At 40.3% G+C, this 72,089-nt stretch overlaps 1 protein-coding gene and 1 long non-coding RNA gene across 4 annotated transcripts in view; both read right to left on the bottom strand.

Annotated features, from left to right (window-relative positions):
- Positions 1-24,528: 24,528 nt before the first annotated feature.
- LOC123602599 lies at positions 24,529-46,200 on the bottom strand. The gene is made up of 3 exons (XR_006714521.1): positions 46,037-46,200; positions 33,276-33,282; positions 24,529-24,539 (listed from the first exon to the last, which is right to left on the bottom strand). It is a non-coding gene; the product is annotated as an uncharacterized LOC123602599 (long non-coding RNA).
- Positions 46,201-60,495: 14,295 nt separating this feature from the next.
- Positions 60,496-72,089, bottom strand: part of DCDC1 (doublecortin domain containing 1) — a 483,981-nt gene continuing 472,387 nt past the window's right edge. For all 3 annotated transcript variants that reach the window (XM_045484847.1, XM_045484848.1, XM_045484849.1), the window contains one exon: positions 60,496-61,606. In XM_045484847.1, the coding sequence (XP_045340803.1) occupies positions 61,538-61,606 (69 nt within the window). In that variant the 3' untranslated portion in view covers positions 60,496-61,537. The remainder of the gene's footprint in view (positions 61,607-72,089) is intronic.

The following is a 72,089-nucleotide window of genomic DNA, read 5'->3' on the forward strand; positions in this document are numbered from 1 at the left end:
GTTATCACTACTTAGATGTTCAAATGGTCCCAATTGCTTGCCCTTTTCATATTTTTTTTCCTGCTGCTGCTTCACCTCTCTTCATTTTCTTAATCTCTTTTCCTGTCACATTTTTCCTTCTTTCTCTCTTGGTTATCCACATCCCCTTGGTTTCCTATCCTTACCCTCCGATGTCCCCTTCTTCATCTTCATTCTGAGCTCATTTTTCCCCTTTGTTCACTGAATGGTCTGAGTGCGTGGAGTTTCTCCTTCAGCACAGCACTTCCTCATTTCCTTGGATGTGCCCCAAACTGCAACTTCCTCTGGAGCGCTCTGGTAGTTTCTAAAGCTGGTACTTATCTTGACCTAATCGTAAAGATGCCAACTGCAGTTAAGTGTCTCAGTATTTCCAAGGGTTTATAACTTAACTATAAAAATTCACTTTAGGCTATAGCTTGACATATACTCTCTCAGCCTAAGAGTGAATTTCCTTAACCATTTTCCCTTTGATACAACACTACTTGATGCAATGTAGCTTTCATCCTGTAATAATATATGCTCATGAGTTGTTACCGCATGGACGTAAACCCATGTCCATTGCTAAAGTAATTACTGAGAGTAAATATGAAAGAAAATACAACTTCACACACCCAAGGGTTATAAAATGAAAAAAAAAGTATTGGTCTTCTATGCTTTCTTTTTTACCCATCCTTTTACCCATAAGCCCCCAGTCTATGAATCCTGAAAAAAGTTGTAGTGTTGAAAAAAAAAAAAAAGATAAAAAGATACTGTGGTATTTGTAGGAGACTGGTTTCTTTGGAAATGACTTTATCCAAATTTTGTTCAATAATCTGGCTTCAGATTAAGGGACTTGCTTGACCAAATAATTGGTCAGCTATTCTATATTTTGAAGTAGGTAACCAGAATTTGTAGATGGAAAATACTTAAAAATACTACTTGTAGGAGAGTGGACAACTAGTTGTGCGGCAAATTGTGCAACTTATAAGAGAAACATGCTGTGGTAGAGAAAGAGTTAAATCTGGAAGCCAGGATTCCTGGGCTGGCTTAGTCCCCGGCCATCTAAGTCAGGTGGTCACCTCAGCTCCACTTGGATTCATCTTCCTCATCTGTAAAAATAAGTGCTTTGGGACATAATAACCCTTAAGATCCCTCTCATATAGTTCTGTCATCCTTCAGACCCACAAAACCAATTGCTTTTCCATTTAGTTTCAATATGATAAAGCAAATCTAACTTAGGGTTGGAAACAGTGGAAAAAAATAAGATTGGAGTAATTTTTGCCACCACAGTTGATTTAGCCAGTTTAGGGGAAAAAGAAAAAAATGAAGGCAAATTCAGTGGAAAAGTTGTTTACTGATTTGCCTTGTTACTTGTTTAAACTCATTTAATCTCTTTGATCAAAATGGTCTCCTGTGTATATCTAGTCTCAAAGGGCAGCCAGAGGTAGAACTATCTTTGAAATTGACTGTGTTACTTTTCTGTATTCCCAATCCTTTATTATCATATGTATAAGAGGAATGGTGCTTTTCCTGGATAAAGGGAAGGTGTTTAGGAATCTTATATACAGAAAAATGCACTGAACCTTGCATAGTGCCTTAGACTTAATGGGGACTAAAAGGATATCTATTGAATTGAATTACTTTGAATCTAGACAGTGGCCCTCCTAGGTGTTTGACTGTTTCTTTGTGATTCCTTCACTGTCTTCTCTTTGTCTTTTCCTCTTTAAAACAAAAGATAGTCTTAAACATTGTCATTATTGTTCTGTAGTCTTACTCTGCACTCTCCCTAATTGAGTTTGACCTGTTTTCTGGATACACTTATCTCCAGAGTGGCAATGACTCCAAAATCTTTATTTTTGAGGCTGACTTCTCTTCTGATATACAGACTAGAATTTCTAAGTGCCATTTTCAACCAGAGACCTATCAGCATCTTAAACTCAACACAAACTAAATGAAAATATTTGTTTCCTGGTACATAACAAGCACTCCAAAAGTCCTGCTGATGTCTCTGCTTTTATTATATGTTCATTTTTTCTCTGCAGGCACTCTATGTTCCTGCTTTACCTCTGTTAAGAATAAGACAACAGGCCCCAAATAGTCACTTATGCTCAGCCCATGTCCCTGAGACTTAAGTATAGTTTTGGCCTCTCCCAGAAAGGGAATATTAAACAGGCAATCAGGAATCACCTGGTTATCACTAGTGAGGTCATCTGCTTGTCAGACCCTGCCATCGCCTGGAAGGAAGTGATCTTACCACAACCAGTCCACTTTTTGCTAGTATAGCTTCCCTCATTCCCTTTCCCTTCTGCCTATAAAGTTCTTTCATTTTCTAACAGTTCCTCAGAGCTTCTTTCTGTCTGCTAGATGGGATCCTGATTCATGAATTGCTGAATAAAGCCAATAAGATCTTTAAAATGTACTCAATTGAATTTTGTGGGTTTTTTTTTATACCTCCCTGTAGCACATGTATCCATCTGCCCTATGGTATTGTTAGGTATTTTTGTGCTGAAACCCAGGATACTATAAACTCCTAGAAAATGGCATGCTCAGGTGGGCCCTCTGCAATCAGCCATCTGATGAACAAAGTACTTGGAGGATCATGTTTTAGGGATGAGCTTCCCTTGTTCCTACATGTCAATGACTAGAATTAGTCATATGACCCCACTGTGGGGAAAGAAGGCAAGGATTTCTCTTCTTGTGTGCCCAAGGGAGAAATGGAAAGTGTGGAGAACACATAGCATTTCCTCTGTCCCACAAAGTGTGCTAATCAGGGGAGAAGAATACAAAAAATGAAAGATAACATGAAGATAATACAATTACTTTTCTTTTTTTTCAAGTTTATTTATTTTTTGAGAGAGAGAGAGGCAACATGGGGGAGGGGCAGAGAGAGAGAGGGAGACAGAGAATCCCAAGCAGGCTCTGCACTGTCAGTCCAGAGCTCCATGAAGGGCTTATACCCACGAAACTGTGAGACCATGACCTGAGCAGAAACAGAGTCAGATGCTCAACTGACTGAGCCACCCAGATGCCTCTAATTACCTTTCTTCCAGATGTCTACAGTGTCTTCTATGTAATTTTTTTTTAAGCTTCAGATATTGCAGTGCCACTTAATAAGTTTTACATGATGTTATGTATCATTTTTTAATCTTATACAGACTTTTTAAAACTAAATATGTTAGGTTTTTAAAAATAGATTTTTTTGTCACTGCTATAAATGGGAAAATGGTACTTTATTAATCTGCATTAAAATAAATCACGAGTACAGAAGTAAATTCTTCCCTGTCTCACCTAAAACATTTTGTACATCACTTTCAGGCATTGTACACTTTGGGGAACACTGCCTTAGTGCATTAGAGGCATGCATATGCAGATATCTCAAATAAAGAAGGTTTACCATTCAGCACATGTGTTGAGAAAACATATCAGAGAATAAATTCAATTAAGGAAGGCTTATTCTAAGAAAAGTTATCTATTATTTTCCCCCTTTCTCTTTTTCCCTCATTCTTACCTCCTTTCTTCCTCTCTTCTTTTCTATCTCTCTCTTTCTTTCCTTCTCCCACTCTTTCTATTGGATAATGAAGAGTATTGGTTAGGGCAAGATCTTGGGAGAAGTGGGGGTTTAATAACTCCCTACAGTACTTTTCTCCTCTGATCATGATGACAATATTCCAGGAGAATTTAAAAGCCCTGTCCTATTAAATACCCCTTTAAGCTCCAGGGTGACCCCACAGCTCCACTTCCCAACCCCAATGCTCATCTTCATTTCCCAGGGGGCACCACCTTCAATAGGCTGGGCTTGTTCTCATCACCATTTGTGACCCCATTCTTCAGAACAGAAAGAATGGCAACCTCTTTCATCTCTAATGGTGGATGTTAGCTGTAGTGGAATTGGTTGAGGACCTTGGGTGGCCCATCAGCCTCAGCCACAGGGCTACAAAGCTGGAGTTGTTATACTTACCTGCCCTCAATTATGCTGAAACAGGCAGAAAGCCTTCTAGCAAGGTACTAGATTCAGTACAGTGATCAAAACAGCTCAATGAGAGTGCCTGTGAAAAGCGTTCATTTTCCTATCGACGGAGTTTTACATCCAACTAGTAAATTTTACCTGAACCCTCTAACTCTAGTAAAATACAGCGTAGTGCAATAAATTTTACTTTGTGGGTTTTATGCTTTGAAAACAGCTTCAGGGGAGTCTGGTTACTGAAGAGATCCAACTGAGCAGTCTCTCCAAGGGTTAGTTTCTCTATGCAAGGAAGTCTAAGGGATGACCCATACTTGTCCATGCCCAGTCCACTCAGGTAAGGCACTACCTTCCAGAACATCATTTACAGCATGATGAAAGTCCTGTATCTATACCTGCAAAGCTGACTTTAAACAGTGAAGAGAAAAGCAATTAAATTGCCAAGCAAAGGGCTGCTAGCTTCCCTGCGCAATAAGCAAATTAACTTCATTAAAGACAGGGATTAAGTCCCTGACTTATTACAGTATAGCTGTCTGCTCCAGAAGGTCCCTTAACCTTTTTGTCCTTTTCCAAGGGGCTTTGAACTGGGAGTAAATCAAATAACATTCCTTAAGGGAAGCTTTTCCAACTGTCTCCCAACTAAAAATATTTCTGCAATTTACCTGGAGGTAGGCTTTCTTATTTTCAACTGGCCTTTAACTGATTGTTTCCTTGTATTTGTAAATTGTTAATACTTGAGTTATCTTACCCTAAAGAGGCCTGGTCACTATAGAAATTTGCTTCACATAGGATTTCTTTTTTTTTTTTTTCACATAGGATTTCTCCTTACTCAGATGTCAAATTCCTATCATCTTTTGGTTTTGGTTTTGAAAAAAAATCAGTTAGTATCTAAGTTGAATCCTTGTGATGGAGTCACTGTTGAAAACCTTTTACCTTCATGTAATAAAGCTTGCTGGCATTTACTATTTGGCCAGAACAGTTGGAAGCACTTCATATTACCTTGTTTCATTTGCACAAGGAACCCATGGGGTGGAACTTATTCTAGTCCCTTTTATAGATAAGGACACTGAGGCAGAGCCTGGTTATGTAGTTGGCCTGGGGTCACAAAGCCAGCAAGTAGCAAAGCCAAACCCAGGTACCCTTGTTCTTATATGAGGGTCTTACAAGAGACTGTACTTCCTCCTGTGGAGTGCCCAGGTGGGGGACACAATGTTCCCCATGTCAAAGCATCCAGCTGCATGAATTGATAAGTAGGGGAGGTTTTATTTTGACCTGAGAAGGGAGGAATTGTTTTTGAAGGATGAAGAGTCTAAGGGGCAGGGGGTAGAAGAAAATATGGACCCAAATAAATGCTCTGAACATTTTGGAACAGAAGGGATAGGGCAAGAACTGAAGGGTTGTGGTTTTAAGAAAGAATGAGAGACTTTGTGCTTTGGGAACCAGATGACGTAGCTAAACAGGTTTGAGGGGGCTGGGGGACAAACAAGGATCAGAGAGGGGTAATAGAGGCCCACTCCTCCCAAAATGCTACCCATTCCCTGCAGCCACAGACCACAGACATTCTCCCAAGGCATTCCCTCCAGAACTGCTGCTGTTGGATGCTTATTCTATTGAAGCAGTTACGAAGCAATGGCTTATGTGGCCTAGAGACATTCTCAACTATTCCTCCCCAGAGAGGCCTTGGCACCCCCACTTCCCCATTCTATACCTTCTAACCCGCTCTGTTTTTTATTCTTTGGTAGTAGTCATCACTACTTGATATAAATATGCTTAATGTACTTTTTTTCGCCTTCCCTCTCACTAGAATGTCAACTTCATGAAAGCAGGGACCTTATTTGTCTTGTTGATTGATTCTCAGTGCCTGGCATATGGTAAGACCTTAATAAACAGTTGGTGAATAAATGAACAAAAGACCCAGAAGGTGAAAGTAAAAGCCCATGGACCAGTTTGTTCCCATGCAGACAGGAGATGCACCTGGAAATACCAGACATAATTCAAAGATGGTTGGTTGGATTTTGGGGGTAGAGGTTGAATACACTGAGACAAAAGTTTTTTTTTTTTTTTTTTTTTTTTTTTTTTTTTTAATTTTTTTTTTCAACGTTTATTTATTTTTGGGACAGAGAGAGACAGAGCATGAACGGGGGAGGGGCAGAGAGAGAGGGAGACACAGAATCGGAAACAGGCTCCAGGCTCTGAGCCATCAGCCCAGAGCCCGACGCGGGGCTCGAACTCAGGGACCGCGAGATCGTGACCTGGCTGAAGTCGGACGCTTAACTGACTGCGCCACCCAGGCGCCCCGAGACAAAAGTTTTAAAGTGAGGACCAAGAGGCATCTTCATTTTGGAATGGTAAAGTCCTGGACAGTTTTGTCACAAACATCATCTCAGTATAATTATAACCTGTGTTATAAGCATCACCATCCCCATTGCGTAGATGAGAAAGCAAAGGCAAAAAAAAATTTAAAAGAATGAAAGAAAGCAAAGGGTCATAAAAATTAAACAAATTACTGGCCCTTGTCCTACAGCCATTGTGTAGAAGGACAGGCACTTGAAACCCTATCTAGCTATTTCCATAGGTCATGTTACTTCCACTATACCGTGTTGGTTAACATCTACCACTTGGGCCTGCTTCCCATCCATGAGGTAGATGGAGGGAAGAGACAACATGAACATAAATCTCTCAGAGGAACAGCTGCAGCATGTCTTTTGTTTTGACAGTACTATGCAGAGCCCAAATTAAAAAGCAAAACAAAAGCAAACATGGCCAAAGTTCATGACCTTTGTCTGCAAAGGCACAGCTAAAACAAAAAGGAGATCTCTTTGATGTAGGTGATCTGAAATAATCTCTTCATGGTCAGCTTATGACATAAAAATGTTTGTAAGCTGCTGTTAAACAAAAGTGATATTGAGCTATCATATTTCATGGCCTACATAACTCTCTAGGTACCAGAGCACATGAGTGATAAGGTCACCCAGAGAGACACTGTGGTGTTGAATATGTGAGGTCTTCTTGTTCAAAGCTGCCTTCTTTTTATTGTGGTTGACAATTGAAGGATTTGTTGTCCTTGAAGTACCTTTTCAAACATCAGTGATGGAGTCTGTGTCTCATTCCTCATTCTCTTACAACTCCCATGAGAACTCTAAACCTTATTTTGCTGGGTGCAAAGAAAGTCAATGAGTAGTCAATGGTGGTAACTAATCGATATCTTATCCCCGATTTGATTTTAATGATGGAGAATGAAGTTACTTTTAAAAGAAGACTGAAGGGAAATTGTTTTAAGAATATCCCAGAATGTGTACCAAGTTAAGATTAAAATGAAATCTTTAATCTTTGGCTAAGAAATTTCATTTCTGTAAATAATTGTTAGGAAATTAATACAGAAAAATTCTCATGCAAAAAGCTCATTACTGAAACATTTTGTATGGTATTGGAAAGTTGGAAATAAACATTTACAGCAGGCAAAAAGGTAAGTAAATTATATTTGAATCCACATAGGGGATGTTATGTAGAATTTAACAGTTATGAAATAACATGATAACATAAGGAATTGCCTATGCTTTAATGTTAAGTAGAAAAAAATGTTAAGTGGATAAAAAGCAGAAAACAAAAGTTAATATTTAATATGAAGGTAACTACAAAAAAGTTTTAATTCATGGAAAGAGGATTGGAAGAAAATACACCCAAATATTTAAAGGGCTACATTTTTGTGATGGGACTATAGATTATTTTTCTTTCTTCAGTCAGCCCATCTGCATATTTTAGATGTTTTATGTTTATGTAAAGGAAAATATCCTAATAAACTTTATTTTTTAAACTATTTTTGAAAGAAGTAAGATTTTCCAACATTCCAGTAGGAATACAAATATATATATAATAATTTTTGCTTCTTAATGAATGTGGCTTTAGTCTGACAAGCAGTCTACATGAGAATAATTACCAAACCTCTTCTAGAGAACTGGATATGAAGTAGGCAGATATCTCCTAACATCTCTGAGAGACACAGGTTCTATTTTAGAAGTATCCCTGGGCTCAAGAGAAACTGAAAATTAAGAGTTCATAGTTCTCATATCTGAGTTGTGTTACTTCACTAAATGAGAGAGCATGTTGAATATGGTAGCCAGAATTCTAAGCTATTCACCAAAATTTTTGTCCTCTGGTACATAGAAATGTTATTCAATCGAACACTAACCTAAGTGTTTCTAAGCAAGGTTTTTGCAGATGTAATTAAGGTCTCAAATCAGTTGACATTAAGATAGATTTTCTAGGTGGTCTGACTTAATCACATGATCCCTTTAAATCTGAGCCTAGAGTTCAAAGACAGGGAAGTAAGAGATCCAATGCACTGGAAAGATTTATCATGGCCTTGCTGACATGAAGATAGAGGAAACCATGTGGCAAGGGATGTAGGCAGCTCTAGTTGCTGGTAGTGAACCCCATCAGAGCCAGCAAGGACACAGTGGCCTGTCTTACAACTTCAGGGAACAGAATTTGGTCAACAATCTGAATAAACTTGGAAGTGGATTTTTCCCCAGAGCCTCCACATAACAGTCCTTTCTGGGCTATATTGATTTCAGCCTGTGAGACTAAGCAGAGGACTCAGCCATACTATACCGGACTTCTGACTTATAGAAGAAAACCGTGTGTTGTTTGAGCTGCTAAGCTTGTGGAAATATGTGACTTCAGTCAAAGAAAGCTAGTGTAATGGGTACATTATATTGTGTTCATTGTGAATGAAGGAGTTTTGAACTATATAGAAAGGGAAATTTTTCCATATCTTATCCTCACCCCCCACCCACTTCCCAAATGATTAATTCGCTATATAACATTCTGCAAGGTGTAAATGATGATGCTTTTCTCCTTCAAAGAGGTCAACACTAAGATGGAAAAGAGATAATGGTCATGATAATAACAGAGCACATTTAGAAAATGTCATGTGTTAGCATTCTCTAAACACTTCGTCTGCATTCTCTCATCTAATTCATACAATGGTCATTTGCAGACAGAAGTTATTGCTTGCATTTTGCATATGAGGAAACCAAGGCTAAGGGAATTATAGAAACTTACAAATTTTCATATATAAACCCAAACCCAAGTCTGTCTGATTCTAAGCCCATTTTTCTGGTGGGAAGTTATAGATAGTGTTCAAAAGGTTCACTGTTCTCTTTCTGTTCTATATACTCAGGTTGTTGGTAAACATGAAAAACTGGGAAACTGAAAAGAATACATAAAAGATACAACAACAATTCAAAAACCCAAAATAAGGTTTATCTTAAGTGAAATCTGATAATCATTTTGCAGAAAACTTTTAAAATTCATTTTTCTTAAAAGGAAGGATAATGTGAGTACTTAAGTTAAATAATTATCTAGGCTTGGTTCACTGATATTTTTCAACTCTCTTTTATTTGTGAGATTTAAAAAATAAGAAAGTTTATTTGCTGTGAGTTGAGTCAATCAATTAAGTAGAAATTAAAGATCCATTTGGAGGGACATAATACTCTAATTCTTTTTATTATATTATGGTAGTGTAAACATTTTGAAAACCAGCAAATACATTCTGTAGGAAAGTGTAGCTCAGACCCATAAAAGAGCCATTAGAAATGATTGCCAACTATTGACCAATGAGTAGAAAGTAGGATTATGTACCTCAAAGGGCCAAGTACAAGAAGCTTCCTTAAGATCCATGCTGTGTAAGGGCACCTGGGTGGTTCAGTTGGTTGAGTGTCTGTCTTCGGCTTAGGTCGTGATCTCACAGTTTGTGGGTTCAGGCCCCGAGTCGGGCTCTGTGTTGACAGCTTTGATTCTGTGTCTCCCTCTCTCTCTGACCCTCTCTGTCTCTCATGCTCTCTCTCTCTCTCTGTCTCTCAAAAATCAAAAATCAAAAATCAAAAATAAAGTAGTGTTATGCAACAGAAAAGCAGCAAGAGGTGAAATTAATTTTATTAACAAATTTTATTTCACCTAATACATAAAAATACTATCATTTCAACATGTAGCTAATATTTAAAAAATACTGCATTCTTTTCATGCTAAGTCTTCAAAATCCAGTGTGTATTACACACTTATACAATATTTCATTTCAAACTAGTCACATTCCAAGCCCTTAGTAGGCACACGTGGCTACTGACTCTCATTGTTTTGGGCAGCTCAGCTCTAGAGCATGCATTCTCCCTGGGGGTGATACTGTTCACAAGGAGGCAAAAGTTGAAATTGACTCCAGACGATAAGGATCTTACCTGTTTTATGTTTATCTGTGGTATTAAAATTTCATGGAGAGGGTATATATTAGTCAGGATTCTCCAGAGAAATAGAAGAGAGGGAGGGAGGGAGAGAGAGAGAGAGAAAGAGAGAGAGAGAGAGAGACAAAGAGACAAAGTATGTGTAAACTGACTCCTCCCATTCTGACATGGTTGACACTTCCCATTCCCAAAGAGTAAGATACTGTAGAAGAAGAGTGGAAGCTTTGCAGCAAAGCACAAAGGGCCCAGAGCTGTGTGCTGTCCAATATGGTAGCGAGTATCCCTAGGTGGCAATTTATACATAAATTAATTTAAATAAAATCAAATTAATAATAAATGTGGCACTAGACTCCTTTCAAGTGCTCAAGAGCTACAGGTGGCTGGTAGCCACCATATCAGATAATGCCTTGTGGAGAATTTTCATCATTACAGACTTTTCTATTGGACAATGCTGGCCTAGGGTGTGATGAGTCTGGATTCAAATCCTATATCTGCCATTTGATATTTGAGTAACCTTGGGAAATTGCTGTACCTTTCTTTGTCTCTGTTTCCTTATCTGTAACATGAGATAATGAAGAAGGTACCTATCTTAGAAAGTTTTGTGAGAAATGGATGAATTCGTGCATGTAAAGAGGCTAGTGCAGTGCCCGGGATATAATGAAATATTTCATAAATGGTAGCTGCTATTTAAGTTATCTTCTTTATTTTTAGCTTTTCTTGTGGAGGATGAGGGCATCAATTAATATTTATAGTATAACTTCACCTGAAGCAAAAAGAAATAAAATGCCCACTCAAATAACTTAATTTTTGCCATTCAGATTAAATCATCTTGAAATAATCTCAATCATTATTTGAGATTTGCTCTTGGTAACTCCATTATCATAGTTTTAAAATTTTCATTTGGGATTGTTTCTGTGACAGAAAAATCACCGTCATCAAGATTTTAATTAATGCCTCAAATACTGATCTACTCTAATTTCATCGCATCATAATTTAGCTGTTATAATGTCAAGAAAACAAATTGCATTAATCAGCAGTGTTTAGTCACTCACACAGAGGTGGCGCTGGAGCTAGCAAGGCCAATGGCAAATGTTATGTGGGAGGCAGATTGCATCCCTTTCTTCAGAATTGCCCATTTAGGTCATTTTACATCATCTAATTCAGATCTGCTGCCCTTGTCTTATTCTGTGCCCTCGCTCACTTTTCCAATGGGCACACACCTTGTTATTATTCGTTATAAAACACAGGGAAATCACTTTCTCGGTTGATGTATATTACTCCTACAGTGTCACAGCAGGTGAATACCCCAGCTTGGTCCCTGTATTTGGATATCCGGTGCAAATAAGAATTTCTGTGTGTGGCCCATGGTGGTGGTCAAGACATGGCTGGCAGTAACAGATCTAGCAGTAAAGAAAGTCGCCCAAGTTTCAAATTCTACATGGTACACAACTGGTTTTTGTTTGTTTAAATAAATGCTCGACACTGGTTGTAAGAATTCTACAAATGGAATGTGGGAAAACACAATGTCTCCCTTAAGCAGAGCCTGCAAATCAGAATATATTTACAGTTAGTAAAAACTAGCAAAAAAAAAGTTGACGGGCAATGAGTCTCCTGTTTATTTCGGGCCTGGAAACTACTTACTGGGTATAGCGTGAGCTCTACAGATTTAGGTAAGCTTAGATTTTTGGTAAACTTTTTCACATATGATATCTTAGAGCTGTGTAGTTTGATGGGTTATACCAATTTCCAAACTTTTTATTCCAAATGTAATCTTATATAATCTAACATTTTCTAATGTAATCTCATCTTTAAAAAGAAAAGAAGCTAGAAATGTGGAACCAAGAGACTTGAGTTCAAGTCCTGAGCCTCCTCATCAGTGGGGTATTCTTTGGCACATCACTTAACCTCTAAGCCCGGCATACTTTGATTTCATCAATTGTAAAATGTAAGGGTTGCAATAGATTCACTCTTGTAACCAGGTATTAAGTTAACAGTGCCTCAGTCCTCAATCTAGACACGTGCAGGGAATCCAGCTTGGGTGAGAGGACGGTATAAATACAAGTTGGCTATTGATAATAGTCTAGAGGAATCCAGTCACATACCAAACACACACACACACACACACACACACACATACACACACACACACCACAGTACCCTAATATAAGAATTTGTTACATAGAACAGAGTAGAAAAATAATTTAAGGTCGAAAGAAAGGGAAATTACAGAAAATGTATTTTTGAATTACCTGTGTATCAATAACCTGCTCAGGGACTAGAAGTAAGTTCTGGGATACAGTAGCCTCATGTTCAAGATATGACTTTCCCAAGTCATTTTCTGTATACTTCCAAGTATATGGCAAGCCAAGGAATGGTAATAGGAACCCGTGTTAATTCTGTCTGAAAACACCATCTGGTTCTAAGCATTTATCTAGGCCACGGATGTCACAGCCTAGATGTGGTCACCATGATATTCAAAGGTCAAAGAGGGGTCTAATTACATGCCCCAGTACTTAAAGGGCAGATTCACCAGAGCATGAACATAATCACTCAGGCCAAACAAGACCCATTTATAATTTTAATTATCAGTGAATCAGACAACTCTATCAAATACCAATTATTTGGCTGTTGCTGAAAATAACTGTCTTGTCTTGTTAGTCTCTAGAATAATCTCTTGAGGGTTGTTGAAACGTTCCCCTTAATGTAAATATTTGTTAATATCCATCAAGCAGAATTAGACTCATTTAATGTTTAGCATTGGTGATTTATTTTATTTATTGTTGAGGAACATCCAATATAGGAAGAATGTCGTGGAAAAGCTGTTAACATTGTACACCATTACCATCCGGAAAGGTGTATCAGTACACAATGCAGCTTACACTCCAAAAGCTCACATTTTGTTTTCATTTAAAGAAATAGCTCATCTCATAATTCAGCAAAATTTATTTGGGGTCTTAGTTATAATTATCATTCAGTGACAAACATTTTGTGTGTGTGTCTGTATACCTGGAACATGTATTAGGGAGCCTCCCCTCAAGAGTTCACTGTCTACCTACATCAAGGTTCAGAGAAATGAATACACGCTAAAAAAATTTTTAGCTTCAGGCTCTATGTGATTTATTTTTCTTTAATTTCAAAATCACATTTTGCATAAAGGATCCAAGAAATATTCCACAACAGTTACCCTGACTCTTCTATTAAATGAACCATATGAAATGAGCAATTCAGTAAGTGAATATCAGTAATTTCATATGGTTCAAAGTAACAGCATCTGGGAGAAAAAAAATGACAATACCCAGACTGTCTCAGTTTTAAAAAATTGACTATCTTGAGAATGAATACCTTTGAATAAATAGTTTTTCATCGTGTCCAGGTTGTCACTTTGAGATCTGCCCTCTCACCAGTGCCTCTCAAAGAGAGTAGTATGAACCCCACTTACTGTGTGCACTCAGCTGTCATCATTTCTTCTTTTTGCTTTTTACCTACAGCAATTAAGACACGAGTGGTATGTTATCTGCACGGCTTTGATATTTCCATTTCATTTGCAACTTCAGCACTCTTCAGTCATTTTTGACACTCTTATAATTTTTATCTGCAATTACGCTTTCATTATCTTCCTTCCCGATATTTTACATGTCCAATAAGCCTCTCAATTTCCTTAATTAACAAGTAACCTTCTTTCTTCATGCCAAAGGCTATTTTTATTCCTACAATATTTATTACTAATTGGCACATGCGCACTTTTACACTTATAGTAATTTTTCTGGCCTACCCTTTATTTACCCTCTGTTTTGCTCTTCGAGAAACATCTCATTCTCCTTGGCAGTATTCGGTATTAGTTCCTGGGAGTGGCGAAATACTGTCAATTTTCCTTGGCCAGAGTTTGAGGCCTTACTCTTCATTTACAAATAATACTTATGCTTCTGGAATGGTTGTCCCCACCGCCCTTTTTTTTCAAGGATATTTTACCATCAAGCCCTGTAACCTTAAGTTCTTTCTATGAGCTGCTACTTGGTTTTGTTATCCTTTCATTTACCATTTAAATATTTTGCACTTTTCATTCTGGCCTTACAAGGAACTTGTGGCTTTGGACAGACGCAGCTTTGGTACCACCTCCCTGTACATTTGGAGCACTTCTCAGAAATGTCATCCCAGTTACAAGTTCATGTTGTCAATCACTTCTTCCTATGAGTAGAAGTTGGATCTCTGCTTGGCAATTGCTGTATCATCAGAAATTTACAAGAAATTAGTATATGAATTGAGTCACCAGAACAGGCTTTTTCAGGAAAAGTAAAACTATCCACAAAATATATATGTTCTATTATACCGGAAGTACATATTAACTGCAGATATATTAGACAATACAGATAAGAAAACAAAAAAAAAAAATGAAACCACCTATGTTACTCTCATTCAGAGATAACCATTACTCTTGAATATTTTTTTTTAATATTTTTTTTCAACGTTTATTTATTTTTAGGACAGAGAGAGACAGAGCATGAACGGGGGAGGGGCAGAGAGAGAGGGAGACACAGAATCTGAAACAGGCTCCAGGCTCCGAGCCATCAGCCCAGAGCCTGACGCGGGGCTCGAACTCCTGGACCGGGAGATCGTGACCTGGCTGAAGTCGGACGCTTAACCGACTGCGCCACCCAGGCGCCCCTACTCTTGAATATTTTTAATGACCTTTTCCTTAACTGAATCCCTCTCTTTGCTTTCCTACTTTACAAGTATATTTTTCTCTCCTGAAGTAAGGTTTATTATTTTCTTAAGATATTTATAATGTATTTTTGCTTTTTCTTTCATCTAAGAAGTGAAAATTTGTATACATTTTTTCATGCCCAGCGTGGAGCCCAATGCAGGGCTTGAACGCACGACCCTGAGATCAAGACCTGAGCTGAAATCAAGAGTCGGATGCTTAACCAACTGAGCCACCCAGAAGCCCCAAAGAAATGTAATTTTTAATTTATCTGTTTCTCAAGAATAACTTTCTCTCAAATTCTCTGAATGTATCCAGTTTTCATTGAGCTGAGTGTCTGTCCTTGGCTTTTTCTCCTCTATTCTGTACTACACATAAAACTAACATACTGAGGGACTCGGCCCTCCTTTAAGTCTACATGAAAGTTTTGATTTCACATTTCACAATGTGAGACCATTAAATCAGAGATTAAAAACCATCTCCTGCTCTTGGGACAGAAATGAAGGACAACTGGTGATTATGATGAGGTATCCACTCTGCAAGTCAAGTGCTTTCCCCCCAAGCTGTGTGATTGGAAAATCTAGCAGGCACGAGTCCAGTAAAAGAACACTTGAACTAAAAATGTATTATCCTAAAGTGCACATTTTTATTTAATTCGGGGGAAAGCAGAATGAATCATAATAGGTCAATAATAATGACTTATGGCTTCCTTCATATGGCACATTTACAATAAATGGTAATTTACCATTAAAGAGTGGCATATTCCTTTTTGTGTGTGCAAGAAAAATTAGCATTAAATCATACTGAGAAAGAATAGGTTTTCCATTCCTACAGTTAGGATTTGTATTCAGTTATTCAGGCTTAGAATATCATATGCAAGCCACTTTCTCCCAGCTTTCCCCCTCCCATTCCCATTTAGAAAATACAGGAAGGATTAAAATGTAACCATTTATGACATCATTCCAACTGTATGCTGATGGACTGCAGATCCATTCGGTGGAGCCATTTGGAAAATATTTCATGTTCCAATCATTAGACTTGCTAAATGAGTTCATATTTGGAATTACATGGGTTGAGAAAGAGGAAGATAATATCCGTAGGTGACTGTATATAAATAAATGTAAGGAGTGCGTATCACCCAGGCTTCTATCACCTTGATGTTTTAGTACATTTTGTACTTTCCTCCTTCTCTCCTTTCTTTCTCCTTCCTTCCTTCCTTTTTCTTTCTTTCTTTCTTTCTTTCTGACACTAATTTGGTATCTAACTCCACCTTTTTTTCTCTAGGAAGAGAAGTATCAGTGCAAAGTAGACTATAAAAATACAATTCTAAAAGTTCAGGCTTTCTATCCACCTTTTAAATATTTGGCTAAAACTCTCCTCCATCTCGGAGAGGTGCCAGATTAAATTATAGGGAGCATCCTAACACTTTAAAACCTGCATATTCTATTTCTGTGGTATATAAACTGGCTCACAATAACTTGATTAGAGAAAAGTCTTGAGTAATTGGATGAAGTCAGGCTCAAAAGATTTGCCCAATAATCAATGAAATCTAGTGCTCCCAGTCCTGCTAGTTTCACGCTGCTTTTCTATCTATCCAAATGGCCTTTTCAAAGCTGAAGCTTCAGAGAACAAATATCAAACCCTCAAAATGGAGCTAATTTTATAAGCTTTTTGAAAGTAGATTGGATTTAACAGGGCTGTGCTTTTGGAAATGAATGGCTGATATAAATCAGAGGTAGTGGAAAGGTAACGTTTATCTGATTTGATTTAGCAGCAATCTGGTCCAGATGGCAACGCAGAATTTAAAGATATTGAAATATACGGTTGCAGCTGGAGACTGTATAAACCTAAATATAAATAATTCAGATGTGCTTATGCATTTAACAATGTCAGTTTTAAATATAGATAAAAGCCAAGACTTTAGGCTAGCATTTGAAAATGGGAAGATGACTGAATGCAGGTGCTCTTACGTATGTGGCCATATTTCAATGCCTAATTTAGCTCCGATCTCAGAGCACAGGTAGAATTCATCAGATGTACCTGTCTAGCCCAAGAGAATGAAGCACAAATTAGTACAAGGTTAAATCTGGTATATCAGAAGCAAGAGGTCTGATGAAAAACAAAAGTAAGTAGGAGGAACACCTGATTGAATATGACTCAGAAATACACAACCTTTTTACTCATGCCAGGATCACAGACCCAGCTTTTTAAAAAGGAAGAAAAGAAAGATGGCACTGGGTCAGCATAAGCCAATGGAAGTTTGATGCTCTCCCGAAAGCAGACTGAAAAAAAAAAATCACACAGTGCCAGAATGTCGAGAAGAGTTTTTGGTGTGTGTCACACTGTTCATCTACCCGTCACAAGGAACCGTGAATTTAAAAACCTGAATTCAAATCTTGCCTGTCAGTCAAGAGCTCTGTGGCCGTAGGCCAAGTGCATAAAGAAGATAATAATCCACATCTTCTAGGGGGCCATGAGGTCTTATTGAATCAAGTAGAATGAAAGCCTGACCCAACAATACTTGTTAGTTTCTCTTCCTGCTTTGCTCTTTCCTTTTCTCTTCTCTCTTCATTTTCTTTCGTTCTTTCAAAATGTTACCCCAACTGGACCTGAGGGCTAGGGTTGGACTAAGACTTTGTCTGAATCTGGGCTCTTGTGAGATTCAGAGATGGTGATTTTTGCCAATTTTGCCAACACCAGATGCTCTCTGCTCTCAAGTCAGTCCTACACACCTATACTTCTTCAAGTTTACGTGTTTACATGTAAACTGTAAAGGTTACAACTTTACATGTTGTTCTGGAAGCAGATTCTCCATTCCTCTCCCTTCACTGAGGGCCTACTGAAAGGGCCCTCAAAATCATGGGTTGACACTCGGAAAGATCTTAAACTAAACTTGAGGATAGGAAGAAAGCAATGACTACAGAGGATATTGTGAATTGAAAAATTAACAAGATTGTTATAAGGTATCTGTGGAAGAAGAAGGGTGGTGATTAGGAAAAGACACCTCAAAGATGACTTTAAACCTCACACGTAGGTCTGATCAAAACCAAATCTAGAATCAAAGACCTTGGTTGAAAATGAAGAATCTTCTTGGGAGATTAAGCGACTTGTCGAAAGGTCACAAGGCTAAGTACACGTTGGCTTAGAGAAAAGCTTCCCTGGCTCCTAATACAGAGACTGCCCATCCCATCTCTGTAGAAAAGTTGGGTGAAGAAGCTCACTAAAGTCATTGAGAAAGCAAGATTGATCTAGAAGATCTTCATCATTGAAAGCAAGTCTATGGGAGGATGATGGAATCTTGGCATTATTTCTAAAATAGAGCAAGGTCATCAGAATTCCTGGAGTCAATTTTAGGAGGACAAGGAAAGAACAACCTCTTTATGAGAGAGGGATGGTGGGGAGGATTGGACAAGAGACATGTTCATCCTGACACACCTAACATTATCTCAGCTGCTTGAAATTGCTTTAGGAAGTTTTTTCCCCCAAGTGATAGGTGGCTTGATTTCATTAGAAATACTCTTGTAATGTCAGCCTCCCTCTCACCTGCCCACCACAGATGGCTCACAACCGTGGCTTCTTCTGTAAGCAGAGCCCAAACCCACCAGCCAACAGAAGGAAACAGGGCTTTTTTTGGTATCTCACAGCAGGCAGAGCCAATGAGCCATACCTTTACACCAGACACGTCTCACAATGAGTTCCGAAGGCTCACAGTGTCTGGTCTGTACTTCTCTTATGGTCCACTGAGCTACACAGTGTGACAACCATTCACTTACACACCGGTCTTTCCTGGAAAAGGGGAAAGAAGATTCTTGGCATCCGTCTTTGTATTCCCAGTCCCTAAATTACAGAATCTGGAACAAGGGAGTCACATAGTAAATATCATTTGAACTATTATGATAAACCATTACATCTGCATAACAATTCATTCATTCATTCATTCATTCATTCAAATATGAACCCCACGCTGTTCTAGTGTTGGGATTACTACAGGGATTCACTACAGGGTTACTATAGGATATAACCTCACCCTTCAGCTAATATAATCTTGTCATTGAGATAGTCAGTTATTAAGAAGTTGTTCCAATAGAGTATAAAAAATATTATGATCATTAAAGTATAGGGGGCTTTATGTGGAAGAACCAAGAAAGGCACTCAACTCAGTCTTAAGGATAAGGAAGTCTTCTCTGAGGATGCAACAAGTTGAGATTCTAAAGACTGAGGGAAAAGAGGGGAAAAGGGGAAGAAAGGAGAGAAGGAAGAAAGGACAAAAGAGGTAGAGGTTAACAGGTGATAACATGGTAGAAAGGTATTTCAGGTAAAGGTGGGGAGTTGAGAGCACATTCAGGAACTGCATAGTCTCCCATTTTTTTCACTAGGACTTTCATTCCCATCATCTTATTTAATGCCCATAGTCACTCTCTGAGATAGTGTGCTAGAGGTAGGGTTGGATTCATTGTTATGTCTACAGATGAGTAGGGAGATCCAGATTCAGAATTTAAATGACTAGCTCAGATCACACTTGCCAGGGTCTTCTGGCTCCAATTTCAGTGCTCACTCTACCATATCACAATGAAAATCATTTTGGCCTTGCTTGATTCCTGAGGTTCATGCCTAAGTGATCAAAACCATGGCTTCAGGCTGGCCCCTGGGTCAGAAGAGCATGCTGTTCCCATGCTTGGGATAGCATTCACCTTGCTCAGCTCAGTGGCCTCTGGCCTCTGCCTAAGTGCGCAGATGCCCAGAGGCTTTAACTTCAAAGACATGCCAACCCTAGAGGCTCCAGCTCTCTGTGGCTTCTCCTGGAATCCACAGTCCCTGTGCCAGGAACTCCAACTGCCATCATAGGAACAACTTGCTCCTGAGGCTGTCCTAATGCACCTTTGGAAAAACCCCTTGGGAAATCAGGGGCTATGTTGAGCTGACCTCTTAGCCCACCACCATACCGCACCAAAGTCATAGACCTTTGACGTGGGACTGGTCACTAGGGTGAATTCCAGTTCTTCTCCCTCTCTCACCTTCTGCATCCAACATCTCCCACCTCCTGTACACCTGTTTCTTAAATTCCTGTAGAATCATCTATAACTGGCTATTCATAACTGTTGCATTTTCAAAGCATGCCAGTCTCAACGATAACATTTACAGAGCAGGCACTATGGCAAGCACTATTTTTCATTTCTGTACATGAAGTGACTTGTTTGATTTTTACAACAACCTTGTAAAATAGATAATATTATTATCCTCTTTTTATGGATGAACAAACTAAGTCAGAGAAAATTTACATAACCTTCCTAAGACTGAACAGCTGAATATGTGGCACGGTTGGGTTCTGAACGTGAGCAGCCTGACTCCAGAGGACACACTTGGCTGCTCTACTGTAAGTCAGGTCATAGACTGACTGGTTGGAAGGATTGGGGATGGGGCTTGCAATGGATGTCCATGCCTCTGGGTGCATGCTTCTGCCGTTCCCCTTTGCTTATTCCGTCTTGCTGTCTTTACCAACCTTTCCATTTTCTCCCTTCTATTCATAAAACTAAATTTAACTCATTTATATAGTCACAAGTAAACATGGTCACCCTTTGGCTTCTTCTGCTTCCCAACCCCCACCAAAATCAGGGTGAATTCATTACCCCTTAATCAATGTCCTCATAAGTATATATAGTAACGATGTCTTTATGAGCCTGACCCCTCACACTCCCAAGAGGCAGCACTTTCTTTGAGGGTAAGGGCTTATTCATGTTGCAACTCTACTACAAAACACAAAGCCTGACATATGCTGAGAACCTCACAAATGTTGCGTTGAGAAAACAGGGAAACATGCAAAGGCTGCCATTGAAAGAGGATTTACGTTTGTTCCTCAACCCACGCAGTGAGAAAAACAACAGATGGAGGCTGCCCTGAGCCATAATTATCTTAATAGAAGTAAAACTCAAAGGTAGAGCCAGCCGACAGGAGGCACTGAGTCCCTTGTCACCTGCAGTCTTCAGGCAGGTCTGGGCAGTCACATAAAGGAGAGGTTATGAAGGGATCCCAGGGTCAGCTGGGGAGGCTGATTTAAGATTCTGAACAGAGCCAGATTTCCACTGCCAAGGCCTTGCCTGGACTAACACAATAGCCTCTGTGATTTAGTTAATTTAATGTGCGAACTCGACTGGGCTAAGGGCTGTCCAGAGAACTAGTAAAACATTATTTCTGGGTGTGTCTGTGAAGGTTTGTGGAAGAAATTTACATTTGAATTAGTAGACTGAGTAAGGAATAGATGGCTGGACATCATCCTATCCATCCAGGGCCAGAATGGGACAAAGAGGCTGACGAAGGGCAAAGTCACTCTCTGCTTGTGCTGGATATCGATCTTCTGCCCTCAGACATAGGCAGTCCGGGTTCTCAGGTCTCTGGACTCAAATCACATTTCATCACTAACTTTCCTAATTCTTGTGCAGATTCAACGTGCAGATTCAATGTGCACATTGTGGGAGTTCTTAGCTCCCATAAGAGCCAGTTCCTACAATAAATCTCACATATATGTACATATATACACATACTATCTATTAGTTCTGCCTCTCTGGAGAGCTGTGACAAATACAGCCTTGTATCTGGTCTCACTCGCAAATCCAGCCCCATGTTAATTCCAGCTACTTCTCTCTCTCTTTCTCTCACTCTCCCTCTTTCTCTCTCTTTCTCCCTTTCTCTCTATCACACAGACACACATACACACTCATAATTCCACTTTCCTACACAAAATCCTCCAAAGCTCCCCATTGTGCAGAGCAGTTGTCCTTAAAATTCTGTTCTGGGGAGTCTTGAGCTCTGCAGCATAATTTAGTGGTTTTCTATGGAGTAGAAGGGTGGAGGTAGGAAACTCAGCCAAAAGGATTTGACAGCAAAAGTAGCCTTGCTTCTTACCTTTGCCCTCAGTGTCCCACGAATTCATTTCCCCATGCTTTTGGATATGCTGGAGGTGGTGGGGACCCTGTCAATCACTTTCTCATTAGGGAGAAATATTCCTCTCTTTAAAGTCTCAGCCCATTCACCGTCTCCTCTGTGAAGTGTCCTATTCTCCTTCCACTGACCTAGGCACTTATCACAGGCTGTTAGGCTAAACCACAAACCACCTGTTTCGCTAAACCACAAGCTCTTCGTATCTCAATGCCTCTCACACTGCTGACACACAGTGGCTGCTTAGTAAATGCTCCTTCAAAGAAAGTGATGATGGTACCTGAAGAAGAGTGAAGCCTACAAAAAAACCGTAGGAAAATCTCAGGTCGAGTCTTCAGAAACAAAATTACAATAATAACATAAATTAAAAGTGCATGCCCAGAGCCTACAGCCAAACTCAGTGCTTTGGTGGCCTTGAACTTTCTTGCCTGAGATCATGACTGATACCTTCTGAGGGGATAAATACTGAGCAGGACTTGAGGAACAGCTTGGGGCGAGGCCATTTTCCAGGGCCTACACTGCTGCCTTATTCCCTCATGCTGTCAATTAATCTAAATCAGACGTTGCCCCTGGCTATGTACAGAATTAAGGGAAGCGAGAAGATAGACAATCTGATGAGTAAAGGAGGAAGGCCAGGGGGCCTGGGTGGCTCTGCCAGTTAAGCTTCCGACTTTGGCTCAGGTGATGACCTCACGGTTCGTGAGTACAAGCCCTGCATCGGGCTTGGCATTGACAGCATGGAGCCTGCTTGGGATTCCCTCTCTCTCCCCCTGTCTATCTTTGCCTCTCCACCTCTCTCTTTCTCAAAATAAATAACTTAGAAAAAAAAAGGAAGAAGGCCAGGGAAATGAGAAAAGATTCCAACATGAGCCTTTTCCAATTTAATGAGACTATGGAGAGTGCCCACGTGCCGCCGTGCTTGGGAGCAAAGGGGTTGGCACAAGTTGTCGCCAAGTGGAAATACCCACAAGAAGAAAACGATGCCAGTTCTGTCAACTTTTCCAAGAGAAAACTTGGCCCCCTGAGCTGCACTTACTTTTGTGGAATATACACTTGCCTTAAGCAAGTGTGTGGATTAGATTAGGAAAACTGTGGGATTACCCAGAAATGCCTAATTTCACTTCAGCTCAGGAAGAAGATGTCTGTTGTGAAAATTCGACAGGCAGCAAAGGAATTGTGGTAGTGTGTGTGTGTTTAGAAGCTAAGGAGAAAGTTTTGGCTACATCCTCCAGCAACATTTTTATATCCAAACTTCTAGCAGCTAATATTGCTATGTTATAGCACCAAAGTTTCTAGGAGTCATTAATACCAGCAGCTTAAACTTCTAAAGGCCAATTGTGAAGCACTTGAAAGACCTCACCTTCTCCGCCAGTGGTCTAAATACAAGAAGAATAGAGGGAGTTTTGATTCATTACAGGCTGTTGTCCCCAGACTCCAAGATAGCCTCACATGGTCCTCACCTTCTGGTATTGACACCTTTAAGTAGCTCCCCATTATTATTACTATTATTATTTGTAAAGAGTTTTCTACACATCTGTTATATCAGTAAAATTGATAATAAACTAATGTATGTATATGTATGCATTCATTTCCTGCCCCTCCCCCCACAGAGCACTAATTATTAAACTTTCACCAGGATATTACTAAATATGAAAGAGTGAATATGCAGCCTAACTTGGGCTAATAATTTGAGACTTTTCTGTAGGGAGTGGGAGCCATCAGGAGTTCTTGAGGAGAGGCAGGACATGATTAGATTTGCATTTCAGAAAGTTTATTTTGGCTGTGATCTGGAGGGTAGACTGGGGATGAGGGAGACAGGGGGTAGAAATCACTTAGAAAGACTGTTCAAGTTCAAATGCAATTAATAACATCCTAAATGCTAGGCATTAGGCTAAAGAATTCCTTATGCTGTTTCTTTTTCTCCTTATGGCATCCCTTTGAGGTAGACCTCATCACAGGAGAGGCTCTGGGGCTAGATGGAAGGAAATAGATTGAACAGGGTTTGCCAACTGTAGTTTAGGTGTGGATATCTTTGCCCATCTGGAATCAGTCCCTCCAGTGAAGAGAGATCCATCTGGATCCTCTGAAGAATTACCTCTCACATTGAATGTACCTGGCCACTCAAGGAGTAGTCACATCACCCAAGCTGGGCCCAACAGATTCTCTATCCTTGTATAAAAATGCAAGAAAGGGGTGTGGGGAGTGCCTGGGTGGCTCAGTCGGTTAAGCATCCAACTTCGGCTCAGGTCATGATCTTGTGGTTTGTGAGTTCGAGCCCCACATGGGGCTCTGTGCTGACAGCTCAGAGCCTGGAGCCTGCTTTGGATTCTGTGTCTCCCTCCCTCTCTCTCTCTGCCCCTCCCCTGCTCATGCTCTGTCTTTCTCTCTCTCAAAAATAAATAGCATTAAAAAATTGTTTGAATGCAAGAATGGGAGACTAGGTGGAAGACATTTATTCTAGTAGTAGTGCTTAGCATAGCTGGGTAAATAGCTCTGCTCATATCTAGACTGCGTGGGCTTTTGTCCTCTTTCTTTCTTTTTTTTTTTTTAAGTTTATTTATTTATTTTGAGACAGAGAGAGAGAACACTAACAGGAGAGGAACAGAGAGAGAGGGAGAGGCAGAATCAAACTAAGGAACTGTGAGATCACCACCTGAACCCATATCAAGAGTCTGTCGCTTAACCAACTGAGCCACCCAGGCTCCACTGTCCTCTTTCTTTCTAATGCTTATTTTATTTTCTTTTTGAGACAGAAAGAATGAGCACAAGCAGGGAGAGGCAGAGGGAGAGGGAGATAGAATCCCAAGCAGACTCCAGGCTCTGTGCTGACAGCACAGAGACCGATGTGGGGCTTGAACCCACAAACGGTAAGATCACGACCTGAGCCAAAACAAAGTCAGATGCTTAACTGACTGAGCCACCCAGGTGCCCCTGTCCTCTTTCTAAACCTAGTCTCAGCCTCCAAACCTTCTCTCTTTGCTTTAGTTTTCCAGAATTGGCCTGCACTGGACTGCACAACCAAAAATCTTTCACCAACACAGTGACCGATTAAGACTGGGCAAAACTGAAGAATCCTTTATGTTTCAGAAGACAGTAAACAGTTTGAATTCTGAAATGCCACTGACACAGGGTCTACAATTTGTTCAGTGGATCTCTTTCTCTGGGGAACTAACTCCATTTTAATACACATGTAGGGTGGGTTTCCCGAGTTTGCAAGAAAGGGAGCCTTGGCTTTTTTTTATTTCTATCACTTCCACCCTCAAGCTGCACTGAGTTGCATATTAATGGTGGCTTGGCAGACCCCTGCCCAAGAGGCACAGGAGCATGAAAGACACACATACGTGTGTGTGAGGTGTGCTATCAAAGGCCACAGGAACATCAGTAAGAGGGAAAATTGACACGGGGACAGAATCCACCCCTGATCAAACAGAAGGTCTTGACAAACCCTCATTAGAGAGGGCTTTATGCTGTGGCCTGACTGAAATGTTTTGGTCTGCAAGGATCCCGATGCAAAGGTCAAAGTGGCCTTGCAGTCAGGTATTCTAGATTCTCTTTCTGTGGAGCAGATGAAGGCAGGCCTTAAAATCAGCCAGGATCAGACCCGGGGCCAGTAGGAGTGCTTAATCAGCTGCCCTAGGTTCCAGGCAGGAAAATTCTGCCTGCTGACAAGGAGACATTAGTGATGGAGACCATAAATGTCAGTGACCTCCACTCTCAACTTCTCTGTCAAAAGCTCTCCTTGGCAACAGATCAGGGGGACAGGTTGCCACACTGGTCACATCTGGCTGTGTCTATGACAGAGATTAAAGTGACAGACCTAGAAGTATGAGAAGCCCACTTACCAGTTTCCATCTTAGCAGCCCTCTGCTTGGCACTGGGGGTGCTCGATAAACATTTGTGGGTAAAGGGTGAGCAGAGGAAGAAGGAGGGATCTGTCACCACCCAGAGCCTGGCAGGGACCATCTTCTCTTTCTCATCATTGCAGCTCTTGGGCCTTTGGTTCAGAGGGAAGATTTTTCCTCCTGTCCCACTCCTGCCCTTCTATTTCCAACATGCTGAACTACATAGAGGTCCTCGTGGAGGCAGGTGGAGATCTGGGACTCTCCTAACAATGTTTCCCGCAATTTATCTTGGGGACTCCTTGAAAGATAAGTGCAGGTAGGGCTCCAGCCTGGAGCCTCTATTTTATGTATATTCTAGCTTTGCCTATAACAGTAACTTCTTCAGGGGTCAGTCACTTCATTTGTTAAAAAAGGGATAAGCCGCGTATTCTAAGGGTCCTGTTGAACAATCATCTTCCATGGGTTAGGCTGGACAGAATCATGTCACCGCTTCCCTGTATAAATGTGTCTTTACTTAAAACACAGGTTCCCTAAACAGTGTTCTGTACCTTCCGCTATTGACAACTGTCTTTCATGTTGATACTCTTATAACCTTGCCCTGACATTATCAAAGTCCAGAAAGCAAAAGCTTGATGCCAGAGATAACAAGGCAAAAGCACTCAGCACACAGTGCCTGAGTCACGGTCATGCACTAACAGCCACCTCAGCCACCACAGCCAGGGGACTCAATCTCCCAGTTAAGCCATTTCCTGCAGCAAAAGCCCACATTTCTTGACAGAGGCAACCATTCAAAGCTGCCCTCTCTGCCCTTTCAAATTTAATTTGTTTCAAATCTTGTAGGAGCCACAGAATTATTTCAGGATTGGAGTCAAATGAAAACAGGTGTGCTATTCTTTTATCCCCCCCACCCCCACCTCCCCTTCAAAAGGGCCTGATTAGGCGCCAGATTAATCAGACCAGCCAATGGGGACAGAGGAACCCCTTTACTCTCTTGAGCACTGGTGACCAGGACGCTAACCCAGATTCCTGGAGGCACCAATGTAAAAGCCCTGACCCAACTGACCTTCCCATGCCCCAGCAAGTGCCTGTGAAGCAGGAGGACAGGGCTACCCGACCAGGTTATGGCATCACTCACCCTGTGCCAATTGCCTTTTCTGCTCCAATGCCCGTCGGCCTGGCCCTGAGAGCCAAGGCCTGGTGGTCTAGCTTTCCAAGATCAACCTGAGCTCTGTTCTTGGCTCTCTCAGCATTTGCTTTGGCTGCTCAATTTAGGCCAGCCTTCCCGGTGTGTCAATATTCAGGGGGCTAAGCACGGAAAACATTCACAGAGTTTAAGATGAGATAGAAAAATCTTATTCAAAAAGCAAATTGGAGTTCACCAAAAAGTCACACCAGAAAGGAAAAAAAGTGGAAAAAGGAAGAAAAAAAGAAAGATTCCAAACGTGCAGTCCTGGGAAGGGAGCCGTTTGTACTAAGAACCACTGCTAATGGAGATTTTTGTCTCAGTTCCTGCTGTGGAGGAATCCCAGGCTCAGACCTAGGGTGTCTTTGCTCATCTATCTGTACAAACACCTTGGTTTCCATATTTCTTCTCATGACTTTATATTTATTTATTTACTTACTTATTTTTAATTTACATCCAAGTTAGTTAGCATATAGTGGAATAATGTTTTCAAGAGGAGATTCCAGTGACTCATCCCCTATGTATAACACCCAGTGTTCATCCCAACAGGTGTCCTCCTCAAAGCCCTTTGCCCATTTAACCCCTCCCCCCACCCACAACCCCTCCAGCAACTCTCAGATTGTCTCTGTATTTAAGTCTCTGATGTTTTGTCCCCCTTGTTTTTATATTCTTTTTTCTTTCCCTTCCCTTATGTTCATCTGTTTTGTATCTTAAATTCCTCATATGAGTGAAGTCATATGATATTTGTCTTCCTCTGACTGACTTATTTCACGTAGCACAATACCCTCTAGTTCCATCTGCGTTGTTGCAAATGGCAAGATTCCATCCTTTCTGATTCTTCTCATGACTTTAAATTCCATCTCGATGCTGACATTCCCAAGCTCAAATCTTCAACCCACACCTCTCTCTTGAACATGAGACCATATAACAATAATTGACTTGCAATCTCTTCTTAGCATTAAAATATTCAAATCCACTCTCCCCTAAGTCTACTTTTCCCTTGGTCTGCCCTATGGCAATGCCATCCTTTCCTTTTTTCAGGCCAAGAACTTTGGGGTTATTCCTGCTTCCTCTTCCCACACCCCATCTGTCAGCACATCTCATCTGTCCTACCTTCACAATATTTCCCATGTGTAACCACTTCTTGCTATTTATGTCACCACCACACTGGTACAAACCACCATCTTCTGCCTGAAAATTAAAGTAGGCTCTTGGGGGGCACCTGGGTGGCTTAGTCGGTTAAGCGACCGACTTCCGCTCAGGTCATGATCTTGTGGTCCATGAGTTCGAGCCTCACGTCGGGCTCTCTGCTGACAGCTCAGAGCCTGGAGCCTGCTTTGGATTCTGTGTCTCCCTCTCTCTCTGACCCTCCCCCGTTCATGCTCTGTCTCTCTCTCTCTCTCAAAAATAAATAAACATTAAAAAAACTTAAAAACAAAAAGTAGGCTCCTGGAATATCACCCTACTCCCTCTGTCCCTTCCACACTCACCCTGGCAGCACAGAGAAATGAAAATGATTCTTTTAGGATGTAAGTTAGGTTGTATCACCACCTGCTCAACACTCTCCAATGGCTTTCCCTTTCACTCATACTAAGAGCCAAAGTCTTTGCAATGGCCTTAAATCTGTTTTAAGGCCAATATCTGTTCCTTGTCCTCATTCCCCTGCACTTAACCTCTGATCTCACCACCTACCTCTCTCCTCCTTGTTCACTCTGCTCCAGCCACATTGGCCTCCTGGATGGTCCTCAAACCTCCAGCCATTGTGCCACCTCAGGGCATTTGCCTTTGCTGTTCCTTCTGTGTGAAATGCTCATCCCCTACGTGTCTCCTTCTAGTTTTCTCCCTCAGTAATTTTAGTGCATTTTTAAGTGTCACCTTAACAGAAGTGCCCTCTCCAACCACTCCACATAAAATTGGAATGGCCATACATTCCACCGCTCCATTTGCCTCACGCCCTTACTATTTTGCTTATCCTGCTTTGCATGTTTATGAAGCAATTATTTCTACCTGGCTTATTATATACATGTTTATTTGTTTATTTTCTGTATTTTCCAACTAGAGAATAAGCTCCAGGATGATGTAGCTTCATTTTATCCACTACCGTATCCTCAGAATCCAGATTAATGTCCCCTACATGGTGAATATGAGGACATAGTCTTCTAGATAACTAATACCAACCACCCTTCGAGTCTTCTGGCACCCTCAACTTTTCTTTGCATGACTATGCCAGTTTTAAAGGTGGAACGTGAGACCCAGTCCTGACCAATTAGAGCATTTCACGTCTCCCCGCTCTCCATCCCATTTTTCATGATCACGTGAAAATCAGAGCCACTGAGGTGCAAAGAACTTCTCTCTGACACCTGGGTGGAAATATTGCTCTTCTTCATTGAGCTTTAAGCTAACAAGGTATAGAAAGGACTGAACATGTTGTAGCCATTTGGTTGTGGTGAGGAGAGTCTGTGAAGCCTTTGAGATGAATTGATGGGGAACAGTCAGAAATCTTGGGGACACAGATTCTCTTGACCATGACTTATTCATCTCACATAGAGAGCACTGAACTTCAGGGAGAAAATAGAAGGCCAAAAAATAAGGCCATCTTCTTTGCCCCTGTCCTCCTGCTGAGCTTTCCCAGGTCCACCATTTAGAACTGTAAAGATGTTCTAATCTAGAACAGAGACGGCATCTTATAGTCAACTCCAACTGACTTGTGGTGGTTACCTGGAGCTTAATGTACAGAGAGGTACACAGGCCGTGGGAAAATGTGCCATGATTAACTAGTAATGTCTGTTATGAATACAAAAGGGGAGAGTGGTGCATATTAGTATAGATTTTTTCCATCTACAAAAAATCATGAAAATTACATAAAGCATGGATATACTTTCATGGATAAAGCATGAAAACAGAGCTAATTTCAGGGACAGAATCCTTACTAAATACGTATATCATGAGGGCACACAGGAAGGGGGGGGGAAGGTATGATTAGATTGAGGGGAAATTCAGGGATGGCTTCTGGCAGGTGAAGCATGAATGGAAGCCCAGAAGTACAGACAGCTCATAGACTGATTTATCTGGAGCAGAGGAGCCATGTCGCAGAGAAATTTGAGATAAGACTGGAGATTTCCACCAGGGACAGCATAATTGACAAGGGCCTTGAATGCTAGACTGAAAGGGGGGATTGGCTGCAGGCAGCAACAGGGAGGTTCTGTCGGGTCTTGAGCAGGTGAAGGTTGTAATAAGATCGATGTTTGAGGCAGATTATTCTGTCAGTTGTATCCAAGATGAATTGAAGCCATGGGAATCGGTGGTGGGGAGGCGGGTTAGCATCCTGCTGCCATGAGTCAAGGAAACGCACTCTGGAAAATGTCTTAAGCAGACCTGTCATGAGTATGACCACAGACTCCTTAGCTGTGTCCAAACCTATGTCATGGACATGTTTAGAGAAGTTTCAGAACCTCCACAGAGCTTTCAGAGTAAATGACCTGAGCAATTGTGGAAGGTCCTTCAAGTCCATTTACTTGACAGTGGCCAGGGCAAGGAAAGAGGCAATTCTGAAAAAGCTGTTAAAGATTCTGGTGTGAAAGGAATTTGGGGCATTTTGTTACTGTGGCACCACAGAGTCGGTCTAATAGGGTCTCCTGCTGAAGTGTCTGCTGCATCATTGAAAGGGATGATTTGTTAATTATCAATTTCACTCATGTTAGGTCAGCCATGGTAAGGGCATGAGGTGCAAATGAAATGTCACAGGGTGCAGGCTGGTAAGAAACCAAAGCAAACAGATGAATATAGGGGAAAGGAAAGCCAAATAAGATAAAAACAGAGAGGGAGGCAAACCATACGAGACTCTCAAATATAGAGAACAAACTGAGGGTTACTGGAGGGGAGGGGACTAGGGGATGGGCTAAATTCATGATGGGCATCAAGGGGGGCACTCGTTGGGATGAGCACTGGGTGTTATATGCGAGTGATGAATCACTAAATTCTACTCCTGGAACCATTAAACAAACAAACAAACAAACAAAAAATAAAACAAAAACCAAAACAAACAAACTAAAACAAAGCCAAGTATGGCACAGAAGTGGAGAGGTCATTTTCTAGAAAAACAGCAGATACTGTGCTCTCACTGGCAGTTTCCATCCACAAACGTGGGCTAACCACTTGCAATTTTTAAAGAGAAGTTCTCTATCTACAGTTTTATGTAAAATGTCCTGATGTTTGTTTTTAACTCGTTGAATCGTCCATTTAGATTCCTCAGCTCAGAAACTATACATGTGGGTTTAGACACTATTATTGGGGCTAGTCCTTGATTCAAGAGAAGCAGAAGATGAACTTTGAAGCAGGCAGCCTGGAATAAAATCTTGGCCTGCCCCCCTTTTTCCTCTGTAAACCTGAACAAGGGAACCCTCAGCTCCCAGCTTCCATTCCATTATTTGTTGAATGGCGATAGTAAGAGTGATGATTGGATTCACTGGCGGTTACTAAGTACCAGGTACTGTTTCAAGGGCTGTCCTTGTATTACATCATTTTTCTCTGTTTTCCAGATGAGGAGATTGAGACACGGAAAGCTGAGGTGGCATTTCACTGGACCATGATAACAGTGGATGGGAAGCAGCTGGGATGTTTGCAAAACACATTGTAGCATGAATTCTTTTTTCCCCTTTTGTTGAAATATAATTGGAATGTAATACTGTTTCATTTTAGCTGTACATCATAATGATTTGATAAGTGTATATATAGAAAAATGATTACCACAATTAGTTTAGTTAACAGTCATCACGTCACAAAGTTACAACTTTTTTCCTTGTAAGAGAACTTTTAAGATCTACTCTCTCAGCAACCTTCAAATACACCATACAGTTTGTTAACTCGGGTCACCAAGCTGTATACTACATCCTCAGAACTTATCTGCCTTGTAGGTGGAAGTTTATACCTCCGACCATCTTCACCCACTATTAGTTTTATTATTAGTGTAATGGAAAATAAACGGCCTTTAAAAATTCTAATTTCTGGCAGCTGCTTCTGCTGCTGGGGGACTGTCATACTTCCTTTCTTGAAAGGCTCTTTATTTAGGAAGATGCCTGAAAAGTCCTCCTAGTGTCTAAATGCTAAAGCTTCTGAGGGATGGATACTCAGTAGAGTATGCTGAACCATTCTACTAAATAGTGGGGGCTTTGGGGGGGGTGGGGGTCCAGGAGAGGAGGCTGAGCTGAGAAAATGAGGGGCCAATAAGAAGAAGGAAGGTGGGGGGGAGGGCACAGAAGAAGAGCAGCTCAAGCCACCCACATGTCTAGGGGGAGACTGGGGGACTGGGAAGTTGGTCAGTGAACTTGCCTGGAGCAGGACTAGCAGAGGAATTGTAATCACTCCCTTCTATGACCGCTGAGAGGAGTCAAACGTTGTGCTTGCAGAGAATGCTTACAGATGCAGAGAGAAGAGGGGAGGGGAGGAATAGGGAGAGCAATAACTAACACTTAGGGAGCTTTTCGTCTGTGCCAGTCCTCTTCCACCTGCTTTCTGCTCATTTAGTGCAGACAACAACCTCAGAGGAGGTGTTTTATTAGCCCTATTTTATAGATGGAGAAACTGAGGCAGAGTGGATAAGTGGATTGCCCACAGCCATCCAGCTACAAGTGACATCACCTGTGCCCTTAACCTCTATGCTATCTTGAAAGACAGATCCAACTGCAGGAGAGGAGATGCCTGTAAAAATGAGGATTCAAAGGAAGGAATTAGCAAGAGTAAGAGTGACTAAGAGATGTGTAAACCCCCTGGGAATCCCCAGGGACTTTGGGAGGCTCAAGGAGGATGTGGCTAGTTGTTGGTTTTCCACTGAGCTGTGGTGGGTCTTGAACCATTTTAATTTAAACATTTAAACAAGGTGATACAGCTTATGTTGATCTTTGGGTGACACTGTTTATTTTCATGATTCAAATTGGGTATGCAAGTGACTAAAATCCATCATTCAGAAGTTAACCTTCTCCTCCACCAATGGCCCTGTGCTGATGCATGATTAATATGTCCAGATAGTACATTCCAAGTGGTGATAGCTGCTTGCCCAACTGTGGGGAGAAGCTAATAACCCCAAAGAAGCCTCCTAGGCATCAGAGTAAACCCCAAAGAAGCCTCCTAGGCATCAGAGTAAACCCCAAAGAAGCCTCCTAGGCATCAGGGTAAACCCCAAAGAAGCCTCCTAGGCATCAGAGTAAACTTAGTTTCCAGGACTTTCTGAATGAGGAGGGGGAGAGACCATTTTGTTATGCAGAGGCTTATCAATCGCTTTCAAAGACACGACTAATACCCAGATCTAAAAAGAGAAAATGGTGGAGCATTCATTAGGGAGGCTTTGATTTTATCTGATCAGGAGGGAAAAGAGAGACAAACCTATTACACTGTTTTGAACTTTGTTAATTTGTATAACACATGCTACTTATGTTCTTAAGGAGGCAAAGATCCACACGATGGACACTTTTTTTCTTATTGATTTACCAAGAATTGGGGCATTGCAATTACTTTCAAGAGACGATTTAACTTACAAAGATGGAAAAATCTTTGAATGAAAATGCTATCCATCAAAGGTAAAAAAAAAAAAAAGTTAAGGGTTGTCACAGAGGAAAATGAGACAAGCATGATCAAAATGCAATGTGTTTAACTCATAAAGAGATCACGCGGTCTCAGGATGTGTTCATGTGTGGTCACTAACATTCTCTTTTTTTTCTTTTTTTCTCTCCTCCCCCTCATCTTTCTCCTCCTCCTCCTGCTCCTCCTCCTCCTCCTTCTTTTCATTCTTCTGCTTGCTTCTTCTTCCTCTTCTTCTTGCTAGTAATCCACCGAGCAAGAGTCAAAAGCTTTTATTTTACTGATGATCCACTGTCAACTTTGCAAGCATAGAAGCAGACAGCTCCTTTCTGCCGGCCTTTTGTTTCCCAGATATGACAGGGGAAACCAGAGGGGGAGGCTTACCCATGAACTATGACTTTCTTAAAATATACCCATGCAGGGGTGCCTGGGTGGCTCAGTCGGTTAAGCGTCCGACTTCAGCTCAGGTCACGATCTCACGGTCTGTGAGTTCGAGCCCCGCGTCGGGCTCTGGGCTGATGGCTCAGAGCCTGGAGCCTGCTTCAGATTCTGTGTCTCCCTCTCTCTCTGCCCCTCCCCCATTCATGCTCTGTCTCTCTCTGTCTCAAAAATAAATAAAAACGTTAAAAAAAATTTAAAAAATATACCCATGCAGGACCTCAAGAGAAATCCCATTTTCTCTCGTTAGGAATGCATTGCTCTTTGCACTTAGTATACACTGTGCATCTACCTTTCTGTCTTGGAAATTGTACACATGAAGCAACTTCGAGTGGCAACTGGGCTGAAGGGTTGGCACAGGTGGTGAGCATTTACAGAGAACCACATCATGTGACCTCAAAAGAGATGTGCCGCTTTTAGGTGGAATTTTGTTGTACTGATTGTGGTGAGCTCCACGAGAGGCAGAAGGGAGGGGGAGAATACTCAAAGTGAGAAAAAAGCACTTGTGGAAGCTCAGAATTAAACAAAGACGTCTTGTTGAGTATTAAGAAACAAAAACAATGGATCCAGAGCCATGGAATGGTGCCCAGTGGCCCCAAATGCTCATTTGCTTTTAAGGTTGTTTGGGCTTTAATTAGTGAAGCCTTGACAGAGGGATTAAAAAACTTGAACTTTGAAAAAGAACAATTTTGCAAGGCCAAATGGGAAGAAGGATGAGTGGATGCAGACGGCAATGCATACCTCTCAGCTTGTTTGGCCAAGGATTAGAACTCTACGCTCAGAGGCGGGGCCGGTCGTTTTATTTAAAAGAAAGGTTCAGATCACTTTATTCTACTTCGAGCATGAGATAAACTTACCGTGAAAAAACTTACAGAAATAATGTCCCTCTTTTTGTCGTTTTAATCCTTCTGCATTTATCAAGAGTCAATAGCTCGCATTCCCCCCACACTTGGCCCAAAGTGTATTGAACTTTTTATAGTTCCTCCAAAGTAAAAGCTACTTAATGCATTTGAACCCTCTGCATGAATTGCCGTCTCTGCTTCTACCTGGTAGACTTCTGTGTATCCTCCAAAAAGTGTCCCCCCACGTCATCTCTCTGAATCTTCTCTGAATTTTGTAACATTTACTTAAGTCTACCTCTGCAAGTGCACTTATCCCATCATGCTGCAATTATTGGGTAACATAAGATATATGCAGAAGAATGCATGTAGCATGTATTTTCATTTTAAATAATAATAATAATAAGTCTAAAAACATCTATGAACTGTTTTAAAAAAAATTCAACTGAGTACCTTTTAAAGATCTTTTTGGCTTTACTCAACGATTCGTGGATCAGGATCCCATCTAGTAGACAGAAAGAAGCTCTCAGGGGCTGTACAGAATGAAAGCCTTTTACAGGCAGAAGGGAGTAGGAACAAGGAAGTTATATTAGCAAAAAGTGGATTGGTCGTGGCAAGGTCACTCTCCTTTAGGGAATGGTAGGGGTCAATCAGGCCGATTATCTCACTAGTGTCCATCGGGTAGTTCCTGATCAACTGGTTGAAGATTCCATTTCTGGAAAAGGCTGAAACTGTAATTAAGTGTTGGTTGGGTGACACAGGGCTCAGCATAAGCGATGCCATTTGGGGCCCATTGTCTTGTCAGTACGAAGCAAACAGCTTAGGAAAAGAATGTGCCACTAACTTAAAATTTCCTGCGTGACTCACCTATCTCTCTACCTACTTGCACTGTAGCGGCAACTATTAAAGACGTTTTGTATTTATCACATCCTTGTTTTTCTTTCCAGTTTTACCGCATATGTGTGTATCCTTAAACAACATATTGTTTACTGTTGCCTGTTTGAACCTAATAGGAAGAGAATTATATATGTTTTTAGGATTCATCCATATTGATGAATGAATCATGCATTCTTAGTGGAGCGAAAACTGGTTTTGTCAGCACAGAAAACTCTCACTCTTTTAATGTATAAAGCAAAGATATGCGTACAGTATATAAATAGTTTGTCTATGGTGTTGAAGTTTCATAGGGGGCTATCAGTAAAAAAAAAGTTTGAAAACATCTTTAAAAAATTTTTTTAGGTTTATTTATTTATTTTTTAGAGAGCAAGAGAGTGGGGGAAGGGCAGAGAGAGAGGGAGAGAGACAATCTCAAGCAGGCTCTGTGCTGTCAGAGCAGAGACGGAAGTGAGGCTCTATCTCACTAACTGAAATGTGAGATCATGACCTGAGCAGAAATTAAGAGTCAGATGCTTAACTGAGCCATCCAGGTGCCCAGAAGAAAACATCTCTTAGGGGTATTATAATGAAAGAAAAAAAAAAAGGCTGAGAAACACTCTGTGGGTCACATATTTTCATTGCTACATAGTATCTCATTAGATGGTTAGACCACAATTTATCTATCTAATGTTGGTGTACATATGGTTTGTTTCCAATTGTTTTATTGTTAAAACACTCTTGTGTCCACAAATTAGATAACTTCAATGAAATAGATTGATTCCTTGAAAGACACAATCTACTAAAACATATACACAAGAAATAGACAATCAAAACTCAAAGAATTCTTAATAAGATTAGGATGAAAACAAGAACCTCTCTTCTCATAAGTGCTTTTCAACATCCTATTGGAAGTCCTGGCTAATGCAATAAACAAGAAAAAATTTAAAAAGGTATAGACATTGGGAAGGAAGAAATAAAATTGTGTTTGTTTGCAGGTGACTTGATTGCCTTTATAGAAAATCCAAAAGAATCACCAAAAAACTGAAACTAACAAGAGATTATAGTAAGGTTGCAGGATATAAATTAATATACAAAAGTCAGCTGCTTTCCCATATACCAGCAATGAAATTAAAAACACATTGCCATTTACATTAATAATACCCCAAGAATGAAATACATAAGTAAAACCTAACAAAACGTATACAAAACCTATGTGAAGAGAACTATAAAACTCTGATGAAAGAAATCAAAGTATAACCAAACAAAGAGATATTTCATGTTCATAGATTGAAAGACATTATCACCAAGATATTAGTTCTTCCTAACTTGATGAATAGATTCAACAAAATCACAATCAAAATCCCAGCAAGTTATTTTAGGTATATCAACAAACTGATTCTAAAGTTTATATGGAGAGGCAAAAGACCCACAATGGCCAAGTCAATAGTGAAGTAGAAGAACAAAGTCGAAAGATAGATGCTACCCAAATTTAAGACTATAAATCTGCAGTCATCAAGACAGTGCACTGTTGGCAAAGAATAAACAAATAGATCAACAGAACAGAATAGAGAGACCAGAAATAGAACCATATGAATATCGGTGACTGATCTTTGACAAAGGAGTAAAGGCAATGCAATGGAACAGATAGTCTTTTCAACAAATGGCGTTGGACAACTGAACATCCACATGAGTCTACACACAGACCTTACACCTGTCACAAAAATTAAGTCAAAATGGATCAGGGTGAAAATCCCAGAAAAAGTCAAAAATTGAAAGTTTACCGTTAGAAACTCCTTTGAGATAAGCTTTTAGACTTGAATGACATAATAATAACAGCAGGAGCCCAATAACAGAATTTTGTCTTCCACCACCTAGTTACCCTCTAAAAATCATTTCATTGCCATAAAACTCCTGTTGAGCAAAGGTGAAACTCACATTTTGAATGATATTAAATATTAAAGTGCAGGGGCGCCTGGGTGGCTCAGTCGGTTAAGCCACCGACTTTGGCTCAGGTCATGATCTCGCGGTCCATGAGTTCGAGCCCCGCGTCGGGCTCTGTGCTGACAGCTCAGAGCCTGGAGCCTGTTTCAGATTCTGTGTCTCCCTCTCTCTGACCCTCCCCCGTTCATGCTCTGTCTCTCTCTGACTCAAAAATAAATATACATTAAAAAAAATTTTTAAAAAATATTAAAGTGCAGCTTTAATTTTTACAACCATATTTTCATTTATCTGCTTGCTCCTACTCTAGCATTTTCTTTCCTCTACTTTCCTTGGGTTTGTTCTGCTGTTCTTTTAAAGTTCTTACTTTTCAGTCTTTCTTTTCTTATACATTTACAAGACATTAAATTCTCTCAGTACTGTTTTACTTCTCCCATTATTTTTCAGTTATACATATTTTAAAATTTCCATTGTGATTTCTTTTTATATCATGTGCCTCCCCCCCAATGCATATGGTTATTTTAATTGTCTTTTTGTTATTGATTTCTGACATACTGTGTGACGGTTGGGATTATGGTCTGTGTGATGCTCTGAAATTTGTTAAGCCCTCCTTTATGGCCTAAAAGGTGAAATAGCCTCCATGTGTACTTGGGAAAAAATATATGTTCTCTAGTTATTGGAGTGGTATTCTATCATGTCTGCTAGATCAAGTTTCTTAATTTGACTCCTTGACAGTGAAAGCTATAATTTACTAAGATAAATGTGCTAAGTGTCACCTAGTCTGAAGGTGACTTCTCCATTTTTCTTTGTAGATTCGTTGATATTTGCCACATATATTTTGGTATGTTATTAGGTGCATACAATTTAGAATAATATCATATTCTGTATCTCACTGTTGCTTTTGGCCTTAAAGTCTATTCTGACTAACATTAATTATGCCATCTTTCTTTTTGCTAGTATTTGCCTGGAATATCTGTCAGGGTCCGATTAGGAAAATAGAAACCTCCTTAAATATCTAAACAGAGGGAATTTAATTCAGGAAATGGGTTACACACATTATAGATCTGAGAAACCCACCAGGGATGGTGAGGCAACTCGGAGATTAGCCACATCAAGAAGCTGCTACCACATGTGGGGAGGGGAAGCAAAGGGGAGAAAATGATATCAAAGCCCAGGGGTCATGGCCACCCAGCAGAAGTGGAACCACAGTGACCCAGAGGGGGCTGTAGCAATAGAGAAGATACTCCAGTGCTGGAAATTCTACCTAAAGGAGAGTAGAGACGAAACCACAGGTGATGGCTTCCTATTGTCAGCCCAAACTCAGCCTCCCATTGACCCAACACAGATAAAAAGCCATGGACCCGAAGAAGGCAGCTACTGGACATAAGCACCACTTTGATTTGACCAGTGGAAGCCCCTTCACACTGGCCTCTGTGCCCTTTTGACAGGTCCTCAGCAATCTAACATAGCACAGCCTTACTTTATGACACAAAAACACATTCCAGGCTCATCTTGTTCTTTTTCTGCAGACCTCCAGGGAGATCTTCATTACTCTGCTCTGGTTCTAACAGCTTATGCAGGTCCTCTATTGGGAGCAGAACTTTTCTTAACTGCTTCGACTCTGATTCCTCTTGCTTCCCTAGAGCAGGATAACGAGGACAGGAGTCAAAGGGACATGGCTCAAGGCCTTTTCAAATTTCTGTACCCTGATGTTCTAGATCTGGCTCCTGTGAACTGAGTATAAATGGATTCTGTTTTGGAGTCCAATATGATAATCTTTACCTTCTAACAAAATAGTTTAGTTCTTCCTCATTGTATATTTAGATTAAATTCTACCAACTTATCTAGTACTTTCTATTTGTCCCTCCTATCCTACTTGTTTATCTCTTGTTTTAACCCCTTCTTGCCTTCTCTTAGGTTGATTTCATTTGTTTCCCTTTCCCTAATTCCATTTTTGCCCCTTCCTGCTAGTTTGTGTGTTACATACTTTATTTTTGTCCTTTTAGGGATTACCTTCAATTTTTACCAATCATTTTTAGTTTAACAAGCTTTAAAAATAAAGTCCTTCCAGGGTTCTTGGGTGGCTCAGTTGGTTAAGTGCCAGACTTCAGCTCAGGTCATGATCTCACGGTTTGTGGGTTCGAGCCCCGCATCAGGCTCTGTGCTGACAGCTCAGAGCCTGGAGCCTCCTTTGGATTCTGTGTCTCCTTCTCTCACTGCCCCTCCACCGCTCATGCTCTGTCTCTTTCTCAAAAATAAATAAACATTAAAAAATTTAAAATAAATGAAGTCCTTCCATTTCCACTTTTTTTCCCATTTTTCCTTCCTTTCCTTCACTCCTTGCTTCATCCTTCATGTTTTTGCCCCTTTGTTCTTTTTACCTCCCTTCCCTTTTCAAGTGATTGGGTCTTAAATCCATTAGGTGGGCCTGACAAGGTAGATCTCTACACCAGGATGGAGGTGGCAGAGAGCAACAGAGGAAAGAAGGTGTCTCCATGGGGTGGGGGGGGGGGGGCAGATCCTGTCATGTGACAGCCTGGCACAGGGTGTTGAAGAGAGTGTCCCTGGAGGAGGTTGCCTGGAATAAGGTATAAGAGCCTTATCAGAATGTGTAGAGCAACCATATGGAAGAGAAATTTGGTGAAGAGTGTTGAAGCTTGAAGTGGGTGGGTTGGTTGTACCCTTTGGAAGGAAATCTACATAGGACAAGGAGGTATCTATGTAGGAGGTGGGAGGTAGGGGTGGGGCAGGAAGTAAAGTCAGGCTTCTGGTTCTGCATATTGAAAGTTCAAGAATGGTGAAGAGAGTAGTCATGTGGGGAGGCAGGCTGTGGACTGCTAAGGAGGGCTTCTAGTCAAGATGGTGGTTCTGTATAAGGTGTCAGACCCAGAGCAGGGTGAGGAAGATCTCTCTGAGGTGGTTACAAATAAAAAGCAAGAGCCTGGAACATCTTTTCATGCCATAAAGTAGGAAAGTACTCAAAAAGTTCTGGGGACATTTCAAAACAATACAACAGTCACCTCAAAGAGCTTTTCATTGATAAAGTTGAGGACAATTTAGACATCAAAATAAATAATGAAAATAATGGATTATTAAGCATTTAATAAAATAAGAACTCATGAGTCCATATGACATAAATTAATTAATTAATTGAAATATTGATGAAGAATGACATATTTATGTGGTTTCATTACACTTTCTATTAAGTACTTTTTAACTACCAAAGAAAAAAAAAGAGTAGCTTTTCTACAATGAGTGGAAAAGCTTGGCATGTATCACTTTAATCAACTGATCAGGTTTAGCATTCTTCAGAAAAGGACAACCACAGGACAGGATGCAATAGCATCGGTTCTGTGTTATTTCTGCCAAAGATGTATTAGCTTAAATCTAATCATGAGGAAACATCAGACAAATCCAAATGAGGGACATTCTACAAAACAACTGGTCTGTAATTTTCAAGTGTCTAGGTCATGAAACTCAGGGAAAAATTATTGAACTAGACTAAAGAGATATGACAAGTAAATGCAACACAGGATTTTGAACAGGATCTTTTTGCTACAAAAGATATTAGGACAGATGAGAAAATGTGAATAGGTATGAGGATTAGATGGAATAATGTCTCAATGTGAATTTACTGATTCTGATGGTTACTTTGGCTATGTAGGAGCATGTTTTTGTTTGTAGGAATCACACATATAAGTATTCGGGAGTAATGGAGCATCAGGTATGCTACTTACTCTTAAATGGCTCAGGAAAAAAAAATTATTCTGTAAGTTGGAAAATACATTTTTAAAGATGGTTAAAATTTTTATGTTTCTGTGAATCACTTTAAAAGAGTTTAGATCACCAACTCTGTTCATCTCCCTCTTGACTTAATACTATTGTACTGGGTTTTCATTATAGCTTCTTGATTTATTTTTGCCCAGTATATATATTTTTAACTTTTTTAATGTTTATTTATTTTTGAAGGAGAGAGACAGAGCGTGAGTGGGGGAGGAGCAGAGAGGGAGACACAGAATCTAAAGCAGGCTCCAGGCTCTGAGCTGTCAGCAGAGCCCTACGTGGGGCTCGAACCCATGAATTGTGAGATCATGACCTGAGCCGAAGTCGGATGCTTAACTGACTGAGCCACCCAGGCACTCCATATTTTTTTTTTTTTGTCCAATATATTAAACATTATTGTTTTATACATCCAGTTTTCTCTAAATTTTCCCGTATGTTTATATTTTCTTTGCTAACAATTACTTTTAATACCATGGGCCTTCCTTCTGAGGTTTTCATTCTCACAAAAGAAAATCCTTCAGAAGGTCTCTCAACAAGAGAGCATCTGTTGGTAGCACACCTTTCTGTGTACCTGAAAATGTTTGTATATAAATCTCATTCTTGAAATACAGTTTTGTAGGTTATAGGATTCTAAAGTAACAATGATTTTCTTTCAGATCCTTGAGCTATTCTCTGTCTTCTGCTTTCTGCTGCTGATTTTAAGAAGTGTATAGTCATTCTAATTATTGTATCTTTGTATTTAATCTGTATTTTCTTTCTGGATAGTGTCAAGGTTTTCACTTTGCCTTTGGTATTTTTCAGTTTCACTACAAAATCCACAGGTCTTTCTGAATGTGAAGAATGGTATCTATTACGAATTCTAGAAAACTGTCAACCATTATCATATTGAATATTGACTTTTCCCAATTCTCTCAATTAGCAATTCTGAAATGCCAATAAACATCTCTTATACCTTTACAATGTATCTCCTTTGTCTATTAAACTTCTCAGTTTTTAACTTCTGCATTTCTCAAAATTTCAATACTTTTATTTTAAAAACATATTAAAATATCATTTTATTTTCCAAACCAGATAATTTCAACACCTGTAGTCTTGGTGGGTCAGATTCTACATTTGGTTGTTTCTACTGACTTTCAATCATGGTGGTTTATTCACTCATATGTTTAGTCATTTTTTATTGTTGGCTTATGTTCTTTAGAACTATTATCCACGGTAACTTTTTGAAGCTGGTTTAAAGTCTAGTCTTCCAAATAAGTATTTACAGTGTTTCTGCCAGACATCTGGTAATATTATTACCTGAGACCCTTTGAACTACATGCTTACCTTGTGATTTTGGGGGTCCAAATCTGATACTGTAGACTTGAGTTTATAGATGCTTAGGAGAGATATTTCTCCCACTTCTACCCAGAGCCATGACCCAGAAATCTATGTACTCCTACAATCTTTTTGTAGTGTGGGCTTTTCTTTTTCTAGTTCATATCCTGCGAATATTATCTTATAGGGTTTCTACTGGTTTCACGGAAGAGGTCAAAAGCCCTTCAATCTCTTCTCCTCCCATTTCCAGACCAGAAAGCCTCTCAAGTAGAATTTTACTTTGAGATGCAAAAGGACCCTGGTAATTTACCAAGACTGAATTTTTTCTCACCACTCTAAAGTGGTAGGATCTGGGAATCAGACTTGATTTCAAGAAAACAAAAAACTACCCTAGGCACTAATCAAAGAAACTATGGCATTTTTCCACACTTTCAGTATGAAGTAGTTGAGTTTTTTTCCCTTGGCTCTCCCATAGCAATGTGAATCAAAGAATCTAAAGAAAACAACAAAATAACAAACGACATCTAGTATAAAATGTATAATCTAGTATAATCTAGTATAAATCATGACGAGATAATTTCCCCCAAAGTCATTGAGAGCTACCATACTTTCTTCTGCAGTTTCTCCCAAATTCCAAGTGTGTTAATTGTTTATACAAAGAAAACTTGCACAGAAGTTGTTGCTAACTACATGAAAGTTCTTTGAGGGAACAACGGCACCTAGTTCTAGAGAGCCTAGGGCAAGGCTGCTGGGCACTGCAGCAAAGAAAAGAAAAAAAATATAGATTACTTGATTGATTGACAAAGGTGTATCATATAGCCTTTAATTGAGAGGAAACAATATAACACAGAGATAAAGCACATTGACTATGTGTCAGGTCTCATGGGTTCAAATCCAGACTCAGTTACTTGTTAGAAATGAGGTCTTAGGTGAACCTTCTCTAAGTTCAGTTTTTAATCTGTAAAATGGGGGCCGGCGGTGGGAGTGGTGGGAATAACAGTAGCTTTTTTTTTTTTTTTTTAATTTTTTTTTTCCAACGTTTATTTATTTTTGGGACAGAGAGAGACAGAGCATGAACGGGGGAGGGGCAGAGAGAGAGGGAGACACAGAATCAGAAACAGGCTCCAGGCTCTGAGCCATCAGCCCAGAGCCCGACGCGGGGCTCGAACTCACGGACCGCGAGATCGTGACCTGGCTGAAGTCGGATGCTTAACCGACTGCGCCACCCAGGCGCCCCAACAGTAGCTTTTTTAATGAGGCATTTCTAAGCAAATTTGATTGAAATGATTGTTATGGAAAGGATTATGGGTAGTCAGAAAATCTCTCAAGGAAGCAGTTGCAGAGAAGTGGGCCCTTGACCAAAGCCTTGAAAGATGGTGATTATTTGGATAGTCAGAAAGGAACCTAAGAAACATCTCACACAGATGTATTTGTCTTTCTAATTATAGAGAGGTTAGCGGAGCTCCTAAAGCCACTTTGGATTTCAACTTCCCTCCTGATTCATGGAGAGAACACCAAGTAGTACTTATAGACTCTAGATTCATTGCCTGGGATTAAATCATGGAATCATAGGTCTACCTCACTGATAACTTTTTTTTTTTTTAAGACTAAACCTCAGATTTTTTTATTTGAAAAGTGGGAGAGGGCTTACTTCACGGGGTTATTGAAATGATTAAATAAAACAACCCATATAAATAATATATAGGAACTATTCAATAAGTACTTATTTTAAATTCATTTTTTAATTCTTAGTAATATTACCATTTTCTCCAAATGTTTCCTTCTCAAGTCCTGACTCTCTGGAGTATTGCTGAACTTACATGATCTGCCTTCCTCATCCACCCTTTGCCCTAAGTGGAAGAACACATTTCCTGATTAAAGGGGTACATCCCGTGAAGACTGACTGTGAAGGCAAGTCCACAATAGACAGAGAGACAATGTATTCTTGTTCAGAGCAGCCACCAACAGTGATGACAACAGCCCTCAATGGGCTGGGGTCAAAGATCAGCTGTCCCTCTGTCACTTCATTCTTCTTCTGGCTCCCAATGGAGTTCATTAGGAACTCAATCTCAAGTCTAAAATTCAATCAAAGCCCATCCTCACAGGCCCAAGCGAAGGACACCAAATGAACAAATTCATAAGGCAAAACAAAGCCCTCACTCAATCTTCTGAACAGTAAGTTTACCACCCCTTTGGTGGTTGTGGAAGCATGGTGCAGCCACCAGCTAGGTGGGAAATGCTGAGGGAAGTTGGTGATTCAAGCCCTGTGGATGGGGGTTGGAGGTTAGCAGGAGGGCTAGATGGAAATCCTGGACTCCCTCCGGAAATGCCAGAGTGAGGGCCAGCAGTGCTTCTCCAGATGGGCAACCGAGAAAGCTTAAAATGCTGAGTCAAACTAAAAATGGGAAATGTGACCACAGAGGCTGTTTTTGACAAAGCTCTTTTCTTGTCTCAGCCTCATGGGAAACATGCTCCCTTGGAAACCATTGGAGTAGTCGATGCCTTTCCTGCACTTCTCAAGGCACACGCATGACATTTGCCCTGGATGCAGCTGGAACCCATTCTTTATGGCATAGTTTATTCCTCGATGCCATTGTCTGCTGGGAGATTGCCCAGATCCTGAAAGTGTGCAAGCAATACTTTTCAATTACTGTGCAGTCATTCTGACATGCTGTGTGGCCTTCACCAATTTGCTGCACATTCTGTCTTGATAGTACCCACAAAGTAGGCTTCTTGATAGTGTGGATAAAGTAATTTCTCTATTTTGTTGCCCAGAACTCTTTTTTGTAGGCTCAACTTATCAACGGATCAATGCAGATCAGAATATAGGAGAGAGACCACCTGAGTGGTCTCCAATAGAAGACAATGGGAATTAAATGGAGAAATGTGGATGGGGCCCCTGTAATGTGCCTTGGCTAGCAGAAACTCTGCTCAACAAAGGGAAAGATATGGCTAGATCAGAGAAATCCAGCAATCAGATCAGCATGAATGACTGCTAGGTATACCTAATGCCCTTCTTCCCCTTAATGTGGTTGGTTAATTTTTCTTGGAGAACACTCACATTATGAATGCTAACTATTTCCAAGCATTATGCTCAACACTTTAAATATATGGCCTTACTTTTGGCTTTTGGCTCAAGGTGGCAAAGGTGTAACTGTCTTTAGTTGTCCCAAATCCAGGCTCATCCAACACCAGCTGCTTCCACCATGCCACCTAAGGTCAACCCCAATGAGATAAAAATTATATACCTGAGTTGGACTAGTGGGGAAGTTGGTGCCATATCTGCCTGGCCCTAAAGATCAGTCCCCTGGGTCTGTCTTGAAAAGAGTTTGGTGATGACATTGCCAAGACAACCAGTAATTGGATGGGTCTGAGGATTATAGTGAAACTGACCATTCAAAACAGGTCTAGATTGAAGTGGGACCTTCTGCTTCTACCCTGATTATCAAAGCCTTCAAGGAACTGCCAAGGGACAGAAAGAAGAAGAAAAACATTAAGCACAGTGGAAACATCACTTTTAATAAGATTATCAACATTGCCTGACAGATGTGACACTGATCTTTAGCCAGAGAACTTTATGGAACTATTAAAGAGATCTTAGGGGCTTCCTAATGTGTGGGATGCAATGTCAATGACCTCCCCCTCATGAAACAGAAGATATGAATAGTGGTGCAGTGGAATGCCCAGCTAGTTAAGAACTACAAAGGAAAATATTTCAGTGAAAGATCATTTGATGACCTAAGCAAGTAAATAAATAAATAAATGACCTTATTTAATCCCCATGATAATAACATAAAGTTGATGCAATTTTCTTTCTTTTTCAGATGAAAGAATCAATACTCAGGCTTGAGGAACTTTGGTAGAAGCTGGAATTCAAACACAGGCCTGGGTAAATCTAAGTCCCACATTTTCAATGACATTGCTGTCAATCTTGGTTTCTAGAAATAGAAAATATGCCTTCTTCTCTCTGCAGCTTGGAGTGGTTTCTTAGTAGTGAGGATGCCACAAACAGTCTCAGAAAAACAGAGGGTATTTGGTCATTTTTTATAGTTTTGCATACTTAACAATATATAACTTTCTTATTAAATTTCTATAAACCTGTATTGCTTCAAGACAAAGTTATTTCTCCCTGTTCTGACCCATCTCATGTATCATTACCAGTAGAGTCTGGTTTAGTTACTTCTCTGCTTGGGAACCTCCTAATACCTCCTAGTGGTCCCCAGGGCCATGGCAACAATTGGATATCCAAAGCTGGCCACACCCTGCTTTTTCAGGCTGACTTCCTGTTGCTGTAGTCCCACCTTGGGGGTTCAACTGTGCTGTTCAGGTATCTACAACAATTGGGATTTTAAGCCAGACCATGTCTGTTTTAAATATTTTCTGGGACTGCGCTTATACGAAGTTCGAAAAGTTCTTCTCTCATTCAACTACACCCCAGTTCACTCACCTGAATGAATGAATCTCCCTACTCCACATCTCAGCTCAAGCTCATCTTTCTCCTGAACTGCTCTTTCTGCCAACACTGCCTTTTGATATCTCATGAGTCCTTCAAGGCCTGGTTGAAATGTCCTTGCCTCCCTGTCCTTTATGTATTTCCAAAGCTCTTCACTCACAATGCTCTTGTAGAACTCACCACACCAAACCTTGTGGTGTGGTTATTTGGGCCCATCTCATCTTGTCTTTCCCTTGCTTCTGATGTCCTATCCTAGGGTTGAGCAGGTAGAGACCATGTCCATATCTCCATTATACCTGTGTGCTACCGCAGCATCCACTATTATGTTCCAAAGATGCCAGGCACTTAATAAATATGTGCTGATTTGAACTTAACTGATATTGATAATTATCATTTTAGGCAATGGTTTAGGTAAAATGATTGATGAACACCATCTTTAGTTCTTGGAAGATGTTATGGTTTAATTATGTTCCCTGACCCCCAAAAAAGATATGTTGGAATCCTAACCCCCAGTACCTCAGAATGTAACCTTATTTGGAGGCAGGTCTTTACAAAACTAACAAAGTTAAAAATCAGGTAATTAGGATGGGCTGTAATCAAAATGACTGTGTCTTTATAAAAAGAAGACATTTGGACACAAAGATGACACACATAGAAGGAAGATGGCATGTAGTTACAGGGAGAAGATGGTCGTCTACCAGTCAAGGTGGGAGGCTTGGAACAGATCATTCCTTTACAGCTCTCAGAAGGAATGACATCATGATTTTAGACTTATAGCATCTAGAACTGTGACATAATACATTTGTCTTGTTTAAGCCACCCGGTGTATGGTGCTTTGTTATGGAAGCCCTAGAAAGCCAATACAGAAGCCAAGTGTTAATAGGGACCAACAAAAGCATCCTGTGTCTACTATTACAATCCTTGCCTGATTACAGGGGTAAGGCAGGAAGGGCCATATTAATTTTCTTCCTGCAAAGGATCTTTATCCAGGCAGGAGGGTTCCAGATTTTGCTTTATTTTATTCTGTTTGTTTCTTTACAGATAAATTTGGGATATTTCTTTCTTCAACTGAAGGTCTATTGAGGGCACTAATGCTGAAATATAACCTGAAATAACTCATGCTTTAGCTTTCTCTTTCTCCAGGTCTTCAGATTCCTTAAGCACAATAAGAGTAGCTTTTGTTTTTCTTGTATGTGCACTAGCATCCATCTATATGGGCACATAGTATGTTTGCTAAAATAGCAGTGATTCTCCACTTCTTCTGAATTCCACTGTGTTGTGTCCATCCCTTCTGACCCTTAGCACTCTCTAACTCCTCTTACATCTACGTGTGTGTGCAAGTCTTATCTTTCCCTCTAGACTGTAAATTTCTGAGGTAGAATCCATGCGTGAACAATACCTAGTACTCAGTAATAAATGCCTATTGAATGGACAGATGGATGAATAGATAAAAGGGAGTAGGGGGAGAGCAGTGGCTGGACACCTAATCTTGGAAATAAGAGAGAGGGAAATTTAGTCCAAAAAGGAAAAGGGAGGTGGATCATCATTCTTTGGCTCCTGTTTTAAATACATGAAGTTGAGGTACACCTGGGGCTCATTTATAATTATTTACAGCTGCAATGTCAGAATTTAATGGACAGAACCTAAAGATATATGAGGAAACCTATGGAATATTCATTTCGGCTGTCACTGACTACTGAGGGCTTCTAAGAAAAGCCATTTAGATTAATAATAATAATAATAATAGTAATAATAATAAGTAATGTTTATTGATCTCTTGCTATGGGCCAGCCACTATGCTAAGAGTTTTTATACATCATTTCATTTAATCCTCCCAGCAACCTTATAAGTTAGATGATATATTTAAAAATATAGATTCATGAGATGGTAAGTGAAACACTCAAGGTTTCAAGGCAGGAAGTAGTGAATTCCACTTGAGTTCGTACTATGCCAGAGCCTAAGCTTATGACCCCGGCTACAAAGACTCATTTATAAAATGTTCTTGCCAGAAGCAGCCAAAGCTTTGGTCCTGTTTGCAAGGTTGTCTTTTGTGACAAAAATTATGAAAAACTTCTGCTGTAGTATGAATGCTGGTTTGTTGTACAACGTATACTGTTTCCTGTGTACCCATCTGTATCTAATTAAGGAAAAATGAGGACATATATTGATAAGGATACATTGTTGAGAGTGGAATACCAAATGTTTCATGTGAAGTTTGGTTCCTCATATCTACTGGTGGTCAAAAAATGTTAACTTGGTTGAATGCATTCGATTTTGCCCGAAGAGCCAAGAGTAATTTCTGGATGGCAGCTTTTAGATGCTATTTGCTCCTAGTGGTGATTTAAAGCAAGAGGCCAGAATCATTACCATAATACAGATTGGAATCTGTGGGAATACAGGGAAAGGAGGAGTCACTTTGAATTGTATGTTATAGAGTGTTTGCAAACATGTCAAGTCTTTTAGTTTAGAAGTCAATGCATTCCTTTTTCTTATTTATTCAGCAAATATATATATATATATATATATATATATATATATATATATATACATATATATATATATATATATATATATATATATATATATATATATATTTAGTACCAGGCAATGTTGTGCAGCCTCTGGATTCAAACCCAGTGGTAGACAGGTCAGGTTCTCTGTCCTCACTGAGCTTATAATCTGGAGGGGGAATTGGCTGTTGTAGTCCTGTGTAGGGGGGGCAAAGACAGCACAAATGCAGGGTGCTATGGGAGCATGTGGGAGAAGCAACTTGCCCATGACCAAGAAGTCAAGAAAGACTATAAATTCGAGACTAGAAACTTCAAGAAAATTTTCAAAGAACTGAATATTTTTAGATGAAAATGGAATTTTACTTCATAAAGCACATGGCTATTAAATTAAAGGGACTCCTATTAAGTTTGAAAGATGACAGAAGGCTTTAAAATGTCCTCTTGGCCAAATGGCTAGTTATCCAAATAGGGTAAGCGTCCACCACTGGGAGACGCACATTCACTGAGGCACCACCACCAGAGGAGGGATCATGCTCCTTCATCCAAAGGGGTGTTTCCTGAGCCCAGAAATGCCAAATGCTAGAGGAGGGCCTTATTGTGTTTGTAAATCTGGCCTAGATGACACCAGGTAGTCTGTTCATTGTTTACCTAGACGCCTTTCATGTCACATTTGCTGCTGGTGTATCTATCTTTTAATCACACCTCACAGCAATGGGAGTTACCTGAGAGGAATGCCTCCATAACAACTTTTCCATCCTTGGATGCAATTTCAGAGCCGTCCTCCATCAGAAAGAGCAGTGGAATTCTAATCTGATTGGTATTAGATCTCTCATCTAATACAGAAACATAGTTACTTTACCACCAAATCTTCCAGTTCACAAAGGCTGAGAGTTTCGATAGTATTACAATGATAGAGTTCATTGCAATTTAAAAGTTATTTTTGTTGCTCTTTTATTTTTTATCTTATTTTATGTTCTTAAAATTTATTTATTTAAATACAAGGCAGTTAACATATAGTGTAGTATTGGTTTCAGCAGTAGAACCCAGTGATTCATCATTTACATATAAAACCTACTTTTTAAATATGAAATTTATTGTCAGATTGGTTTCCATACAACACCCAGTGCTCATCCCAACAGGTGCCCTCCTCAATTCCCATCACCTGCTTTCCCCTCCCTCCCACCCCCCATCAACTCTCAGTTTATTCTCAGTTTTTAAGAGTCTCTTATGGTTTGCCTCCTTCCCTCTCTGTAATTTTTTTCCCCTTCCCCTCCCCCATGGTCTTCTGTTAAGTTTCTCAGGATTCACATAAGAGTGAAAACATTAAAACCTATTTTTAAAACAGTGTAGGGGACTCATCGCCAATGCACAGATCCAGCTTTCTATGTGTTGAGATGCCACCTAGTGGACGATGTTGCATACAAAAAGTAAAACTAATCCTTCGTGAGTTACGATCTAGCATCTCCCTCCTAGAAATTGAGGTTTGAGTGACAATGGGTGACAAATCTTCCTAGCTAGTGAAATCTTTAAATTTAAAAAGGTAACATTATATATTCAGCCTACATTCAACTTAAAACAGACCAAATTTGGAATTCCCTTTAAACATTCTGTCAAGGGGCGCCTGGGTGGCGCAGTCGGTTAAGTGTCTGGCTTCAGCCAGGTCACGATCTCGCAGTCCGTGAGTTCGAGCCCCGCGTCGGGCTCTGGGCTGATGGCTCAGAGCCTGGAGCCTGTTTCCGATTCTGTGTCTCCCTCTCTCTCTGCCCCTCCCCCGTTCATGCTCTGTCTCTCTCTGTCCCAAAAATAAAATAAAAAACGTTGAAAAAAAAATTTTTTAAAAATAAAAATAAAAAAAAAAACATTCTGTCAAGTAAGATTTAAAAGGAGAATACCAGAAAATATCTGCTTCAAAGGGATTGGTTTTGAGCTATCATTGGTGGTAGTGGAAAGAGAAGCTGATGTGAAATAAAAGTAGCCTGTTTTTTCCAAGATGATTAAGATTTGGAGCAAATAGAAAAAAAACAGACTTCAGAACTGAAAGCAGATAACAATTTTAAAGATGCATTATGTTTCACAACCTCTTACAGGACTAGGCATCTTTAATGCACCTCTGTGTTCAGTGAGGGCTGATGTTCAGATAAGGTTTATTGACTATCTACTATGTGCTGAGCACTAAGCTAGGGACTGAAATAGAATAATGAGCAAAAATGAAGGAAGCAGAGAGATACAACTTCAGAACATTATGGATTTTGCCACTTAATTTTACAGGTAGGATTATGTTCACCCATACTTTCTTTGGCGCAATCCTAACAGAATTGATTGTTCTGGTACTAAAGGCCAACACAAACTCTGCTAAGATAACTTGAGATCACTGACTTTCCAGAATTCCAGAACTGGTAGGGGAATCGTTACATCTTTGGCAATAAACTCGTTAAAGTGGTTTGAGCTTTCCTTTGAATAAAGATCAGACAAATCTTACCGTCTTGCTACCATGGGGCTTTGGGAGAATTATTCGTTCTCACGTGGGGTTGGCTGAGCGTTGTTCGCCTTTCATGGAGTGCCCCAATCATTTCCATAAGGCCCAGACATCAAGGAGTTAAAAGAACTTGGGACAATGGAAGAACCACAATCCGCCAAATTGACAATTCAGTGCACACCCTAATTCAGATAATTCCCCAGGATTATGTGAGCAGAGGGGGAGAAGTTAGGGGGCTGAGTTGAACTTCCTGCTCTTCTATCACCTTGGTTGAAGCAATAATTACCATCAACCCTCCCTTGGCTCCCCAAACCTTTCCCTGGAAAACAACATCAGAACGCTCCAGAAATCTAAATCTAAGCAACATGATGATTTGAGTTAAAAAAAGAGTTAATGAAAGTGTGATACTTCCCACTCTCACCCAGTCTTCCCTAATTTTTGATATACTCTTAGTCTTAGGATCCGGCAGTATCATCTCTAACAGAGATGTTTGTGAATGTATGCATGATGCAAGTGGAATGGACTAGTAATGAGAGCCCTGGTGCTGCGGTTGTCCAACACATTGTTAGAGACTGGTGAAATCTAGATAAGAACAAGTCAGAAGAAATGGCCAAAAAGTAAGAGTGTTTAGCTACATTGAGAAGTATAGGGAAGTGGATAGAGCATGAGCTCTGGCCTCAGGCACACTCGCATTACTACCACTTAGTGATGGGGGTTTTGGGTGAGTGACTTAACCTCTCAGAACCTGTTTCTTCATCTCTAAAAGGGGATAATAACAGAACCCTTGAAAGAGCTGTTGTAAAGTTAAATATTATATAAGTTAAATATTAAGTTATATATTATATAAGTTAAATCTTTTAAGTAAAGTGCTTATCACAATGCCTGGCATATGCTGAGTTATAAATTTAGCTCAGTTATTATTATTATGAGTTTTATAATCATTAATATTTAGCTATATGAGTGACTTCATTTGGATAATGTTTGACTACTGCATTCAGTTCTGGATGACATATCATAAGAGGGCTATGATATGGTAAGTAAGAGAGAATTCAAAGCAGTTTTGATCAGCTGTATCATGAAGTCATTTCCCAAGATCTGTTTGAGAAAGTTACAAATAGGGGAGCATTACATTGAACTTCAACTATTGAAAATCCTGTCATGTGGAAGAAGGGTTATGCTTGTCCCTTGTAGCCCTAGACACAGAACTAATTGGAGTGAATGGAAGTTGAAAGTTTATATATTTCAGGTCAATATAAGAAAGAATTTTCTTTAGAATGTGCTGTCTGAGAAGGAGGTAAATTTCCTGTCCGTGGAGATACTTAAATCTGGATGACCAGTTGTCATGGATATTGGCTGTGAGGAAAAGGACTACATTTCAAACCCTAAGTGATTCTCTGGATTAGGTGTTTGTCCAAATCTCCTTCAATCCTGAGATTGTCTCATTCTAGGAGAAAGAAGAAGAGAAAAATAAGAAGTGATAAAGGTAAGAGATGGAGGGAGGCAGCCATCCCTGTTTCCTTCCTTTTCTCCCTTCCTCCTGGGTGGTGTGGGATTTTGTGATGGCCACCGCTGGCCCCTAAAACACTTCTGTGCAAATTATAAAGTGGAATCCAATGGTATCCACTCTGGGATGCTGCAATACTACTGTTGCGGGGGATAGTGAAGATGGCAGTGTCTTCATAAAAATTGTAAGAAGGAGCCTGTTCCTCTTAGCTGAGGCGTGAGGAATAAATTTCAGTTCCCACTGCCTTCCCTGCAGTGGATACTCTGCACAATGTATGTGGTGATCTGAGCTTTAACTTTCTGGCCTTTTCTGTGTGTGTGTGTGTGTGTGTGTGTGTGTAGATTGGTCTCTTCTCAGAGCATTATCACCTGTTCAGCAATCCATTTGGCAAATCTTAGAGAAAGAGAGGTTGGAGGCAGAGCCTGGGTATTGCTTTCCCATGCAGATTCACTCAGTGCAGACACTGGTGAGCACTTTTAAATCTTCTTCAGCCCTTAGAACCTGGGAATGTGCCTGAAACAACATGATTGTTATATCATTATACGTAAGAGCATGTGGCTTAAAACAAAGTGAAAATCCTGCGGAATGCATTATAGTACATTAAGGATGGACATTAATGGGTTTTGGCTACCAGCATACATTTTCCTTCTTTTATAACATCCAAATTGCCCTCATGTCTGGTTAGGGTAGGAGTGTAATTTCAGGGACTGATCTTCTATAGATTCCTCTCACTGACTCTTGTACAGCCAGAGACTGGGCACGTAAACGGAGATTCGCCAAATAGGCATGGCCTCTTCTCTTCAGACCTGGAATTTGGGGCTCGTGACTTGAGACCAAAGAGAATGACGGGAAGTCATTCAACTGCCTCGCTGCCCTGGGTCCATCCAGGGGGTTGATCCAGGGGTTGATCTCCACTCTGCTTTTGGCCTTCTGTTTCTTGGATATTCTATTTCCAAGGCTTGTCCTCTGCCACTCCTTCAATCCTATGATCCTCTTGTTACCTTTCTAGTGATCTCCTGGTTGCTTAAATCAATAGTAAATTTGTGTTACGTGCACCCAAGAATTCGAACTGAAATACCAGTATTAAAGTTTAAAATCGCAAACATCTATTAATGATATGAAATGCTTGTGAGTCAAAATCTCCATTGCTAGAGATTACAGTCTTTCCATGCTGGGTTTATGCATCACCTGCTGGTCCAAACACCATTCTTAGAATAACAATAATCATTATGTTGGTTTACATTTGTTGAGCATTAATTGAGTATTAGGCTACGTGGTTTATATACATTACCTCATTTAATTCTTACAACAATGCTTTAAAAATAAATAATAATATCATACTTATTTTAATAAGGAAACTGAGGCTTAGAATAACTTTCCTAAGATCAAATTAAAAAGTGTCAGAGCCAATATTTAAAACCAAGGGTGGGTTACCTTAAGGTAACGCCTTGGATGGAGTGCCTGGATGGCTCAGTTGGTTAAGCATCCGACTCTTGATATCAGCTCAAGTCATGATCTCACAGTTCATGAGTTTGAGCCCCATGACGGGCTGTGCACTGACAGCATGAAGCCTGATTGGGATTCAGTCTCTCTCTCTCTGCCCCCTCCCTGCTTGCATTCTCTTTCTCTCTCTCAAAATAAGTAAATAAACTTAAGAAAAAAAAAAAACCTGTGTTTATAATCACTCTGCTATTCTGCCTTACTGACTTACACCTAGGGATATAGGTATACTTGTTCAATATTTCTTCGAATAATGAAATAGTCATGATAAATCAAATAATGGGAAGTTGAGAAAACCCATCTATTTACAGATTATGAACTAGCTTTAGGAAAAGGCTTAAATTCAGCTCATTTACAGAATAGCCATGTCTCAGCCTTTGGTGTCTACGAGTTACCAGCAGAACGCCATGTTTCCCTCCACTCTTGGTGCATGGGGCAGCCATGATATCTCAGCTGGGTCTTTCCTGCCTGTTAAATATCTACTGGACTGAGCACTCTCCAAGTTCCCAGCAAGTTCATTAGTTACCTGAAAATACCTACCTCATCTGTCATCAACACTCAAATGGCCTGCGGGATTTTTCATTTCCACTCCATTTTCCAAACCCTTTCTAGCATTTACCTCCCACATCTGGAATCAATCCTGACCAGAAGCAAAATGCTGAACGGTTGGGCTCCTCCCAGGGCCGCTTTCCTCCCGAAGGAGTGACAAGAATATGTTGTGTATGAATTAGCCATTCTCTTCTAGAGGAAGCTGCCACGGCAGAGGCAGCTTTCGTGCATTCTAATTTGCTCATATACCCGCTCTGTCTTTACTTGTTTAAGCAAAATATTTAGTTTAACATTTGCAGTCATTAGAGCCTAAAAACACCATATTTTAAAACTAGATTTATTTGAGTTGTAAATTGTGAGAATCCTTTAAAAATACCTCAGCTCATTATCCTTTTATCTGTCTCTGTAGAAAAGATTTGAGACAGAGGCTTAAGAAAACATCTCTGGCTTTCAAGTCTCCTCCCGCTGCCCCCGTCACTGTTTCTGTCTGTCCGATACCTACCCTAGAGAGAAAAAAGACTATCAGTTTGCCAATTACAAGGAATTCAATTTCAAGAGTGACTTAAACATTCGATTTTATGCTACTTTTTTTTTTCCTTTTCTAGGTAGTTTGAAGGCCAACTTCATCGACTTCTAGAATTGCTTTCAGGGGACAACTTTCAGATCCTTGTGAAGGAACAATAGTTAATTTAGGTTTTTCTTCCTTTTGGGGGATAAGGAGGGTAGGACTGAATAGGAAAGGTGATCTCAGGATACGAAATTCCAGACACCTTTCTTTGGGAATATCTCCATGGGAAAAAAAAAAAAGAGATAATAAAAACTGCTTCCTGACAGCCTCTAAGAAAATGTGTGTATATAGATGAAAGAAGTCAATCTCCTGATTAGGTAAATTGCATTATTTTAGTAATACAGCACATTTGTCCTTAATTTCAAATAACCAAAAGATTTTTGTTTTGTAGTGCTAGAGGAAATAACAATAAGAAAAATCCAAGAGGTAGCCCTCAGCACCTGCAGGAAGATTATCTATGCTGATGAAGTGAAATATTACTATGGCTAATAGAAAGTTACAAAACCGAAGACAGACAATAACGAGAGGCAATCAGGAAGCGAGAATGGCAGTTTTGTTTTGTTTTTTTTTACAAGAGTCCATGATTTAAGATAGTGAATCTAGGCATTTTGTTCTGCTTTCTTTAAGGTCAATAATTGAACCATGAAGAGATTTTTAAACAGACTCGGTTGTAAACGATTTTGAAGTGTCTACCCTACACCAATCACCGTGCTAAGTGCCTGGCATCCACTGTGCAGCCTAGCACATATACTAGGCACTGTGGGGAATGCAAATGACCCACCAGACCTTTTCCACTCAACTGGGCAATGCAATGGCAAAACTCCTGAGAAAGCAAATCCAACCTCCGGATTGAGGGAACAAAAACAATGTGAACAGTGAGCTCTTTGAAAAGAAAACTGCTTCCCTATGGTAGAAAATAACGGGGAAGGGGGCCCATGCAGGGAGCCCAGCAAGCAGGGAAGGTGGGCCCTAGGGAGTGTGATATTACACAGGAACATAATGGGGTTGACTGCATACTTGTCTAATTACTGGAGCTATTAAAATCTCTATAATTTAGATTCAGGCAAAAAAAAGGGGGGGGGCTTGTATAAACGCACACATGCTCCTGATTGAGTTTTATGAATCCACCCCTCTTGATTCTAAAAGGATACCATCCTGCTGTGTACATGTGGCTGCTAGACCTGAGTGACCTTCTCCCCCAGGCCTGCCCCTGCCCCCAGACTAGGGTACTCTGTTACTGTAATAAGCAGTTAGGTTAGATAAGGCGACGGGTGATGGGATCATCTATGTTGAAGTCAAATTATAATGCTTCGGTCAACGGATTTAATCTAAACCAAATGCTTTGGGATTCTGTAAGCTCAGGGAACAGAGGAAAATATAAGCTTTATATTTACCCAAGTTCAAACAGAGAGCAGACAGACAGATTCCAGAAGCTCAGAGAGTGGTAGCAAAAAGTATGTGCATCTCCTAAGTTCAATCAAAGGAATAGTAGGATATACTTTGTATTCACTTCTTTTTTTTCTCTCTTTCCTGTGTATTTTGTTTTCTCTTGACACAAAGGAGGGTTATCTGTTTCATGCCCAACTGAGATTGATCAAACAAATACTTAGTACATAATGGGTGCTCAATAAATAAATACTTCTAGAATGAATGAATGGACAATGGTTAGTATAGAGGTTTAGTGTCCTGGCTTTTAGTGTGAGGCTTCACTCTGCCCTTTCTTAGCTGTAAGACCCCAGGCAGTTTACCTAACATTAGTGTCCCAGTTTCCAGATCTACAAAATGGAGCTAATAATACTTGTTGAGGACTAAACAGGTTAATGAATGTAAAGAACCGGCATAGTGTCTGATACGTAGAAGGTAGCTTCCTACCTAACATTTATTGCCTCTAGCACCTGTGCTCCTGCCTACTGGGCAACACTTTCCCTCCTGACAACCCTGGTGGTGATGGTGGAGGTGATGGCAATTTCCTGAGGCCCTGAGAGATAAATTCAATAACATTTCAGAACGCATCTCAAAATTTGTTACACTTTGCCTCTGTCAGAAGCCAGCATACCTAAAAGTTGAGAGTCTTCTGTTGAATCAGATAATATTTTCTAGTTTATATTCAGGACACAGAGAGGCTAGGTGAATTTCCCAAGATCACACAGCTTGATGAGTATAGCTGAGATGATTCCTTGTTTACTAACTCCAAGTCTACTGCTCTCTTCCCCAAACTGTTTAAAAGAGTGCTTCCTAAAGTAGCAAATTACAGTTATTATCCTCTGCATGTGATATTTTTTATATCACCATTCACTTATTCATTCCCATAACAAATATGTTTTGACAACTATATGCATTTAAATATCAATTTGTCTAGCTACTTCCTATCCCTATAAAACCAGTGTTTTTTCCTTCGTAACACCTATAACTAGCTGTTATCTTACCTATTTTTTGTCTCCCTTTTTTTTGACTGCCTTCACTAGGCCAGTAAAGTCCATGAGAGCTAAGACTCTTTCTCATTCAGCAATATAGCTGCAGCCCCAAAAACAGTGCTAGCAGATCCCAGGAATTCCATATGTTACCTGAACAAATGATATAAATTTCCTCTAGATTTGGGGTATTCATTGATTCTTAAATTCTCGAGTGAAACACAATCATATAAAAGTATGTGATTAGCACCCCTTTAAAATAATTTTGCCAACTTTCAACTGAAGGATCTGCTTCCCCCTTCTCTATTGAGGATCAGAGGGTCCCTTCTCCCCAACTTACATAAATGTCATGTAACCCCTCCCCTACTGGCTACCAGGCAGCTCTGAGCTATCTTGGATTGTGAAATGAATTAAAGAAAGCTCATAATTTTGATGCATTAGGGCCCAGGGCGTGTTGGTCTCTCGTTTCTAGCATCTGAACACTCACCTTCTTCATTTCACCATTAAAATTCTATAAAATAATAATACCTGAATTTGAATTCTAAGTCTGTAATCTCCTTTCTTTCCTCTATAATAATACAATGGTACGTAACTTCTTTTATATCTACATGAGATCATATGCCTAATTTGAAGATTATTCTTTTCTTTAGGAAAAATGATTTTTCCATGCTTTATCTCATCTGACGCTAAAAACAACTTTTGGCGGGTTGAAGGAAATATTAGTATTCTCATTTCACAGTTGAGAAAAAAGATATGTCCCATGGGTGGTAAGAAGCACAGCCAGGGTTGAAACACGGCTTCTCATTTGATATTTAACAAAGATTTAATGAGCACCTACTGTGTTCCAGGCACCGTGCTGGGCTCTGGGAACAAAGCAGAGAACAGACTGAGCAGCTCTGGAGGCATCTTGGGCTCCTAAATCCAGTCCCTTTCTAATCTGAGAACTCTAGCCAAGGACAGAGACATTAAATCATAATCCAATACATTTTTCATATAAAAATGCAACAATATTAAGATGGCTTCTAAACAAATACCTCAAAGAGAATTAAAAGGCATTTTAACATCATTTCTGACAGAGTACAGTTAGTTTTGACGTGATCAACTGAAGTATAGTCGTGACATGCCTCGGAATAAAACGATCAGAAAGTTATCTGCATCTTTGAAAACATCACTCTCTTATGCACAAGTGCATTAAAAGTACAGACAGCTGGAAGTTCCAATCCAGGGTGCTCTGTTTCTCTGCAGCCAGGGAGCAGTGATTTCCAGGCAGGCTCCAGACATCCAAGGCCACTCCTCTGCGGAGTCTCCACTATTGGGGCTGCTGGCTGCTGGGCCTGTCAGCGTTCCCTATTATTCTCCTGACAGACAAAAGAGAAACAGCATGTATTCCCTTCTGCCTCTAAGAGTAGCAAGTAAAATGGTTTTGAGATTGTAAGAAATGTCGACTTAATTAGCTTTTTTTCTTCCAGGTAATAAGTGTTTTCTCCAAGGAATGCCCCAAATTAACAACACTGTTTGAAGTTTATATTTCTTTCTCTTTTCCTATTTAAGATTCATAGATGCAAAATTCATACTCAGAGATGATAAAAAAAAACTTCATGGTTTATTGTTTTTGAATATAACAAGAGAACATTACCACAGTGAAGCTTAGAATCTGTTTCATCTGACATATGTTTTGAAATCTTCCGTTGAGAGGTATAGATCCTAGGTCCCCTAAACATTATAAATTATGGAAATCAGAAATATCTTCCCTGGGGCACCTGGGTGGCTCAGTCAGTTAAGCGTCCGACTTCGCCTCAGGTCATGATCTCGTGGTTTGTGAGTTCAAGCCCTGCATCCAGCTCTATGCTGACACCTCCTTGCTTTGGATTCTGTCTCCCTCTCCCTGTCCCTCCCCACTCACGTTCTCTCTCTCTCTCTCTCTCTCTCTCTCAAAAATAAATAAACATTAAAAAAAATTTTTAAAAAGAAATATCTTCCCTTATATCAGAAGTTCTTTACAGATGTTCTTCAGGTTGGTCTGTGAACTCTGTGAAATGATATGAAAAAAAAAAAAAAAGCTTTTTTTTTTGTATGTGCACTTTGTAAGTTTATGGTTTTTGAAGATTCTCTAAGGTAGCATATGAACCAAAACAGTTTGAGAATTCCTTTACAAAGTCTGTTGAGGTTTTAAATGTTGTCAATTCATATAGAAGTAATTTCACTTCATTTTTAGATTTTGTTTTCAAAGTTGGCATCTTAAACCAAAATGTATAATCATTAAAGATAATGTTTTAAGAATATAAGATGCCTAGTTTACACAATCACATTTATTTCATTTGCACAATTTTGAGAAGCATTTCTTGTCTCTGAAGAGCAGAAAGGACTATTCAACTATAACTCGATTTAATTTGACTCTGAGCATGTAGCTCCTGAACAGCTGGCTGAAATGAAAATCTATAAAGCAGATCCTCTGTTCCCACTGTCCTGTTGTAATTTCAGTTTGTGGTCTAGCACAAGAGTGGAAGAGAGCTGAATCTCAACTGCCCATTATGTTGCTCTGGCAGTGGGACTGCTGGGCATTATCACTGAGCCCTTATGGGTACAGCCCTGTCCCAAGTCAATAAAAACACGGGTCCCTGCCCTCCAGGCACTTGCCGTCCAGTTGGGGAGACAAAATATGTGTTCAATATATATGCAACTTTTTCCAACAGGCCACTCTACAGACTGGAAAAACTAGACAATATATGCAAGATTTCACTGGAATATCAAGTCTCTATGGCTAATGCTGCCTTTGATTATATGTCTTCTTATTAATTTATAGATAGCTTGTAGCTGATTTATCAGTGTTGGTAATTTTTCAAAATCAGTCTATGAGAAATCAAGTTATTTTAAAAGATAAATTTTAGGACTAAATTTTTAAATGAACCACACAGATTTCTTTTGTAAAAGGAGATTTTCCTAAATTTGAGTCTTCAGCAATCTGAATAATTGGTCTTTCTGTCAGTCTTCTGATTACAGGTAGGTGAAGGAAGTTTTCTTTCCTATAAGACAGAAAAAAGAGAGAGAAATATATATATATATATATATATATATATATATATATACACACATGAATGCACACATAAACTTATTTATACGTACACATATATATGAAGTTCAGAAGTTGCTATTTTGAAAATATTTATCAGAATAGGTGCATTAAAACTTGATAAGGTTTGTAAAATTTATAGAAGCATTCCCTTCAAGGCCTGATGTGAGTTATGAAATCTAATTTTGTTTTCATAGCTCTGTGATAAAATTTTATCAATGTTATAAAAAGGGGTCTTTACTAAGACTGACCGGAAATCTGAACTATCTGGCCAGGCAATAAAAACACATTCCTTAGCTGCAAAGTGTCAGACAAGCAAGGTGTAACTGAAATTGATCGATAAGTCTTCCTTTTACAGTTGAGTGCATTCACTTTACCTCATAAGATAATAGTTTTTTTTAATGGTTTTTCCATTAATATCAGACTTCAGTGTTAGTAAGAAACAAGAAAGACATAAAAGGGAGAGAGACATGCCATCAAGAAAGAATGCTGTGGTCTTTAATGGTAGAGCACTTGAGCTCAGAGGAAGTGCTTGTGTGGGTGAGGGGTGGGACATTTGTTTCTGACTGATATAGGTTGAATTGTGTCCCCCCCTCCAAAAAAAATTCATATATTTAAGTCCTAGCCCTCAGTATCTCAGAATGTGTTCTTATTTGGAAATAGGGTCTTTGCAGATGTAATTAGTTAAGATGAGGTCATACTGGAGTAGGGTGGGCCCCTAACCCAATAAGACTGGTGTCTTTATAAAAGAGGGACATTTGGACAAGGATAGGCACACAGGGAGAATGTCATGTAAACAGGAAGGCAGAGATTGGGGTGGTGATTCTACTCAAGGAACACCTAAGATTGCTTGGAAACCACCAGGTGCTGGGACAGAGGTATGGAACAGATCATTCCCTTGTACTCTAGAGAAGGAACCAAACCTGCTGCCAACTTGATCTTGGACTTCTAGCTTCTAAAACTGTGAGACAATAAATTACTGTTGTTTAAATCACCCAGCTTGTGGTACTTTGCTACAGCAGCCTTAGCAACTAATACATAAGTGAATACAGCCATTGGGGTAGAGAGGTGAGACCCGAGATGATTTGCTATGTCCTGAAGAGTAGGTGAGGGCCGCTCCCATGCATATGGCAGTGCCCCGCCTACCTTGGGTCAGGCATCCAAGTGTAGCTTACTTTGCCTAACTTAGTTGTCATCAGGGAAATCTCCCAAACAGGCAGTGACTAAACCACAGAATTACTCATTGAAGGCATCCAGTGAACTCAGTTTCATAATTACTAATGCCAGTAACCTGCAATTTCTACAGGCTTTGAGGTTAGGCAAATCCAGGTCCAAATCCCAGTTCTGCCACTTATTGGCTGGTGGCTTTTTTGTTATTTATTATCATTACTTTAAAATTTTAATTCAAATATAGTTAACATACAATGTTATATTAGTTTCGGGTGTACAATATAGTGATTCAACAATTCCATACATCACCAGTGCTCATCACAAGTGCACTCTTTAATTCCCATCACCTATATCACCTACTCCACCCCCACCTGCTTTGGGCAAGGTATTTCGTCTCTCATAAGCTCAGCTTCCTCATTTGTATAATTCAAAAGTAGAAGTAGAGAAAATATCTACTTCCAAGAGTGGTCATGAGTATGGAGTTAAGCAGATGACAACAACAGTGTACCAACATGGTACCTGGCATGTATAGACATTCTACCAGCATTAGTACCCTTCCCCTTCAACATTTATGATCTTATTGATCTGTATACCAAAAGACTTGTCCAACCGTGCAGGAGGCAAGACTCAATTCAGACCTTTGATACCAAGTCCAAAAATCTTTCCCCAGAAGGAACCATCTCCAGTCCTTGGCCACCACTAAGCTGTGCCGTGGCCTCCCTCTGTTGCTCTAGTGAAATTTGGATTGGGCTTCTGAGGGTGACGATGATCTGGATGCAGATCCTAGTGAACACCTGTAACAAGCTTTATCGAGGAGATGGATAGGTTTCCTGGGTCAGCTAGAATTCTAGCTGTTATAACTCTTGTTGTATCTCACTACAGAATCAGAATCAGACTTTAAAAGCTGAGTGGAACTGTAGAGATACAAGAGTCTACTTTCCTCGTTTTATAGAAGAGGAAGCAGCAGTTCAGAAGGACCTTCAGCCAGTTAGCATGGAATTGAATGGTCTAATGTTCTTTCCATTCTATTATGTTCCCAGTAATCACAGTGTTAGCCCAGGAATGGAAGGACCAGAATCGATCCAAGGCTATGTAAAATATTCTCAGAGTAAACCTTTGCCATTGAAGAGAAATGTGTCTTTAGTGGAATCAAGGTCTTTCCTAGTTCAATCATGCTTAGACCAAACAAGGTGAAAGTAGATTTCAAACTGGTGCTGCAACTGCCATTTAGTAAAGGGGTGGGGACCCGTCAGCGCTTTTTAGTACCTACTCTGGAGGAAATGAAGTTTGCTCATCTCAGCCCCAGCACCTAGCAGCCCCTGAGGGAGCCCATGGCTGTTTCAGAGCAAGCAGAGGAGGTGAGGAGCAGTGACCCTTGTTTGGAAATCTCCTAAGTTGGCTGACTCCCATTTACATGCTGTTTCTGGCAACAGAGATCAGTCTGGGTCACTTCTATGTCACTGAGTAAATATGCTGGAAATTATTACTATTTCAGACAAATGTTTAACTATTCTCAGATTATCTATGACACCACAGGCCAAAGTCACAGCAATCTAACCTGGGAGTGAGTTTACTTTACTTGGTGATTTATGGAATGAGAATTCTAGGCGCTCTATGGGACTAATTTAATACGAAACATTCAGATGTCTGTCTTATAATGCCATTCATCTTTCCTTAGCCTGCCTGCACCAGGGGGCATGTGGTTCAGAGAGCAGGCTCTCCCTTCTCAGCCACAAATCATCACACTTGTGAAAGGGGGTGACGGGTCTTCTCTTCCAAGTCAGTCTGCCTGTGGCAAAGGCAGCCGAGCAGTTAAGGATGCATTTGGGCACTGATGACAGAAGAGTGTTTTCTATTCCACCAGACTTTAGGAGCGTTTTGAAAGTTACGGCTGGCAAAGAAGGGATGATGATCAACCTTGCTTTGGTTTGTCTTAAGATGAAGGAAATTGAGTCAAGCTATACTGTCTTATCAACAAGTACAAGATTTGCTTTATAAGAAGTTTATGTGATATTTTATGGATTGATGTGGCAATGCATGTCTTGGCTCAGGCTGCTACAACTAAGTATCATAGGCTTATAAACAATAGAAATTTATTTCTCACATGTCTGGAGCCAGGATGTGTGAGATCAGAGTGCCAGCATGGTCACATTCTGGTGAGAGCCCTCTTCTGGGCTGTAGACTACTGACTTCTCATTTTATCCTCATAGGACAGAGAGCAGAGCAGATGAAGGAAACTCTTCTGTGACTTTTACAAGGGCACAAATTCCATTCATGAGGGCTCCCTCCTTATGACTTCATCTGCTCCTAATTACCTCCTAATACCATCATATTGGGGCACGGGATTTCAACTCATGAACTTTGCGGGGGGCACTCAGTCCAAAGCAGTGCATATGAGAAGAAAGTTCTACAAAAAGTCAAACTCCGCTTCAATGTGTATATTAAAAATCATGTTTTTGGGGCATCTGGATGGCTCAGTTGGTTAAGCGTCTAACTTCGGCTCATGTCATGATCTCATTGTTCAGGAGTTCAAGCCCCACGTTGAGCTCTGTGCTGACAGTTCAGAGACTAGAGCCTGCTTCAGATTCTGTGTCTCCTTCTCTCTCTCTGCCCCTCCCCCACTCACACTCTGTCTCTCTCTCAAAAAGAAATAAACTTTGAGATTTTTTTTTTAAAAAGCAGGTTTTTAACCAATCGATTACTCTAAATCTTACATTCATTCAACAAATATTCTTTAATGCCTGCTGTATAGCAGGGGATATTCAGGCTCTGGGAACACAGATGTGAACAAGCCTGGCTTACTTTCAAGGAGCTTAGAAACCAGTGGGAGAAAAAATACATCAACAGTAATAAGTGATAAGCAAAGGGGGCAGAGGGAGCACATGGAAGGAAGTTTCTAATAGAGATGGGTGTGGGGAGTGATAAAGAATGATTCCCCAAAAGAGCTGTAGGAGCAGAATGGACAAAGGTATGGAAGTAAGAGGAAAGACATAATTTGGGGGCAACTGAGGGAATGTTTAGGAGGAGTTGGGTGCAGATCTCCGTGAGCAAAGAGTGAGAAAACAGAGGCTGCAGGGTGAGTTGGACATAATATTCCCAAGGGCAATGAGTACCTTGGGGAGGAGTGTGCTCTTTACTTTCATGATTAGGGTGGGGGGGGGGTGGCGGGTGGAAATTTTAAGGTTTTAAGCAATAGAGTAACATGGTATGATTTTCATTTTCGAAAGATCATTCTGGCTATGACATGGATAAAGAATTGGAGAGAAGGGGGTTGCCTAGGTGGCTCAGTCGGTTAAGCATCCAACTCTTGATTTCAGCTCAGGCTATGATCTCAAGGTTCATAAGCTCGAACCCCACATCAGGCTCTGCACTGACAGTGTGGAGTCTGCTTGGGATTCTCTCTCTTTCTCTCTCTCTCTTTTGCTCTCAAAATAAATAAATAAACTTAAAAAAAAAAGAATTGGAGAGGAGGAAGGCTGTACAATGACTTCCTGTACAAGGCTGTACAATGACTGGTTAAAAAATCATCAGGATCATCCATGTGAGCAACGCAGTGGCCTAAAGTAAAATAATGTAAGTAAGCAACTTCAAAAGACTTAAAAATCCCACAAATGAATCCCTTTTCCCTTCATAACAACACTTGGAAATTGGTGTAATGAAAATTGTCCTTTGTTGAATCATTCATTTCCTGAGCAAAGACCTGGAGTGCAGGGTCCTGGAGTACTGTTACGTGCAGCTGCTGCCTTCTGCCTCATGGCTGGTGAGAGCTCCTCTCTCCAAAGCCTCTTAAATACACAGCTTTAGCTCCATATAGAGTTTGGCCCATATCAACTTTTTCATGGGAACTAGGCATGATCTAGCAGATAATACTACTCCACGGGTGTCCTGGAGCACAACAAGGATTTATGACTCAAACACAGAAGACCCCTGTCAAGCCCACTAAGCAGAACTCACATTTCAACACTGAGAAAGTTGCTAGCCAGGTTCGCCTTGCAGAGTGGAGAGAGGGAGAGAAATCATAATAAAAATTAAAATCCACAGTGGAATTCAGCCTATCAAAATGATTTCATGAAACAAGAGGCAAGGCAAGGTCTGATAAGGGTTTGGCATTCTGAATTGATTTGGAAAAATTGCCTGGATGCCCAAGTGCCTTGAGTTTTGGGTGCCAGGGTATCCTGGCAAGATCCACTTCCTCAAGCAGACTTGATTGTATTCAGAAGTGTAACTTGTGAGTCCAGCTGGTATCCATCCTGATACTGTAACTGAAGTCACAGATTCCAACCTCAAGTTTGTGTTGCCTGTATAGCAAAGATCACCCTGTCAAAGGCCAATTTTGAGGAGGCACCCAAGGGAAAGCCTCTCAATGACTAAAGAGAAATAGTGACAGCCTAGATAATTCCATTGCTAATTTCATCCCTCAGTGGTGAAGAGAGAAAAGGAGCATAACAATGGCAGAACTATGGTCGATACTGAAAATGCCACGGAGCCCTGAATGCCAGCCATGTCCACAGCTTCCTGAGGAATTCAACCCACACTGTTGCTTAAACAGGCAAGCTGTGCTTTGTATCATGTAATCCCTGACATCCCAATCTAAAGGAATGAGTAAAAGGCAGCTACTGGCTGACCTCCAGCCATTTAGTCTTCCATTAGAAGACACAATGAAAGTAATTCAGATGGTAGAGTGGCTCTGGAGCCAAAAGCAATATAAAGAGAAGGCAGGAAACAGGAGCCTCAAAGCAGCAGAGGCCATGAACAGGCAAGTGAGCATCTCAGTGTAGAGAAGAGCCTGCAAAGAAGTAGAAAATTCACAGCAGAAGAAAGAAGACCAAGAAACAATGAAGTCAAGAGCAGGAATGGAAGATTACTGGGTGGCCATTTGGACAAAGATAGGTCACGCATCTTTTTTTTAATTTTAATTTTTTGACAGCATGTGTTCATGAGCATGCACATGGGGAAGGAAAGAGGGGAGGGAGAGAGAGAAAATTCCAAGTGGGCTCCATGCTCAGCGTGGAGCCCCGTGTGGAGCTTGATCCCACAACCCTGGGATCATGACCTGACTTGAAATCAAGAGTCGGACACTCAACGGACTGAGCCATCCAGGTGCGCCCATGCATCTCGAACAGAGACCACCATGAAGATTGTGTGTCAGGCTTCCCTGTGCACTCTCACTTCCTTGTTAATCCTTCCAACAAACCTCCACCACTGGAGGTAAATTGAGTATGTCTCTGTAATTTGTAACCTAAGTAAGTTTAATTTATTACACAATGTCTAATCATCTTTAATGTTGACTTCCTTTTAATTACTTCCCACTGCGCTCAGAAAAGAAAAATCCAAACTCCTTAACATGACCTATAAGGCTGTCCACAATCTGGTTCATGCCCACACCTCTCACCTCACCTTGTGCCTATTAATCCAACATTCTAGGCCTCTGCACTATCCAAGTAGCACCATACCTTTGCATGCCCAGCAGCCAGAACAGAACAGAGAGTGCCTGGCGATATATATATATATATATATATATATATATATATATATACACACACACACACACACACATATATATATATGAATTTGTTCTTTGAAAAACTAATTTTCTTTGTATTTTCTGTCTTCTAAGGAAAATGTCTGTTTCCCAGCCTATACGGACTTCAATTAGGGAACAAGAGAACTATCTTAAAAATTAGTTTTTCTAAGAGCACTTATTATTGAACTGAAATAATATCCTGTGGAATTTCACACTCTTAGACGAGCCTGCCAGGGATGTCGGTGGCTCAGCCTTCCGCATTAACTAGACTTAGAGCAAACATAAAGAGATTTGGCCTCCCCACCAATAAGCAGCTCCTTCAGTGGGGAAAAGGTCACTTCGGCAAATAGGACCCCATCCTTGTTCTAAAGTGCTCTCTCTTTGTACATACAAAAATGCAGAAGAAAACTCAAGAGGCTTGCTATTCGTCCCCACCCCCAAAATTACTCTGCCCCTCGATATGTGCACCATAGCACTGACATTATTCCCGCGACCTTTAAAATAGCAAGATGTTATCAGCACTGAAGACAGCTTAATTAACATGGGAAGCTTCACTACCTCAGACTCACTTGTTTTGCCTCTAAGTCTGGGTCCTGGTTACACTCTCTGGGTGGTTAGTCTTGACCCAAGATTACTTCCATTATTTCGTAAGGAAGTAGTGATAAGAAAACATGAGGACATTCAGATTAAAGCCCTCACTCACACAGCAAGTGCTTCTTTGCCTTCATCCTCTGGTGTTCTTGACACTGGTCCTTGGCTTGAGCCACGCCCAGCTGACACAGAAGTCCTGGCCAAGTTTCTCCCGGTGTGGTCAGCCAACTGCTCTCCATCCCTGGGGCCTATTAAGTGCAGACTTCCTGACCCACCTCAGGCATACAGAATAAGAACCTCTGTGATCAGCCTGGCACTGGGCTTTATCAAGCTCTCCAGGTCATTCTTGTGCACGTTAAACTTTGAGAATCATACTAAGGAAGCATCCCTGCTGATCCACAAATTGCTCTAGAAAGGATTGTTTTAAAATAAAAGATGGAATTCAAGGGCCCTTAGATGAGAAAAGCAGGGAAGACTGAGGAGAGAACAACAGGCAACGAGAAAGAAGAAAGGAAGGAAGAATGGAAAGAAGTGGAAATGAGAGAGAGATGTAATCAAATCTCATCTTTTTTGGGGCACCAACCCTAGAAGTTCTGGGAGATTCCCTCCTCTCTTCCTTTCTGGTCTAGCACAGTCTGCAGGGTCATTTATGCCTTTTGGAATTTTTTTTTAAACCCAGCTGCTGCTGGTGGTATGGAGAGTCTGACTGCCCAGCTATCTCAGTTGGTCTGACACAGGTGACATTCGAAACTTCTAGGATGGAAAAGCCAGGACCTAATGGATCCAGTGATTGACTAAAACTTATATCTACAGGCCTACAGCAGACGATGAGTGATTGCACATCCAATTCAGAATCACCATTGTACTTGCCATATAAATATAATTTTCCATCTTGTTTCTTTCTCCCTCCCCCAACCCAGCTGCAGCATGGGCAGAAGCACTTCCTCTCCCCTCATATATTTCTATTTGCACGTATGGTACAGGGTGACAGCCTATTGATAGTTTATATTACAGACTCACAGAATTAGAAAATACTATAGCTGGCAGCAGACACCCACCACACAGCCATGTTATACAGTTGGGCCATTTGCTCCCATCAGCACTTAACCTGAATGGCAATCTTTGTCCATCGTCTTTGCAGTTGCTAAGGCCAAGCGGCCCAAGCTGTGCCACTTATGCAGAATTTTAGTTCACTGCATTGAAAAGAAAACGGCTGTTCTTTCTGCCCACCTAGCCTTAGGAGGGGTTGAAATGTGCTCAGAGGCAAGAGGGAACTGGAGCCATTGGTTTAATAAAAACAATTGAGGATCACCAATGGGTCCAAATTCCATTTAACTGAGGACATTTGCATCTGATTTGTGATGACCTAGAATAACACAGATCTGTGGGTTTTGATTGCTCTCTTCCAAATGATGCCAGAAAGAAAAAAATAAAACAAAAAAAGCTGCTGCCTCGGTGAATCACAAATCTCAATGACACTCAGCACACCTGGGCTATTATTAAAGATTAGCTCATAAACACAGCAATAGCCACTAGCTACAATTTCTAAGTGATTCTTTGGTAAAGGGAACAAATTTATCTTTACCTTTTTGTTGTTTTTTGCTTTGCTTTCTTAATCCACACACACACACAAATTTAGTTACTAAGAAAATTGAGAGAGAAATGGAAATTCAGGTTATTGCTCTACAAAATGACCTTTGCATTTTGAATCATTACTAACGTGTCCTGTTTTGCAAAACTGACATAAGTACCCAGATAGATGTTTCTTATTTATAAAACACTTCCAGTTAATCTCAAAATGTTTGTCAAACTTTCAGGCATGTTACTTTTAGTCACCTGGCTTAGAAACATGCAATTTCACCCCAACACTTCATCAGGCAACAAAAGCTAGGGATGGGGCAAAAATATCCAGAAAAGTCCTCCTGAGGACAATCACAAATGCTGGTACACTGTTGATTAACATCTGGATCACCTTAAGGGTGTTTTGTGAACCAGCAGGAAATAAATTTCTGGAGAAGGCCATGGACTGGAGGATGGTTGTTTTAGTATTTAATAATAAATGGTTTCCAGTTGATAGGAAAATATTGAAATGTGACTTATATATATGAAGCTGATTCAAATTTGATAAACATGTCCCCAAAGGAAATTACTGGGTTTATTAAAAGCCTAGGAAGGCCGAACAGAATTGCAATAGTCTTATCCTATAGCCCTTGCCGAGGTGGAGTAACCGCTCCCCAGTCCACCTTCTGGCCAACTAAGAAGGAAGGTCAATAATAAGGAAAGAGCAGGGCTGTTCTCAGTCTTCGTTAAAAGTAGCTATGAACTGCCAGGCTACTCTGTGCAAGCCGTCGTCCACAAAGTAAGTGTCACTGCCTTGCTGGTAAAATGTGATGTGTTGATGACTGTTATATTACATCTAAAATCCCATTTACTGGTAATAGAAAAGTTCAGTTAAAGAGTTTTGCCTTATGTCTCCTGGTGCTTGATAGAGCGTTGTGTGATATTGCCAATTTTCGCTTCAGGCGTATTCACATGCAACAGTGAAAACTTCACAAGAATTTGCACATTTGATCCAGGGTGAAATCATGCCATTTTCATAGCAAATCAACTTTTCTTTGGCAGAAAAATGATAGGTACTTTTGCACCTAGAGAAATGCCTTTGTTTTCAAGGAATTTTGAAAAAATAAAAAATGAAAAGTTCTGTGTCTATGGGAATTGTGATCCAATCATTCTAAGCAGAAGCCCAGCAGGTAAGAATCCTGTTGTCCCGCTTTCTGACCTGGAGCATGTTCCTTGACCTTTCTTATTTTGACTTTCTTGTTAAAAAAAGAAAAAGAAAAATGGGGGTCACATGCAATCTTTTTTCCTATGTGTCACAAAGCTGTTCTGGGATGCCTTCACATCTCTAACATCGTACAACAGTGTCTGCAAAAGGGCAAATTGCTGTGGATGTAACATGTGAAATTTCACCTCAATGTGCTCTCCTTTTAGTGGTGTTGGAAGCAGCAGGAATTTATTCATGCAGCCCCACTGATTTGCAGACTGGGAGTAAATACTAGGCCTTTTGCAATGATTACCAAGAGCCCCCTTCAGTAGACATGATCTACTGCATTACATTAAAGTGGTGGATTGAGGAGGGAGCCAGCTGAGC

The sequence above is a fragment of the Leopardus geoffroyi genome, chromosome D1 (genome assembly GCF_018350155.1).
Source record: "Leopardus geoffroyi isolate Oge1 chromosome D1, O.geoffroyi_Oge1_pat1.0, whole genome shotgun sequence".
NCBI classification, from domain to species: Eukaryota; Metazoa; Chordata; class Mammalia; order Carnivora; family Felidae; genus Leopardus; species Leopardus geoffroyi.